The 72,089-nt window shown below is 39.4% G+C and overlaps 1 protein-coding gene across 1 annotated transcript; it reads right to left on the bottom strand.

Moving 5' to 3' along the window:
• Positions 1 to 17,090: 17,090 nt before the first annotated feature.
• HTRA3 (HtrA serine peptidase 3) lies at positions 17,091 to 44,401 on the bottom strand. The gene is made up of 9 exons (XM_075022509.1): positions 43,521 to 44,401; positions 34,287 to 34,386; positions 32,312 to 32,534; positions 31,428 to 31,622; positions 28,750 to 28,782; positions 27,961 to 28,075; positions 21,364 to 21,412; positions 19,442 to 19,537; positions 17,091 to 18,158 (listed from the first exon to the last, which is right to left on the bottom strand). Exons 1-9 carry the CDS (start codon positions 43,942 to 43,944, stop codon positions 17,993 to 17,995), a joined length of 1,401 nt encoding a protein of 466 aa, XP_074878610.1. The 5' UTR covers positions 43,945 to 44,401; the 3' UTR covers positions 17,091 to 17,992.
• Between the last annotated feature and the right edge of the window lie 27,688 nt (positions 44,402 to 72,089).

A 72,089-nucleotide genomic window follows, 5' to 3' on the forward strand; every position in this document is an offset into this window, starting at 1 on the left:
CTAGTTAAAGAAAATAAGTGCCTGCAAGACTGAAAAGTTCTCAAAGTGATAAGAAGTTTACAAGTAAAATGATTTCATGCCAGATTTTGCCACACTGAAATGCTTGCAGTAGATGATAACTTGCACATCTGCTAATGGCATATATCATTCCGTGACTGTTTCGGTTTATAGTACACTCTCCTCTGAAGAAAACAATCACAGCTTTTTAAAGCTTTATCTCTAGAAACTTTCCCTTTTCCAATGGCTTCATATCTGATGAAAACAGAAATCTGCTTTCCACTAGAGAGGAAGGCAGGTGGGATGTCAGTATATGTCTGTGCCTCTAGAAAAGACAGGTAACAGTCCCTGAAAGGTCTTGCCTGGTCAGTATTGTAGTTGCTCTCCATTTTCACATGTTTCTTCCATAATAAGGCTGAAAGGCACTAAGAAGATTTCTCCCTGACTGCTTGCTGTATCTGTGCTATGGAATGAATACAATCGCTAGAGCAGCGAGATTGGCCATGGCTCTCATGCTGATACTAATGAGGTTCCTGGTATAATTTCCATACCCCCTCTAAGCTGATGCTATAAATAACAATCAATGCAGCCTTACATGGCTAAGTCTTGATAAAGTTTCTGATGGTGCCAAAATATCCTATTTCTCTGTGTGCCAGATGCTTTTAATACAGCGACTTCCATCTTATGGAACTGTGTTTGCATTGCCCTTGTCCCCCTGAGCTGCTTGCAGTGATGCTTACAGTTGGGTCAACTTTTTTCCCCTGTCTTGCCCTTTTGCCTTTGTATAAGAAATAGGATCATTATTCTCTGGAGACACCCACAAAGAAAGGATGTGTATGGACAATCTCTTTCCGAGATCATTTCACATTGATTTAAGACTTTGTTCCACTCAGGGCTCACTTCCACTGCTTTTAGAGAAAGCTCTCTAAAAGTGGCCAATAACTAAGCACAAATAATAAAAAAAAATCAGGTGAAAGGAAAGGAACTCTAAAGCTGACAATAACACAGGGATTTCATGTCCAGGTGACCTGCTGTGCAGTATGTGCTGCCAGAGCCAAGTCCAGAACTCTGTGCTAGGTCCCTAGCACATGAGGAGCATCCAATTAAAACTGTCCTTGGATAAAATTCATTAAGACCCAAGGACCAAGCCTAGATCACTCTGCTAAGTAAGCTAAGGTCATGCTTGTTGCTATGCCCTTTTCAGAAATGACAATTCTTAAATCCTTTTTCTCATAGAAGCACAGGTTTTGCCATTTTCCCCAACAGTGACTTAGTTAAGCCAATTTAGTAGGAGATGAGAGATGGTAGTTTGAAGTCCCTTAATCAATGAATGGAATCAAAGCCCGATTCCACATTTCCTGGGCAAGTGGCAGAGTCACAAGTATACTGTATCGAAAGGGTATGTTCCATCCCAAACATGTTTATGTTGTTTGGGTTTTTTTAGAGAAAAAGAAAACCACCACAAGGAACCAGAGAATACCATAGCATAAGCACCCCTTCAAGAACACCTACAAAAGCAAGCTGTGGAGCAGACACTCTGACATCCTACATAGATTTTGGCTTAACTTAGTCTCATCACAACTGCATTGACATAGAATAGATGCAGAGATACAGCTGTGGGGATGCACATCTTTGGAATTTAGATGTTTCTCAGCATCGGTGGCACTTGAGAAGAGACATTTCAATATTGCAATACTGGACCTCAGTACCTAATCTCAGTTAAGACTTATTTGAGATAGCTTCTCAGACCCTAGTCCTCATAATCTAATCCAATCGGGTCTTTGTTTTTCCCCTTGGGACAGGAATCATACAGCACTCACAGGACACTGAGTAAGAAATCCCAGTTTTTCCCATTCTTGCTTCCAGTGCAATTAGCTAACGTACTTATTGTAATTCATGAAAAGGAATCTATTGAGAGCTTAAAGGTCAGCTGGTCTGAATGGAACTAAATCCATCTCCTTTGTGGAAAGGAAGAAATAAAAGACATGGAAAAAACCAACCAACCAAAAAAAACCCCAAAACCTTTCCATAATGTTCATGTTCCAGTAAGTACGAAAGTGAAGCAATTGCTGTCTCTTGTTGCTCTTAATGAGTAAGCACATTATTGACTGAAGCACATCTGCTGTATGGGACGGAATAACAGCTACTGCGTTAGCCCACACTGGGATAAGGTCTTCAACAGGAGATCAAGGAAGCTGAGGAGGAGATAAGAGTCTACATGCAAGCTGTAGGACTGATCCCAGAAGTGCTCAGTCCATGACTGCTTAACGTTCACTGACTTCTACCTCTGTGGCTCCACTGTTGCACTCTGGTCTATGTTAGAAAATTTCACAGATGAAGTCTTTTACTATTGATGAGGGTGAAGTAGAAAAAAAAAGCATATTCCCACACTCTTGCTTGTGCGTTAAGCCATATGCCAGGCACACAAAAAATCTCAGACTAAATTCTCGAAGCTTTTGGGAAATCTATCAAACCACAAACCCAGGCTAAGTCAGAGTGAGTGTGTGATTCAATGCACTTATTTAGAGTTCGGTAGTAGCTGGGCTCTGACTGTAAACTTCAGGCTGCGCACGCACAGAGTGAAGTCAGTTGTTGCTTTGAAGAGGTTCCAGTCCGCAGTAGGAAAGGAGACCCAATTCACTGCAGTACATGCAGCAGTTATATGTCTAGTTTTCAAAAGGGGAATTTGAATTGATTTATGCCCCAGAAAGGAAAATCCTAATAATAGTCTTATCAGAACTATATCTACTTTATTTAGAACTGGAAAGTAGGGTTGTAAAGGTTATTTTCTGAGATCTGATAACTCTTTACCAAAGGATAGGATTTTATTACACGCTATTGAGGATCGGATTAAAGCTATTCTATGGGACTCTTCTTAATCTTCCATTATTGGTCACATTACCTTCTGCATCACCATAAATGGATTTAGAAATATAACTGGAAAAAGAGCTGATCTAATTGCAGAAGTAAGTACAGCCTCAAGATTCAAGGCAACAATAAGATGCTAAGGGTTGTTTTTTCAGTTTTCAGCCAAAGATGTAAGAAACCTCATTTAAAAAAACATTCTTACAAAAGGCCACCACTAATTGGGAGATTCTCCCAGAGGAACAAAACATCTGTTGTAAAGAAACAGTTGCCACAATTTGTAGAGTTAAAAAGATATATCTATTTCATATTCAAATCCTGTTTGAACAATAAGATACTGTTGCAAGAGATGTCACAAGAATAATTTCATTGTGTACTAAAAATTGTGTCTCCAGGCTAGAAAAGACTAAGGGCAATCATTGAAGTTGAATCTTTCTATCAATATATTCAGCGCCACAACAAACATTGTGAAACTGGCCTTAGCGTTGATTCAAATTTTATCCTGCTTCAGCATCAGTATAAAAAATACAATTTTGTTAGTTCTGTATTTATACATCTGGGGTACACCGACAAACTCTCACAGTATTAGAGACTAGGACTAGATTTGCTATTGCATCTTATTCAGATTATACATTGGATCTGGTATTTTGAATAGAAAGGTAATGATTTTGATTATTGAGATACCCCTTCATTAGCCTAGGAAAAAAGTAAGAAGATGACATCTGGGCTATTTCTGTGGAACCGTATGTTCTGTTTCTCTTTCATGTAATCACAGTTACTTGTGCCTTTGTATTTCTCACTTCAACAGCAGCAATGGCTATCTATTTAGTCTAAAAGCCTTCATTATTTAGGAAATGTTAGTGCAAAATACTGTAGCCCATCTCTTCAGTGACAACTTCGGTACAACTCTGACTCATCACATACTTTAACAAAGCTTGGGACCCCAATCCCTTTACTCCAAAATGGTCAATATCTGAGCTAGGTATATTTAAAATTTAGGATACATCTAAGCTGTTCTGGAATTTGTCCTGATCAGGATAAAACTCCTCTGATTTGAGGGGAACATTTTCTTAGAGATTAAACTTACTCTGTTTTATTTAGCTAAAAAACTACAGACCATTACATAATCATATTACTTTTACCAACTGTATGGACTCCTTGAGAAGAGTATCAGAGAGTAACACCTTGGGACTGCTTAGTCACGTTTTCATTTATTATCACATTAAAGGCAGGACAGGACAGGACAAGACATAAAAAAGAATAGGACAGGACAGGACAGGACAGGACAGGACTAGACTGTCCTCCATTTGGTTTGATGTATCTGCAGTTTGATTCTTGCAATGTTTCAAAGGGATCTGAACACTTTTAGCTTTGTTTCTTTAGAAGGAGTCAACGTAGTAATTTATACAGATCCTAAAACTGGCTGTGTATTTTCCAGCTGGCCACTTGGCTCAAATCCAGGTCACTCCTTCACATAAAATTATAGCTGTTTCATGACAAATGCAAAAGGACTTTGTTGCTCTTAGTCCAGTTCTCAGCAGCTTGTAATTGTAGTCACAAAGACTAGTACCTTTTCTGTATTTGCAACAAAGATGGAAGTGATTGACTGGTGTCTGGGTTCACTCTTTGCTGCCTTCATACTGCTTCTCAGTGTCACCACTGAAAATAGAGTTCATCAATATTTATCAGATAATGGGTTTTTTCCCACAAAAATAAAAGTTTATTTTCAGGAAATTACTATTTTCCATGCCGTAATGAAGATTTGTTATTTAGCTTCATTTCATGATAAGCTAATGAATAAATCTTGCCTCACTACATCTCCCCCCCTCTGATTTACATTATTGTATATAGGTAATAACAATGTAGGAACTCTTGTTAAAAAGTTAGAATTTCTCAGATTTTTCTGTTCATAAATCCTCCCTTTCTTTGCCTGATGTTTCCCCAAGCTTGTCTGCTGCAACTATTTGGTAAAGACAGTTTGGCAAAAAGCAATGAGTGGGAGTAGGAAGACAAGGATCACGAAGCTAGGGGTTATTTAATTTGACGACCTAACCTAAGTGGTGAAGCAAGTAACAATACAGTTCTAGTATGATCCCTAATGGGTCTTCTGAATGCTTTAGTAGCAGAAAGGCTGGATGCTTTCTTGCATCTTGAGGAATCAAAGAAAATGGAATAAATCTTGTCTTCTATTTTCCTCCTCAAAACTGGCTTGCTCAGAAGTCTTGCCAGTATGAAAATAGCTGCCTGATGAGTTTATACTGTATGATGTGCACAAATCACTTGCCTTATATTAAAGTCACCTGCTGCTATATTATCCATGCATAAAAACCGAGAATACTAGCCAGTCTATGCATATTCTGCTTTCTAACAGATTTACAAGGAGGCTGACAGGTGACTTGTAGTTAGGCACTTCTAGCGCACCTTAAAACCCTGAGGTGGTTTTCATGGCGCAAACACTCCAACAGCTCCCAGATGTTTCAGAATCAAACACATTGTTAACGTGCAAAGATGATTATGGGGATTTTTCCTGTTCCTGGTTGTTCAACTGTTGAGTTACTTTGCAGCTGTCTGATAATGAAAGCTGTTTCCAAAAAACCCGACCTTTTCAGACAAATGTCTGCTCTCATTGTGCAGATAAGATCTGTCAACACAGGAGCAATTTTTGCACAATAACGCATTACTCCACAGCTGAGTCAGGCCAGACAACTACTGACCACGGGCTGACTTCTACCTGGCTGAACACAACTGGGGAGATACATCACCTTTCAAGCACTGGATGCAGTTTACAGACAGGAATAACACCATGGACTTCAAGAAACTGCCCTTACTTGCTACCTTTTTTTTTTCCTCTTGGATGACAACAGATCAAATTAATAAGCCTGTATGTCTAAGATTAATGCAAATATCTTTCATAAGTTACTTCAAGTTTTTTGTGTCATATAATTAAGAAAGCAGCAGGTCACATTTCACAAAGTGTTTCCCATTGAAAGCAAACTTCATTTGGGACTTTTTTTCCTCCAAACCCTGTAAAAAATGGAGAAGAACCTTGCCCTTTGACTTCTCCCAGTTTTGACTCAAGCACTGGCCGTTCAATCTCAAAAAGTTACAAGAAAGTGGAAGATCTTCTGGCAAGGCTGAATTTATCTTGTTTGACATACTAGCTTTGAGTTTTCCTATGATACAAAGTATGGCATTAGTTTACAAAGGTTAAAAAGAAATGTTCTAAGGGATACTTTAATTTTATTATTACTATTCTGTCTTTAAATTATAAGAACCTTAATATCCCATGAGAATTTTCTAGTTGAGACTTGACACACAAAGAAAACATACATAAAAGAAGAAAGAAACCAAAAAAAAAACCACCCACCAAAACTGATTCTTTCTGATAAAGTGGAAATATAGAGTACGAATTTGAGCCAGGAAAACAAAACATGTTGGAGAATGGATGGTGACTTATCAGGATTAAAAAAAAATAATAATAATATCACTGAATTTTAAACTTTCAGCTGAAAGCCAGTCCAAATTAAACATTAGGATGCTTAGAGACATCACCGTGAGTAATTGGGCACATTGCCTTTACCCTGCTGAGACACTGAATTCAGACATCTATAAAAGCACATATTCACAGTCATGAACTAAGGTTTCAGTGAAGAAACTGAACATCAGAGAGGAGGCAATGTCTGTTTAGACATCTGCCTTCTTGCAGACCACACGGGCTCATTGAGTCTCATTTTTTTTAATCACATAGAGGCAGCATTTGCAATTTGATAGTATAATCTTATTTGTCTGAGATTTCAGAGTGCTTCAGGTTAGGCATTGCTACCCGTTCCAGCTAATGGATGAAGGAACTGAAGCGGAGGAGGAGCTGAACAACTAGTCCAGCATCAATCACAGTCTGGAATAGATTTGAACTGCAAAGCCCCTAGTTTTCAAATAAGTTGCAGAAAACATTTTATCTGTATTAAAGTCAGAGCTTATTTACCACAGCCACCTCCTCCCTCACCCTCTTACTGCCATGTGACTCTCATTCCTGTGGTTTGCGCAAAACACAATCAAAATCATCCTTTTTTTCCAGACATTTATCATTGCCAATTTCAGTTCATTTTACAAGCTGCAAAGTTATTAGTCTAACTTAAAAATCCCATCAAAATCTACCCTTTGATGCTTATTTATATGTTCATCAATTAGAAGCCCTTAAAAATGTCGGAGATCTCCCAGTCTCACTTGGAGCTATTAATGGAGCGTCACCACAGTTCTAAGGTTTACAGAAAGTTAACATGAACTATTAGAGAGTTTAGACAGTTTTTAAAACAGCTACAAGTTATCTGAACCCGATGATAAAATAAGAAAAAAAACAAAACAAAACAACAAACTAAAACAAAAAAGCCTAGCCCTAGATACAGCTGTCTAACTTCATCCTGAGCTACTGTTAAATTGAAAAGTATTTCATCATTATCATATGAATTGACTGCCACATTTGGTATTATCTCATTTGATAATACCTCTGTACTAATGACAGAAGGAATTATTTGTTAGACAATGTTTTCTGCATTATTGCCAATACTTCCACCAGTGGTTTTAACTGATCAAGGGTAAGGACAGCTCTTTTAAAGTTCCCAGGGTCAGATTTTCTAATGTCTGCTAGCCACAGAATTCATCTTTCATCTTTGCATTTCCCTGGTGAATAAGAATTTTATATTCTTATTTATATTTATGTCCCCTTTTGGCATGTTATATTTGTATAGAATGCATAGGTGCATGCAAAATGAATACATGTGAATACATGACATGTTTTATAGTATATATGACCTGGAGTTAATTAGGTGTGTGTGTTATTTCTTCGTCACTCATAAGATCAGGGCTACCATGGACTTGCTACCAATGGCAGACGAAGTACGTGTTGGACTCGCAAGTTGTGATCACTCACTTGCAGAGATTTGGAGGGATGTTTTAATATTTGCATCATGAGAATTCCAGCACGAACCAGATTTCAGTGTTCACCAATGTATTAATCATGTGCTTAACTTCAAGCATATGTTTTCCTTCATAGATTTTAGTAGGATCAGGCCCTAGGTTTCTATGGTGTACTTGTGCTCGACTCACGGACAGTTTATTTTTTAAGCAGACCCAGCTCCGGTGACTGGAACTCTAAGGAGTAGATGAGTATTAATTTGATGAATAACTAATCTACCTGTTTTCTTTTTCAGTTTTTTGGTTGGATTACATTGTCAATCATTCTCCTGTTTCAAATGAGCCAACGTGGTATTTACCAAGGCTCTTGAGACTTAGCATGGAAAATGAGCAGAGTTATTTTGATTCATTGTTGTAACAGATTGTAAACCTCTCCTCTGTTTTTAGAAACATTTACCATAGCAGCTGAAAAATGATTTTTCAAAATACTATTGCTACAGCCATGGGACTAGATCTTGGGTTTAACCCAAACACCCTCTATGCTGCTAAAACCCCCTTTTCTAATCCTCCTAATCTCTGTGCACACACACACACAAAAGAAAGTTAATTAGCACACTGACTAGGTATTTCTTTTCTGTTTTTAGGGGAGAATTTCAATCTAAACCAAACCTACACTGTGTAGTACGTTACAATCAATATGACTTTCTATTTGTTAATGTTGGCACAAATAGAGGTGGGGAATTATCAGTGGGAATGAGCTGAAGTATTTTTGGTACTAACAGCAGAAAGACTTCTGCTACACATCGTTAAGCAGTAAGATTTAATTTCATGCAGTTCTTTCCTATTTTGTATAAACTTAAAAACTGGACATGAAGCAGATTCTCAAAATGGTGTGATTTTAGCTTAAGACACTTACTACAGAGTGAAACCACATTTTTCTTCCTTATTATAAATATATATCTGCCATTAAAAAATTTGACAAATTGTGTACAAAATAAGCTTGTGATGGTTGTCTTCTGCTTGCCAGGTATTGGTAAGGTTTCTTTCTTTACCTACAACTCATATAGATTGTGGATGTGGATGTATCATCTACTTAATAACAAATTTCTGTCCTGTATAATGTGTGAAATAAAAATGTCACCTCACCCTACCTTCTATCCAGATTCTCTGTGTGCTCTGTGATGTAAGTTATTTTCTTTCTGGCTGAGGTGCTGCTGTGTTTTTAGGGAGATAAATGAATATCAAAATGTGTCACTGTGATTGGAAGCGTCGAGATGAGCTTGCGGAAAATCTTTGCTCCAAGAAAGATGTTTACGTTCTGACTTCTTCTCCCCTAAAGCAGGACACAAACCAGTGCTGTGGTGTCAGATATTGCCACATGCATATAAATTTTGTCTTATGGTCAGTCTCTAGGAAATATAGTACCCATGAGCCACACACAGCGAATCATGTACTCTGTAAGGTATTCATGGCATACCACCTACATCTTCTGGAGAATCTGGACCTCAAATGCCATGGGAATGGGACTGTATAAAGACACAGCTAGTTAAATAAACCTCTGCATCATCCAACCACTCCTAAGTCCAGGAAGAGCTAGCTGATGCTTCAAGCCATGATTGCCTTTCTCTTCTCCTACTTCTTCCTCCATGCTAATAGAGAAAGCAGGATGGTGCATAGCTCATTTTTCACTCTTTGACCTCTTCCTTTCTTATTTTTTTTCTGTAAAAAAAACGGACCACAAAGGCTTGATTTCACAGAGGGTGCATCTGTGACTATAAACCTATGCTGCACATGCAAAACGAAAGTGTGTCAAGAGTTCCTTTTGTTCAAAATCTAGGATTTTTTTTTAACTGCATAACTCCTTGCTACCTCACTGACCTTCTGAAGCTTAAGCATCTCTTTGCACTTACCCCCCAAACTTCATTGACCTGAACAGGATGATAACTGTAGCAAATTTTTACATCTTAGAAGAGGAATGTAGGTGGCATTAAACAGGAGTCAGAGTTCTCTGGAGAAAAGGAAAATGTATATTTTATGGTGATTTATCATCTGCAGAAGCGTGTTCTCAAACCTGGTCAGATGAGGTGGATAAGGAAGGTCTTTGCTACCAGCAAGCTGGGGGAGACAACTTCTGCCCAGCTGTTGTAATTAATAGCAGTTGCTGCAAACTCTCACAACCCTCACAGTTACATATAGAAGCAAACGTATGCCTGACATGCAGCAGCCAGCAGAATTAAAGAAATCTACCGAAAGACCATGGAAGGACTTTGCTACCTGACAAGCTAACTTTCAGGTATCTTTTATAGAACCTCTGCGCCTTAGTCTTTCATTTCAGAACCTGGCTCCATGCCACTAGGGTTGACAGCATTAGCAATTGACTCTGTTCAAATTTCCTCAGTAGTATACAAAATAAATGTTCTGTTATGAAAATACTGCCCATTTAAAAAATCATCTTAGACAAGGCTCACATTTCTCTTAAGAAAATACTGATTTTATTTAATTACCTACCATGTTTTGGAGTAAAACAGTTTGAAAAATAAGTTTTTCAAATACTGTTCTAAGTTAAGGCAAATCTGTAGGTAGGCACTGCCTACCAGTCCAAAACATGTAAAGATTACTGTTTTTCTTTTCAACAGAAATATTAAATTGCTTTGGTGGTATAACTAAGCTGTAGAAAAGCTTGCTTTATTCTAAAGCTTGGTGGTGATTTACAGAAGTTTGCCAGGCTGCTTTCAGAGGCTGCTCTTTTTCAATTTGCCAGGATTTACTCATGTGTCTGTCTTTTTCTGCAGCTGCCGTTACAGATGTGAAGAAAAAAAAAACAACCCCCAAAAACCCCAAAGCAGCTCCCTCAGCTTTCATACCACGTTCAATTTCTGTTTGATGTTGTTTAGCCTCATACCAATAACACTGAAGATATCAATCAGCAAGAAATCAGATAACTTTTCCTTAAAAAATCTCAGCAGCACTCAGAAAATTTACTGCAACAAAACCAGCAAAAACGTAGACCATATGTACAGACCTTTCAGGGGAAAAAAGTGTGAAACAATGGTATATATTTGTCATTGCACCTCTCATCGCTTCCTCAGATTCTGCCCACTGATTTCTCCTCTTCATATAACATCTGACATCGCAAACCACTGAGAAGCTGTAAAGGGCTTTTCAAAACATCAGGATTCCCTTAACCTGCTGCAAAGTTTTCTCTGCTTTTCCCTAAATGGGGGATTTCGTTGTAAGATTTATGGGCCAGAATGGCAATATTTTAGTACACCAGAATGGCAATATTTAATCCCAGAGGAGTAACATATTTCAGATGCTGAAGTCTTTCTGTAGAGACACAACTGGCAGCTTTATGCCCCTAATGCAAGCAACAGCTAGTTTTCCAGTGGGATATGCAGCTTGCAGGAGGTGACCTGCATAACTTGCAGTGGGAAGCAGAGTACTGGTGTCTAACCACAGACTACCAACATGATGGACTTTCAAGCTCAGATATTTTTATGTACATAAAAAAGGTATTTGGGAGCATTTTTGGTGGTTTAGGTGTATTTTCCTATGTTCCTTGCATCTGGATTTATAGATGGGAAAGAAACAGCTTTAGAAGTAAAACGGCTAGAAAGGCAGGTGTAATTAATCCATTTCAAACTCTGATCAGATAACTTTTGGTAGGTGGCTGTGGTAGGCATGTCATGGTGTAGTGAGCCTGACACCTGAATGAGGCAGGATCCATCATTTTGCTACCTGCAATTGAAAAACCTACCCCATGCTTTTGTACATATGCCTAGACAATACCATGAAATATCACGAAATATCACATATTACTACAGAAAGAGTTCATTTCTCCCATTGCCCCAGAACTTTATGGATTACTTCTGCTGGACATGAGGCAGGATCCATCATTTTGCTACCTGCAATTGAAAAACCTACCCCATGCTTTTGTACATATGCCTAGACAATACCATGAAATATCACGAAATATCACATATTACTACAGAAAGAGCTCATTTCTCCCATTGCCCCAGAACTTTATGGATTACTTCTGCTGGACATGAGGCAAAGTTGAGATTTTTTTCACTCACTCAGAATTAGGATTGAAATTTAGCTAGTAACCAAAGGCAAAACCTTCATTATCCTGAAATTGGCTTAAGATTGTAGAGTTGAAAGTCATCTCACCTAACTTGGGATTTGTACAGCACAGATGTGTACATCAGTTCTGGTCATCTGAGGCTCTCTTTACAGAAAGGTGGCTTCATAGTAAATATTTTTAGGATACAACTTTTTGGAACTGTTTTGAACCTCTACTTTCTGAGAAGAGGACAGCTACTGTTTCTTTCCCTTGATGCTAAGGGACATCTAGCCAGGTAGCTGAGAAGAAACGACCAGCAGTCTATGTGACACCAACCCTGATGGATGTCCTCCCACAGAAGGACAGACCACTTGGCACTACTGCTGTAGCGCTGCACACCTTGACCAACCGAGATGTTAGAAAGTCATCTTCAAAAGCATTAGCACTATACTCTCCAGCTTCACTCTCTCTCTCTGACAATTATGATCTTACTGAGAAGACAGTTGAAGGCTTCTTGTTTTCTTGTTAGTTGATAGGGTTCGGTTTTGGTATTTTTCCCAAGCCACTTCTGGGATTTCAAGCAGCAAATCATCGTGCCCAGCTATTTATAGTTACAGAGGTAGAAGATCATTTCATAGTGGAACACAACTTCAGATGGAGGCAATTGAGAAGTCATTGAACTTAGCAGCTGTGCAGCTGCGTCACCAAACCCCTCGTGATGCCCAATTATTTTCCTTGGCAACTCCTTCCTCTAAGAACTTGTTTTTTCCTGACTATGCCTCAGTTGACTGTTTGTGAAGGCCTGGCCAGTGTTTGTTGAAGAAAGAAAGAGCGAGCAGTTGCTTCTGTTATTCTCCAGAGATCTTTATAGGGGAAATGCTGTTTAATATTGACATATTCTCACAGTCTCCGGGGGAACCTTTAGACAGAAAGGGAGGGGAAGAGGAAGGGAGGATAGGGGGAGACCTGCTCTGTCTGACCTTTCTCCCTGGAGGATAAAAGTCAAAAGAGAACAAATAAATATATTATTCTTCTTTTTTTGTTTGTGACTGCTGCAGCCTGAAGCTCCACTCCTGTAGCCATGCTCTGTGCTCCCCAAACATTATTAGTTCACTGCTAGTGAATATACTGTTGTGCATTTTCTAGTAGAAAAATGCAATATCACATTGCCTCACATGTTTGCCAGAAGACAGAGAATTGGACCGGCCAGCAAGGTCTTCTGAGCAACTCTGCCTTAACTGCTGGTGGTCCTTTCTGCCTCGATTTACAGCCTGTGGCATAACCTGGAAAGTTCTTCTACAGTAAAGCCCCACCACGTTGTGTCTGCTGACACAAGCACTGGGAAGGTCTGGATAAAAGACCAAATCTACTATTTGCAGAACACCAAAGTTGCAAAAATAATCTGCTACTGTGGGAAGAGGGATGGGAACAAACACAGACCTGGATGCTTTCCCCACGCATATCCAGTTAAATGAAGATTACAGAAACCCAAGTAAGGGGAATAAAATAAAATAAACATGCTACACCCCCTCTCCCTTCCCTTTTTAATTCTTCCTCCTACTTCAAAGCAATCCTCAGACTTTAGTCCTATATGTGGGTACGGAAAGCATACCCTTGCTATCCATACACACCCCCTCTGGGATAAGCTCTCAACCTTGCATGTCTTTGAACACCAGCTCCTGCCTGGTGGTGCCTAAAAGAGGCAGCATCACCTTCTATACCCTGCAGTGTCTTGTGGTTAAATAAACTTTTCATCAACCCACCACCCTAGTATTATGCTATGGACTTGGAAGTGCTCAGCACAGCACCGCAGACTTCAGAGCTTGGGAAAAAGAAATAAAATTCCTCTTTCTTCCGGATTTCTGCTAAACCAACAAAGCCTCAAGCAAGAAACAAGCAGTCAAAACAAAGCTAAAAGAGTGTGAGACTGCTGTCTGGGATATATGGTGGTACAGAATAGCTGGTGCAAAACCAACGGAGAAGAGCAAACAGACCAGCTTCTGCGGAAGGCAAAATGCAGAAGTGCGAAACAGCCCTTGTGGAAGAAGCCGTGCGGAAGAGCTTGGCACAGAATAATAGCTGGTGCAGCAGCAGTCACAAGACATGGATAGAAAGGAGGCTCTGCTGGTTGGTATGTTGGCGTGCAGAGTAGCTCATGCAGAACATACAGAACAGCAAGGAGACAACAGTTGATGCAGAAGAGCTGCTGCGCACTGATTTTCTGTGTGACCACTGAAGCTTCTCAATAATTCAGATTTCTGTTGCCTTTTCAAGCCTTTTCAGATCCTCACAGGCCAAAATTCCGGGAGCTGCAGCAGGTACGACTACTGGACCATGGGAGTGCTCTCTGCAGCACAGCGACCACAGCCTGCAAATCACCAGCTTGCTTTGTCAGCCTTTTTAAACGCAGGCAAGCCCCAAGACTCATGCACCCTCATATCATGTTCAGTTCCTGGGCAGAGCTATGAGATCCCCTGTAAGGGAAGGAATTATCTTTGTTTTCCTTACTTGCAAATAGCAAGTGCCTTTCTTTCCATTGACATCGTATTTTTGAACTGGTATCAGAAGTACAAGTGCGATGGAGCACTTGTGTAGAGGGGGAGCAAACAGCCACAAATAATCAGCCGTAGGAGCTGCTACGTGGTGCTCAGGGAAGGTGATAGTGTGCCACACTGACTGCAGTCTAAAGACTCTCTCTCCGTTACCTACTCCTCTTGCGGAGAGTCGCTGGTGTTTTGGGATTTTACCTATCCCTCCTACCCCAAACTGCTCTGAGGGAACAGAGATAAATACAAGGTGCCATCCCTGCAGAAAGGGGTCTTCAAGTACCTGGTTTAGGCAGCTGTACAGCAATCATCTGGCCCATTGTCATGCCCATCTAATTATATAAAATAAAATAAAAGACATACCTTCTTTAAAAAAATTATCTCCTAAGAATAATTTTTTTCCTTGTTATTCTGTGCTGTTTCCCTTTCTTGTTTTCTGCTTCACCCATACCTTGTCTTCCTAACAGACAGCAGCTCTGTTTATAAATAGTATTGTATTGTGCATGAAGTTACCTCACTCATTTTCTAATGAACATTGAGCCTGAAAAGTTGTCTTTAACGTGCTCAGCCCCACAGCAGGCACAGGTCGGCAGGACAGGCGAGAGGGAGCTGCCCTGCAGGGGTTAGCTTGCTGGCAGAGCTGCGCAGCTCCCACTGCAGACCTTGCTGGGTCGCAGCGTAGAAGCACCCTGAAATGCTCACATCTTTCATATTGTCATTGCTGAGCTCTCCCTTTCCTTATTTTGCTGATTAAGCCTTGCAGAAATAACGAAGAAGCTTTAGAAATCTTTGTGGTAACAGGAGAGTGGTCAGACTAATGAATATCAAAAACATTCATCTCGTTGACTCAACCTTGACTTGGAAAAGCTGCAGCCGCCAGCCCCGTTTCTTTGAGAGATCAAGATCACACTTTTGTTACTTCTTTTTTCCTGACAGACTCAGCCAGTAACAGAAGAGTTGCCTGAATGTTTTGTTTTAAACATCAACTGCTGGTTTTATTTTATCTTAGCCAAGAAACAAAGATAGCAAGGTTGTGTTATAGACTTAACATTAACTGCTGGCATCAGTAGATGCTGACTTTATCTTAAGACCGAGCAATTAACCTTTGCAGCTCTGACTGATGTCAGGGGGATGAGTGGGAATTAATACAGTCCACTCTTTTATCTTAGCAGTTAAGGGTCATACCACAGCTGAAATGACACAAAGGCTCCTGCAGCCAAAGGAAGTGACAATGCTTTCTTTCGAAAAGGACCTCATCTGACCTTTATTCCCTCAGAGTGAAATCTGCTACAATGCAACGGCACTTACAGACTCCAAGATGTGCGAGCTCCACAAGATTTTCAGAGAAAGCTTAGAGAAAAGTAACTGTTGGTAGAACACAACAGTTTTTGATGAGTAAGGAAACAGCCTTTCCCCCCTCCATACAGTGTCATGATTAAAAGGCTGAGGCACTTGGCCAGTGCCAACAACAGCGTATTGTTTGAATTTTAATGCTGCTAGGTCACTTTCAGACTCTATTCAGTATTATTATGCAATGTATTTCAAAATCATTACAGTGTTATCTGGAAGCCAAAAAGCTTCTCTTACAATAAGAGAGGCTGATCATTCTCTGGGTCTTCTTACCAAACAATTTGTTAGTCAAAAATCTGAAAAATTAGCAACAAACTCATGGAAATATTTTAACTTGTCTAATATTAATCAATAGACACAGAGAGCCAAACATCCGTCACAAAATGTAAAATGGTAGTCCTAATGTGGTATACATGTATGGATAGGCTTGACTTTAGCCATGATGGCATCCTTCTGCATGCCATGGCTATCCTAAGTTCAGAACATGCTTTTGCTTTCTGCAAGCTTGGATGCTAAGTTTGTATCTTAACGGAAAGGAGTTGATGCTTCTGAATATGGAATACACAACCGGTACAACCAGGTATCTTTTGTTGGAGAAGTGAAAACAGCTCTTTTAGTGACAGCATGGATGTCACGCCATTATTAAAGACATGGGCGATAATGTAATGGAAAGAAACAGTATTGATTTTTAGGAGGAATATGCCCCATCTGCCTTTCAACTGTATAGTTGCATTCACAGCCAGACAGCAAGTAATGAACAGATTGCTCTGTTTGGCATGCCTGGCATTGCACAAACCCAAAGGTGCAAGGCTTGTCACAAACAAGTCAGCTGGTATAGCCAGAAAGTCTAGATGTGATGGCAACCTAAAGGGAAGGTTCTAGCTGCCCCAAAGATGCACTCTTATGCAAAAAGGAGTTGAAGACGCAAGAACCAAGTCTAGAAAGCACAGCTTGCTGTAGAAAACACTCTAGATGGAGATACTCCTGCCTCTTTGGGAACGGCAGCAATATTCGCTAACAAAAAAGATAGTTGTGTGGTTTAAGGTACCTAGGAAATACGGATTTAGCTCTTAACAATTTCTGTCCTGGCTTTATTACATAGAAGTCTCACACACTCTAGCTGTAAAACAGGGCTAACAGTGCTTCCTTTCTGTTTCTTATCCTGTACAGGCAGAATTGAGGACAACAGGATCCCAGCTAGATGCTGTCCAAATGACATCAAAGTACAATTCATAAATATGAAAACAACAGTGTAAATAAATTACTTGTGTGCAAAGCATTTCTAAACATAATCTAAATAAGGACAGAATAATTATATCACAGGGCTGCAAAGGGTTTTCATAACATCACGGCCAATTTTCTCTAAGAAAATTTTCCCTTGGGAGAGTCTATTCCAGCCTGAGAGAAGAGGGAGGGAAGACATACTTCTTTAAAAAGAGGTTTACACCAACACATTATTTGTGTAAACTTTAATCTCCTTACAGTAGAAACATACACAGTACAAGCCAAAAGTAGTGTAACAATTTTACAGGAAAGCTTACCAATAAAATGCAAAACTAATTCGTATCAAATTCTTAAAAAACTGTGCACTTTCTCAAACTTAACTTTGTTCAGCACATCGTTTTGATTTATATATAATAAGGCATTAATTCTATAAGAATCATTTACTATATTCCAAAATCGCATGACCTAGGTGTAACACTCTATAGCCTGATACCATTTTTGTTCCTTTCGATATTTACAGATTTAATCTCCCTGCATTGACATGTAGCATAGAAGCACTAAGAACAAATACAAGCTTTGCCAATACTAGGTTCACATTGAAAAAGTTACATTAAAAAAAAGCTCAATTGTGCATTGCAATAGCTTGTTTCTGCTGCAGCCATGGCTGTAGTTTAAGAATAATTTCCCCTTTTGGCATGCTCCCTCACTTCCAGTAGTATTTTGGTCTTTCAAAACACAGAACTGAATCTGCTCTGAACCTGCAGGAACTGGAAGTGGACACCATTTCTACCAGCTACCCAAAATTTGTTTTCCTCCTCCCCAGAACACAGTTCTTAAATTTCTTTGAAAGTTAAATCTTCTATAAATGGCATAATTGAATTCATTCTAGCTACTATATACAGAAATGGCTCAGGCAATTAAGTTAGTCCACCTTGTCATTAGTCAACAGGAAGTATAATTACTGTAGCTGTAAAGGAGGTATCTAGTGTTCCAGAATAAGTGAGTTTAATTATGGTGAGAGCTTTCTCAATTCTATTTACATGACAACTTCAGGCTCAATGTTAAATAGCAAGTCATCATTTCCTCTTCGAACTTCAAGTAGTAGAGGTGATTCATTCATCACAGCCTCTTGCAGGTCACTGGAAGTCATCAAAGGACGTCCATTGACTTTAACAATAATATCTCCATCTTGGATCCCTCCTCTGCAAAGACAAAGACAAGAAGAAAAAGGCAGGAAGCATGCATTCTATGCAGAGAAAAAGTACAAAGACTGTTCACCACCCCTTTGGCTGATGTGATAAATCTTTACTTGTTTTAGTTTCCCTTGAAGGGAAATTCCACCCTTCTGACTGCAAAAGAGTAATTGGTAGTACTTGCTAAATGCAAAATCAGGCTCACATTATTTCATTGAGGATTTTCTTCTAAACCAGCAAAAACAAGTAGTCTAACTTTCTCTTTGTCTTCCACAAAACTATAGCAAAGGAGAAAGAGAAAAGACTTTTAGCCATGACTGACTGACTCCACTCCATCCATTTGCAAGAATATGCTTTTATCTCTCCAGTATGTATTTCAAAATTTGGAAATTAGACTACTCTCAAAATTTCAAGACAAGCAAAGTGTACCAACTGAACTACAGGCAAATTATTTCTCTCTTGCTGTTCAAGTGTAATCCAGAATAGCTGCTTTTATTGCCTTTGCATCTTCTTAATAATTCCTAAAATAATTTTTAGAAGTGTCTGATTTGTTTTGCAACTGTTCTATAAAATAGTCTCTTCCTCTAGGATAAAGCATTGTCTCAGATAATCGCTCTGACAGTATTTTATGTGAATGCTATCCTGTTTCCTGTTTAAACTCAATCCAACTTTCTATTTATTAATATTGAACGTACTTTTCAAAAACAAAATTTGGTTCATTGTATTTGGAGTGTTCCTTAAATTTGCACAGTGTCGGTGTTTCATAATGTCATGAAAGGAGGTTGTAGTGAGGTGGGTGTTGGTCTCTTTTTCCAAGTAACAAGTGACAAGACAAGAGGAAACGGCCTCAAGTTGTGCCAGGGGAGGTTTAGATTGGGTATTAGGAAAAATTTCTTCGCCAAAAGGGTTATTTAGCACTGGAATAGGCTGCCTAGGGAAGTGGTTAAGTCACCATCCCTGGAGGTATTTAAAAAGACGTGTAGAGGTGACACTTAGGGACATGGCTTACTGGTGCATGGTTGGACTCGATGTTCTTAAAGGTCTTTTCCAACCTAAATGATTCTATGATTTAAGAAATTCTGATATTGAAATATTTCAGTTTTGTAGATGTGAGTAGAATCTTAGCACAAATATTTTAACTTTTTTTTTTTAACCTAAAAGCACAATTTTTAATTGTTTAAATACAAATCAAGACTAGTATGAGAAAGTAGTTGAATATAAACAGAAATATTACCTACTAGTATCTATCTGGAGATTTATTTACAGTGAAGAAAATAATGTACTCTACATACCTATGAGAAGGTGAGTTTGGAACAACTTCATGTACATAAATTCCACTTCTGACATCAGGAAAATCAGCATTATTGTGTTTCAGTTCTTCCACCAAGCTAAAAGAAGAACACAGTTATATAGCATTTGATTCCACTACAAAAGCAGTAGCATTCAAAAATTCTTATTTATTCTCAAATTTTTTTGACAAAAACGAATGACTTAGCAGTTAATTGTTTGCCCCTTGTTCTTGTGATGAGAACATAGGGGATTTGAATTTGGATTAAAACAAGTAACATAGATTTTAAGAGAATCAAAACTACTTACCTGTGCAAAACATGCTATATTTAATGGTCTCTTACATCTCCTGCAAGAACCTGACTTTTGCTATTTGTAGCAGTAGCACAGAGGGCAGTATAGATGAGCACAAGGACAGTAGCCCAGAGAGCACAGGGACAGTAGCACTCTCTGTCCTAGGTGCTGTACAGGCACAAAAGACATTCCTGCCTCAAAGAATTAATGCTGGTGATGGGGTGGAAATTTGCTAACTATTTTGCTTCTTTCATTTTGCAAGTGATTCTTAATTTGTCTTTATTTAGAACAATACAGCTTTTGATAACTTCAGTCATCAGCTAGATCAGAAGTGTAAGAGTTTTCCAAGGAAACTTCAGTTTCCTCATTTTCTTGAGGAATTGTTTGTGCATCCCTTTCTAAAGAAAGAAGACAGGAACCAGCTGCAAAATAGAGACTCTAAAAACATCCCCTCATTTCTGAGGAGATGACAACAATTCAGGTCTGTTTACGGTGTGGGTTAAAACACCTTTCTAGAAAGAAAGGGTTTTAAACTAATGATGGATTACTCTGCTGTCCGCCATGAAAACCTGGGGTCCTTCACATGCAAAGCAAGCAAAAATGGCTGCACACAGCTTCACTTCATTTGATTTTGTACCAAGGAAGCTAACAATTAAATCACTGAAGCAAACATAACAAGGCAAGTAGCCTTTTCCTGAAAACAGGCCTGGAGACATCTTGCACTGCTTCATTAGACACCACAAAAGCAGTAAAATCTCACATCGTGTTCACTTCACAATTATGCAGAGAAACATTCTGAGTTTCTCTTCACCGGTAGTGGCCTGGTGATGTTAATGCCATTACACTGATTCCTTCCAGCTGAGGATCTGACCCTTTGGAGAGGATTGCAAGAGTGTAACTCAATAAACAAAGATGGCTTTCCTACAACCCCAGCTGGAAATTGTCTTATTTAATTTTCTATTCTACTGCCACATTGGAAATGTGCCTACTGCTGGGAAAGAACACAAGAGTAAGAGCCCTCATTTGTTATTTCAGAATACATGTGGCTAACAGCAAGACATAAAGCAACATGAGAGAGAAAAGGCAGTAAAGAACTGGAAGAGGGTGTCCATATTCTAGCTTTGTTAACATGGAGGCACGAAGCTTTAGTTTTGCACTTTAGCAACTGCTTTCTCTCCAGTTAATGGTTAGGCACCAAATCTCACATCATATGGCCTCCACTGGCACTGACAGAACTACTGCCGAACTCTCAGGCAGCTAATCTGTCACTGGCACTCACAGTCACCTGAAAGCAGCAGCTTGTTTAAATGTCACCTAAAACCTGGTATAACTCCAGACATCCTTGTCAAGAACCAAAATCCATGTTCAGGCTCTTCCTAATTTCCCTCAGCTATCAACAGGGCATCCACCATTATCAGTATTTAGAGAATGACTGACAGTGATTTTCCAGGTCTCAGAACACGTATTTCACCAATATCAATAAAATGTTCGCAGAATTCATAGAAGCTAAGGCATATTTGTGGCTTCTCTGGAGATTTTTAATGAAAGCTGAATGATGAAGTTCTGAATCACTATTGACCACATCTTGTATGCATGATCATTCAGATTAAGATTACCTTTCTAAGATACTTACGCAGGTGTTATTGTCAGCATTCTGATGCCAATGAAACGTTTCTTCCCATCTGAAAACAACACAAAGGATATTTAAGAAATTTAGACAAACACTGACAAAAATAGCTACTTTGATGACTCAAAACACCTGTCAATTAAAACAGGATGTATCAGCTTTTAACAAAACTAAACAGAAATCATACACATCTACACTGAGGTCTTTTCCCATTTTGATTAGTCTTGGTGTACAGAATGACAATCCCTCTCCCTGCAAGTGAGGGTGAGAGAAGCTCATTTATACTCCATAAGAGTTTTCCTTCAGGAAATTCAGGAAAATTTCTGTGATCTAGCATCACATGACTTCAGTAAATGGAAAATTTTGTGACCAACTACCACTTCATCTGAAACTGGTCAAGAGAATTTAATCATATGGTGTTCTTGTTAAAACATAGAAATGGGATTTAAAGAAATTAAAATTTCCACCTTTCAGAGAAAGGACAACCAAAAGACTCACACTGATTCTAATGCAAATGGCTTGTTATTTCTACCCCAAAGAATGAAAAGCAGCTTTTTAAAAAACCCAGACAGTTTAGCCAAAATGATCACAAAAATGATCAGAGGGATGGAACCCCTCCCCTGTGAAGACAGGCTGAGAGAGTTGGGGTTGTTCAGCCTGGAGAAGAGAAGGTTCCAGAGAGACCTTATAGCAGCCTTTCAGTACTTAAAGGGGGCTCATATGAAAGATGAGTATCTACTTTTTAGTAAGGCCTACTGCAATAGGACAAGACGTAATAGTTTTAAACTAAAAGAGGGTACATTCAGACTAGATATAAGGAAGAAATTTTTTACAATGAGGGTGGTAAAACACTGCAACAAGTTGCCCAGAGAGGTGGTAGATGCCCCATCCCTGGAAACATTCAAGGTCAAATTGGACAGAGCTCTGAGCAACCCCATTTAGTTGAAGATGTCCCTGCTTGTTGCAGGGGGGGTTGGACTAGATGCCTTTAAGGGTCCCTTCCAACCCAAACTATTCTATGATTAGCCAGGACCCTACAGAATTTTAAATGGTGAAAATTCAGTCCTTTAGGAACAGCACCACATTTCCGTAGTTGGCTTTTAGTAGTCATGATATTGCACAGCTGTCTTATGAAAAAAATGCAGTTTGATGATTTCCTGAAGTGACTGCTTCAGTAGTTAAGTTATATCCGGTATGAAACAGTATTTCCCCTTACTTGTTCCAGCATAACTGCTTCACAATTTCTTTGAGCTTCTTCATGTTCTCATGTGAGGAAAAAGTTTGAAAAGGAGATGTACACAGCCTCCTCTAACTCCTACTGTTCCCAAGAAAAATAGTCCCAAGTAAAGGACTTAGTCCTGAACCTTACGCATGTCCAGTATTCCCATTAGTGTCAGTGAAAACGTTGACTACGAAACATTGGATTTGCCACACTGAACAATCTTACATCTGTAACTATCATCCCTGCTTTCCCCTGAAATGTTGTGGCTCTCCTCTATTTTAAAGTTAAACTAATGAGATCAAAATCAGCTTTAAGAGTGTCATGAAGAAGTCCAATTACTCAAAATTGAAGTCTCAAAAGCTTTGGGCATGGTTGTGAACTAGCGCGCTCATAGTGCTTCTCTAGTCTACGTGGCATAAATAGAAGTTTTCACTTTTTAAAAATATCCGAACATGATAATTCTCCCACCTAAAAATAATCCCCCCATCCCGGCAACGTGGACAGTTAAATGATGAAGCTGTCTTCATGAGACACATAGATGACAGAATCTCTGGTGACAGTTTACTGTTTGTATTAAACAGTTTGCTGCTGGTCATTGCCTGTGTGATGCAGAAATATGCAGAAGCACAAAGCATACTCTGGAGGCTGAGTTAGGAATGTTTACATGAAAGAAAAATGAAAATGAAAGATGGGACAAAAGAAACTGATCTGGAAGAAACAAAACAGCAAGGAGGAGATTGGGCAAGAATGAAAAAACACAGCAGAAATGCCGCTGATATAAAAGGGAATTATTTCCCCCGTGGCTAATGATACATGTAAAAATAAGGCTGGGTTTAAAAAAAAATTAATCTGGTAACTACAGACTTATTCACAACTAAAAGTCTCATTCTACCTTTATCTTTAGGCAGGTTGGGGTATTATTTCACTCCTGTTCATGCATTAAAATGCAAAATGGCCTTCGGCCTTCTCTCCACAATAAGTTTGCCACACTCCAAATAGCAGTTCATACTGTAACAGTAGAACGCTATTGTATAAAGTAAAACTAACAGCTATGAGCTATGGATTATTTTAGTAGCAGAGTCTAGATTCCTCCCCTTCCCATCCTCCAACCATTTCATATGTCAGAATATAGGTAAAAAAAACTTCAGGCCTTTTGTTTTGCGAAAGTTTGTTCCATTCAATTTAACCCAAGTCAAACATCTTGCACTAACCCCAAAGTTTTCATCAACAATGATTAGAAGGAATATAATTGCCCAGTTTATTAGAAGTATCAGCAGAGACTGAACAGGCACAGACAACCAGTTGTAGCATTTTATCATCCCCAAAGGATAGGCATTTTGACGTCAGGGTTAAGTCACATTGGCAGAACAGTATGTGGCACCTGGAACTACCACTGTCATATTACATCTGCTCTGTGAATAAAATGTCTCAAAACCTGTCATTCTGGCAATATGCGCAATCATGAGGCAGAAGAGAAAATAATTAGGAGAACTGGAATAAAGTGAGGTTGTAAATCTAAGAAGCATGTCACCGGGGTGAAGTCCCAGCAGTAGTTCAAAGAAGGTTAATATGTTGGAACAATCAAGCTGGACAAATGTGGAACCATTGCAGCTTAAAGCTGGAGCATAGCACAGCAGAGAGAGATATTCAAATCGCATTTCATTTTTGTAAACACCAGGCCAGATTAAACACTGATTCCAGTGGTACAAGGTCAAGCAATCCAGCCTCAACCACTAGTTTAAACTTAAATCTGTTTTCTGTTAATAGAAAGTCACAAGCAGCTGACCCCACGTATCTAGAAGCAGTTCATTATTTACAGAGATTTCTGCTCCACAGTAAGGAAAGCATTTGCTTTACTGTTAAACTTTTCTTTTTTTATTGATGCTTTTAACAGTAGAGATACAAACCAGACAGATGAACACAGGCTGAAGGCAGAAGTGTTTATGACTTACAAACTGTCACAAAAAGAACTGATAAATCCAAATTAAGGGGTCAGGTACTCGAACTCTTACAGGCATGAGTAACTCCGGCACATGAGTATCCCCACTGTAGTTGATTTCAGTGGGGCCAGGATATCACCAAGATCTCCAAGTGAAGAAACGAATCCTGCACTTTTTATTCAAGCGGCAGGCAAAACTCCTACTTTTCTGCTCACTCCTTTTGCACTTAGATCGTCATGCAGATTGCATGGGCAGTCCTGAAAGCATTTACGAAAAATATTCCACTGCCAAACAGAAACCATGAAAACGGCTTGAGTCTGTAATGCTGAATTATGTGCAGTGTACCTTCCATAAAAACTGTATAGCTTAATTTAATCAATAGTCTGAATCTATAATCAGCAAGGCTCCTAAGCAGCCCTCATGACTATTGGTAATAATTATCAGTAATAATCATACAAATACATAGGCAAGCATATAGTTTCAAGACAAATAATAAAGTGTTCTAGGGATGTAAATGAGGATTCATATAAAAAACTTGGGTGTGGCCAGTGCAGAGCTCCCCCATTTCTCCTTGCCCATCTGAAATAAGGTTTACTTACTTTTCTGCTAACATTATATGAGAGGCCAGGCTGACCTCTTAGGCTGGATTTTCCTTTAATATTTTGTCAAATTGCTAACTTATGTCTTCCATTCTAGAGGATCCATGTTTGAACACTTTCTAGTTTTACTGTTCTGCTCAAGTCTAAACTAGGAATAGATGGCAGAGCCACGACTGAAACTACGAAGTTCCTATGGGATACTAACAAAAGACACTGAAGTAAAAAAAAAAAAAAAAAAAAAAATCAAAAAAAAAAAATCAGTCAATGCTTAAGTATGTATGACCTCCAGAAGTAAAGACAGAACACACAGATGGTTAAAACTGAGATATAGTTGGAGACACTTAACTTCATGCACCAGTTTAGGAATTCCTAACTATAAAAGGAGGTTAACATTATTACTGATAAATCCAAAATTAGCAAAGGCTTTCAGACCATTCAACAGATAAATATCTCTATGTAGAGAGTGGGAAATCTTTGGTCAAAAATACATTAGGTATTATTAGGTATTACCCATGCATTAGGTAATATAGGATGTTTAGATAATAATAATCAGTGCAAATACTTCATTCAAATGCCATCCTCTCCTTTTTCCCCCCTCTCCATTCCTGTACTTCAGTAGACCATGTACTTGCAGTTATATACAATGGATGGGACTTCAAAATTATATGCCTTCTATGTAAAACTGGTAATTATCTGATCAAATGAGATTCAAAAGACTAAGGTCAAGCTTATTAAACAATATTCTGAGTATCTCCTATATGCCAGAGTAAATCTGGAAAGAGCGGTTTCCTAAGGGAATTTTATCATCTTCAGGCAATATGATATTTAGAGCAAAACAGTAATACCCTTAAACTTATTTCTATGACCTAATTGTACCATAAGGGCGGATCCCACTGAAACTACTGAAACGTAATTGGAGAAAAAGAAAACATCATAGAAACATCCAAAAAATTCTGCTTACACAAATCCCTTATATCAAGAAATAACGCCTATACAACAAACCTGAAAACTATTACTAAAGGCCTAAAAAAATGCAAACTAAGTCATGGTGCAAATATCTCCTAGAAATTCTCTTTTTCTATTCATCAGGGGTTGTAAATGACTGTTCTTCTGCCTGCAGCAAGCTAAGGTGCAAGAGGTACTTCAGACAAGCATAAGCAAAAAAAATTTTAAAAATAAAAAAAAGCAAAAATCGCCTGTGCCCAGGGTATGCCAAGAAGTGATGGTCACACTGATGCCAAAAGTGTGAATCCTTTTCCTTTGATTAGAGGATGATGCGAATGATGAAAAAAAAAATCAGACAGTATATTACAATCACAAGATAAACTTGAATCTTTCACTATATTTTTTCTTAGGGTTCCATAAGCAAAGTTATCTCTAGGCCCCCTAGCTGGGCTCAGGGGATTCATCATTCTATGGAGGTAAAAGTGCCTGAAGGAGCAAGGTGGCTGATTTCAGCAGTGGCATCTCTAGCCTTCACCAACTTTCCAGCCCCTTCACTGACCAGGAACCCACTGGCAGATGGTGGGCTTTCTGCACAAGGCTTGCATTCATGCCCCTAGAGCCATGCCTGCAGGGTGAGCCATCGCTCCTCCCTGTTTAGAGATGAGCAGTTTGGGTTCTGAATGGTAACATCACTAACAATACAGTCTTGCTTCCCTCAGAAGCCAACAGTTAGTAACCTGAGTGAATAAAGAGGGTTTTTTGACATGTTGGCTGGAACAAAATTATGTCAGTATGAAATGTACTTTTCAGCACACAATTTTTTTTCATCAACTCCCCCCGAATCAGCAAGTGAAAACAATCTAATCTGGGGAATTCAGCAAAACACAGATGAGGGAAGCCATCAGAATTGTGATGGTCTCATATATACAAGCACGTGCATAACTTTAAAACCTCTGACTAAGCCAAGTTTCTGAAATAACAGTATCTGAGAGAACACTGAGAGGAAAATGGTGTAGGGAAACAACCCTGGCATCAGGAACTGGATGAACTCAGCAGAAGACAAGATTAATATCAAAAAGATTCAAGACAAGCAGCAGCCAACATTCACGATAAAAGATGAGTAGGGTGTGGACAGATAAACTGGCAAGCAAAAGAGAAAGGAAAGTTTGGCCTGGGTGAAGTATTACTAGATCAACTTTGGCTGTGCAGCATGTAGTATGACACCTAGTACAGTGTGACAGATACAAGGCTGGACTTTTTTTACTTGCCTGAGTACTGCAGTTGTCAGTTACTGGTATATTCAGATTTACATGCTCTTTAGTACAGAGGTTTGTCTTTTTTTCTGCCTCTCCACCCTTTCCCATGTATTTCTTCAGGAATTAGTACACAGCTCTTCTTCCACCAGGGCCTGAGAGTCTATCACAATATCCAATTATATAGCACGGACACAGATGACCATAGCAAAATAAAGATCATCTGCTGATAGTGTGCACGCTACACTCCATCCATGGACAAGTGTTTTAAAAAGTTTTTACCTTATTCTCCACAGTACACCTTAATCTACTTTTTGCTTGGACAATATGTGAAAGAGGAGGATAAGACTCTTTGAACAAGTCACCATCTGTTCTCAAGATCATTTGAGACTGTAATGACTCATCTGTGTCCTCAGAGGCCCTTTTTCCCAGATTTATACAGATACTGTCTACTTTTCAGGGTCTGAGTAATAAAATGTCTTTCCCACTTCTGTGAAGTTGTTTTCTATTTCCAAGCCTATGGCATTCTATACTGTAAAATAATGCTGCTGAAAGTAATAGGATCCCAGACCCATGTCTTTTGGCACTTCACCAACAGATCAGGATAATAATTAGAAGATGCCACTGTTTCTTGCAGACCTTACCTTTACTTTGTTTGTCATGCGACTCTGTGAGAAACTGAGTGATGCGGTCTGAAGGAATAGCAAAAGAAATTCCAGCTGTGACCTTCAAGGTGTTAATCCCAATCACTTCACCATCCTGTTAAGAGACAGCACCCAATTAATTTGCTTTTAAGTGACAGGGTTCAGCTCACTGCCTAGCATTTCTTGTTAAAAGCTGGTATAAGAAATTTTAGAGTGTTGTAATCACTCAAGAAATAAACATTACTTGTAAAGGAGGATCTGGGCTCTGATTCACAAACCCTTTTGCATTTAACTGTGATGGCCAGAGAGATTACAGTACAGTTTGTTCATCCAAGGTCCATCCCACCACTCGGCAAGATAATCCCTCCACTGAGTGGGCAGTGGAGTCACTACTACCACTACAGCCACAATTCATCAACCTGCAAAATCAGTGCTGGTTCAAAGCAATCCTATTTAAAATCAGTTGTGTGGATTAACCAGGTCCCATCTTTGCCATGCACCCCAGGTTTCACAGTGTGAATGAGCATAACTGCTCCTACTGGATCCCATTTTCCTCACTGCTGTGTAAATTTTCCTCTGCTCTATGGGGAAATGTTTTTCAATGGTGTATGATCTGAGACCTAATCTGCATAGTCTGAAGCTAATACGCTTCAGGGTATCTGCCTACCATTAGCCTGAATGACTGGAACCTAGTATGACCTATGAATCTTTTAGAAAAAATATTCTCCCACTTATTTCAAACTAGCTCTTGAAACAAAACAAAACAAAAACCAAGTCACCTGGACTTACCAGATTAACTAGAGGTCCTCCAGAGTTGCCATACTGTAAAAATGACATAAGGGAACAATAAATTGGTGCTTCACTGTAGGAAACACAATTTTCATTTCAAACCGTATTTTGTTTGTAAGTAAATGAAAGAGAGCAGGTCATTTCTTAGGCAGCACTGAAGGACACAATATTGATCGCAGAATACTATAGGTAGGTCTTACCCTACCCATTCACACCTCCTATGACTAGACTTTTTTTCTTTTCAGAAACAGGCCTTAAGTTAGGAGCAGCAACTTACCACTCCAAACAGTTAGACCGTAAGATTAAGAAGAATCATTAAATAGTTAAAGCAAGTATTTTGATTCTTCTAAAGACTATCAGAACAAGGTTTTGAAATAATTAATCGCTATTTAAAGTTATATTTCAGTGAGGTGCATGTACAGGTCTTAAGTATTTTTATTCATCACTTTGGTTTGTAACATTGTTAGTCTTATTCTCCACTGGAGAAGAACACAGTGCTTTACATGTTTAATCACAGCATATGAGGTAGGTACTACATAAGGATTGATTTAGTAACCACAGACATGCAACCCTCTCTGAGGAGGGCATATAGCAGCTCTGAGCAGTCCAAAATTGCCTAATACCTAATGGCCTTCAAAGGAAACATCCAACAGGACTCCAGGAAATGAAAGTTGGAGAAGTTTCTTGTCCATCTTCATGTTGGCTCAACAAGTTTGTTTTTGAGTGAGGCCAGGAGTTTTCAAGTAGGTCTACTCAACAGCCAAGAGCAGCAACTTACCACTCAAAAGAAACAAAAGCTAAGTGATGCATTACAGCAACATGAGCCATAAAACTGTTTACACTTAGATAGCACTGGGCAAACCTTACAGATTCTCAGAAGAATAAAACAGACATTAAAGTTTTTAAAACAGCTTCGAAGTTCAAGTTTAAACAGAGATCAGTTTCTTACATTGTACCTTTTCAGTGATCAGAGGCTACACACTTGATTTTTATATCTGACTGACACAAAGGAACCAAAGTAATGATTTTTCAGCTTTCCTCAGCATATCATCTATCATTCACTTGTCCTCTGTTTGAAGGACGTGATAAAGAACAAACTTCAGCATGTGCAGTATAGCTCCATTTGGGAACATATGGCCCTGTTTTCTCCTGCCCCATGTTCCTGCTGTCCTACTATTTCTCAGAAGGCAGCTGCATGCACATTGCTGCAGGAAAGTCTTGGCTGAGCCACAGGAATGCTCTGAATAGACCAGCTCTCAAACTCCTCCCATTCTCAAGAGGAAACTAGTGCATTAGCTAAGCACAAAGCACCCCTATGCCAGGGACTATCTTCATATTTTGTGGTTTCAGATGGCAAAGCTATTCAAATATATTGTCATTTTCCTTACCTCCTCTGCTATCACTATTCCATTTGGTCTAGCATTATCTGACACACTCTCCTAATCCTTGTCTAAACTTGCTCATTAGCTTTTGAGGGCAGTGAATGCCTAAGTATATACAAGGAAGCAGTTTGATCTTGAGGAATGTGTATAGGCGTGAAGTCAAGAATCCCATGTTCTAATTCTGTCTCTGCCACCAATTCAGCTTGTACTCCCGAGTAATGCATTTTGCCCAAGTTTTCTTATTCTCCTTATACAACTGAAGAGAGTAATTCCAATTAAATGTCTTAAGAGGTTCAGCTCCTGGATCATATAGAAGCTTTTTGAAAAAGCTCACTTTTATGTCATATCTTAGTACAAAAAGTAATTACCCTCTTTTTTCCCGTACAATTACCTTTGACAAGTCTGTGATGACAAACATTTGTGAAGCGCTTTGCATGTGTAAAATGCTAAGCGTTGACTTGTTATGTCAAATTTGACATTGAGGTCCAGCACATAAATCCTGAAAATATTTTCTTTTCAATGTATAACAGATTTAAGCCATAAAATTTCAGGCCATTTTCTACCTCAGATATGCATGCAGTGCTCTTTTTAGAATCAGTACAAGTTATATATACACCCAAGGACTTAATCTCTTTGGATCCCTCCAAGCTGCTCTGAAGGGACATTATTTTCATGTATTTCTATATAACTTGCAGTGCTAGGATCCTTAGCTCCAAACTGTATCTCAAACTTCATGTTACTTTACATCTAAGTTCTTACTTGGAGTATGTGATGTGCAAAGGGAAAACAAGAACAACAACAAAAAAACAGCCTTCTCCTTAAGTTCTTCCTTGGGTGTCCTGTCATTAAATTGAAGCAGATACTATCAGCTTGACTACTCCATCTGGTTCTAATGCATGGAGACGAAAGAAACTTTGGCTCTATTCTACAGCTTGCTTGGCCAGATCAGCTGAACAAGCAGAGAGAGAAATGTGTTGATTTACTGCTGGTCTATACAACCACGTGTTACTGCATGAAATCTACAGAATGAGAAGAGCCTGTCATGTGTAACATCTTCATAGACAACCTCAAAGAGGGTAGTTTTATTTATCATACCTTTCACACCACTAATGCCTGAACACAACTTACAGACACTGCATAGTCTTTTACAAAAAGAAAGGCCTATCACCAATTTTAAACAAAGCTGCTTTTATTTAGTGGTTTCATCTTTCAGAGCACACACTTCCCTGCTGAACAGGTGGGGATTTCAAGGTTCCAGGACTGCGGAGCTCTGCTCCTCACACACCTAGTACTTACATTGATAATAGCATCTGTCTGAATGTAATCCATATCTGAGTCCCGCAGGCCAAGTTCTTTGCCATCTCGCTGAGCAGTGCTGACAATACCTGTTGTCACAGTGTTCTGTAAGGCAAACGGACTTCCAATCGCTACCACAAATTCTCCTGGCCTCAGATCAGCAGAGTGTCCCAGTAACAATACTGGTAGTTTTTTCTTAAACACAGAAAGAAAGAAATAAGCATTAGTTTATACCTGAAAATAACCTGTTTGGAAAGATCAAAAACTAGGAAGAAGTTAGGAATATCCAATTGCCATTACATTAATGAAAGAGCCACTCAGTATCATATACCTAAAACTTACACCAGGTAAAATTAGTATACTGCAGGGTGTTACTGCTTTAAACTATCTTCAGAAACAACCTGCTAGCAGCAGTACCTTGCAGATTGCATCCAGAAAAAAAAAAAAAGTCAGCAAGATCCTGAAACAGACTTTCCTGGTTTCCAGCAGATTGTTCCCTCCTCCTCCTAGAAACAGCATACAAACCAGCTGTTGACCAGCCTGCTGCTCTTCCTACACTATGTACTACCTTGCAGTCCATGTACTGGCACAAAGCTAGAAGGATTAGCCAAAATAGCCTAGGTCTTCAGGTAAAGATAGCAGAATCTGGCCACATATTAATTGAGCTGCATTTTTTTTTCTGCATTTTTAGCAGTTCCTAGCACAGATGACAAAGTAATTTAATTCTAAGATATGAAGAACTTGCAGGCCTGTATTTCAGTACATAATTTTCCCTAGATACATTTCCAAGGAATCCCTAAACACATATTCCAGCCAATCACTCTACTAAATGAAACTGAAATAGGGTTCCCAAATTAATTCATTCATCTGTTTATGGCACTTACCTTAGGGTGAATCTTTATTGTTGCAATGTCAGATTTCTTGTCAATGTCTTTGATGGTTGCTTCATAGGTATCTCCATTCTGTAGCTGCACTTTCAGCTGTTGTCTGCCTGATATAGCATTGGTGCTTGACACCACATGGGCATTGGTCACAATTAAACCAGAATCAGACATAATAAACCCCGATCCACTGGAAAGAGGGACATTTCGACCAAAGAGAGGGTGCCTGTACAAAAGCAAGTAATTATAACTCATAAGAGAAGCATAAATTAAGAGATTATACTAGCAGTCACTTACCACCATTCACTCTGAGAAATAAGAAAGCATTTGATGACCAATGTTACAATCCTTACAAAAATTAAATTAAAAAAAAATTGACAAAGTAAGGATCCTTTGCTGAAAATTGTGACTGCTTTTAGTCAGCCAGGGAGATAGGAACTGAGGTTTTCAGACAACCCGCAGGGTCCTTTTCCTTTGGTTTCCAATTCTGTCTTTGTAGGCTTCCTTGCAAAGAGGCTAGGTGACTAAAAGGGAAGGACGAGCAATCCATTTGATCCCACCAGATGCTGCTTCTATACGGAAAGAAAATGATGACAGGAAATAGTAGGGCTGACAAACGGACTGATCCTCTAGTGGGAAAAAAAAGGAAGAAGAAGGAACCTCGCAGCAGGACAGAGGAGTAAAGGAAGAGATGATGTCTCAGGGAATCATGAAGCCCAAGTGTACACTGGCAGGAAAACACATGGAAATGTGAAAGATAAGAAATGAAAAACACTAACAGTGGGTAAAACTTGGTGGGAAACAACATTTGCTGCAATATAGACAGTTAAAAGACTTTATAAATAAAGTATTATGACTTTTCTCTATGAACAACTGCTGTAATGACCTTAGATTTGTTAAGAGGAACAGAAAGTGCCTGGGCAGCACAAGATGAGAAAAGGTCCACAAATTCTTCTTTCTTCCAAGATGTGGTCCTTATTAGGAAATTGTTTGAAAGTTCTGGGCTATTCAGCAGTAAAGAATTGGAGCCAATCCCAGGCAGAAGGCAGTATCACAATTAGCGCCCAGCAGGCTGCTGGACAAACATTTACTTATAGGGAAGAACAAACAATCTTAACTACATACGCAAAGATCTTAAACATCTTCAATTGTAACATTCTCTTAAAAGACCAATCAGCATGTGCATAAATCTATGTCTTAGAAAACCTGATTATCTTGATTTTTGCATATTAAAAAAGCCTATAAAAATTCTCCAAGAAATTCTTAAACCTATGCAAAATTAGAGTACTCGAAGCAGAAAGGTATTCAGGTGATGGAGTAGATATAATATTTGCAGTAATTTGTTCTGACAGCAGGCTGGTTTGAGCACTCAGTGTTAATAAACCTTCCTCCCAGGTTGTTTTGAGCACTCAGTGTTAAACTTGCTGCCTCAGCTCCAGCTTCAGTACACTGAATATTGGTATCTTTTGGTCAGCAAATTTAGTACATTTTTTTCCTATCAGAAATCGTTTCTGTGTTTAGATAGGCTACATCTGGTCAACATGCTACCTCTTAATGTTCTCCCTGCCAAAATAAAATCACCTCTCATTGAATATAGAATAAGCAACAAGGAGCTACGTTTTTCCAGCTTACCTTCTGGACTTGTTTTTTTTTTATTAAAACTGGGGTAATAAACATAATCCAATAAGCAACACATTTTAGTGAAGGCTGAAGAGACCTCCAAAGATGAGATAGACTTATTTTATGGCAAACAATATGTATTGTAAAGTACTGTAAAGACTTTAAGCCCAATAAAATAGATCTACTAAACAGGAATAAAACACACAAAAGGGTCGTTCTCTGGATAAATGAGTCTGCTGTAATGTTTCAGAGCATTTTGTGAACTTCAAGAATTCAAAATGAAATTTACTACACTGAAAAATCTTTGTAGACCATTGTTAAACTATGCAAATCAAACACAAAGAATTGAAAGTGTTACCTGAGGAAAAGTTCAATGTGCACAACTGCAGGTGCAATTTTTTCCACCACATCTGCTATGAAGTTGAATTTGTATCTTGGGCTGCTGGACTGTAGGTGACCTATACTAGCAGAAAGAATTGGATATGTTAATAAGACAATACCCTTTTTTACCAAGTAGGTGAGATAAATATGCTTTGAATTGGTCTGTTTCTCCTACTGGGATAGTTTCCAAACAGGTATTTGAAAAGTAATCAAAGTCATTAAGATTGTTCAAAACTTATCCAGCATTTTGCTTGTTCCTGAGAAAATTAAACATCAGCATCACTTGGTTGTAAGTTCTTTGACTTTCTTGGAAGTCTACAAACCTTGTTTGGAGTATTTTTCTCAGGACAACTACTAATTATTATCCAAAACACATAGGGTCATAGGATAAATCAGGTTGGAAGGGACCTCAGGAGGTCTCTAGTTCAACCTCCTGCTCAAAGCTGGGTCGTCTACAAAGGCAGACCAGGTTGGTCAAAGGCTCTGTCCACTTGGGACTTGAAAACCTCCAATGATAGAGACTCCAGAAATTCTCTGGGCAACTCGTCCCACTGCTTCACTATCCTCCATGATGTAAAAGTTTTTCTTATATCTACTCTGAACCTCTGTTGTTGAGACTCATCTTTCAACTCATGCCCAATGTTTCTCATCCTCCCACTATGCACCACTGTAAAAAGCCTGGCTCCATCTTCCTGATAATTTCCTCATGAGTGCAGGAAGGCTGCTGTTAGGTCCTCCTGACACCTTCTCTTCTCCAGGCTGAACAAGCCCAGTTCCCTCAGCTTCTTCTCACAGGAGATATGTCCAGCCCCCACAACCATCCTCATGACCTTCTCCTGAACTCACTCCAGTTTGTCAATGCCTTTCTTGTACTGAGGGGTCCAAAACTGGATGCAGTATTCTAGAAGTGGTCTAACAAGTGCTGAGTAATATAGCTGCAGTATTTGGGAACCACATGTAGAACCTAAGTTAGGATTTTTTGAAGCAGACTCATTAGAAACCTGCTGTAAATGATAACCTTTGCACCTAAAAAGTTTTGCAAATTCACATTTAAGCTGTCACAAGCAGTTGCACATAGCAATAGATTACTAAATACTAAGCGTTCTGATAAAAGCCGGTGCGGTACTACGTTACGAAGCACTATACACAGCATTTATGAATACTGAATATAATTCTGTGGAATGAAGATCTTAGGGAAAAAAGGCCCACAGCATCCTGGCTGCTAATGTCATAACATCCTGGATTCTAACATCACAACATCACAGAGTAATAATACTGCTTGTGCTAGAATGTCATACTTTCTGCGATCCCTAATACATGGGGACATATAGCCACATATGTTAAACGCATGTTAGGGGACATATCACCACACTCAAATAGCAATCTTTCATGTTCACAGCCTGATGCTTTAAAATTGACTATGGGATCTAGGGAAAGGAGTAAATGAGTTGTAATCAGATACAGCAATAACATTTCTGGCTTTTTTCAAATCTGGTGCAACACTCTTTATCCCAGGAAATTTAATTCTTCTTCTGCCATTTAGTCAGGAGGGAGAGGCTCTAAGTTCTAATTTCTAAACCACATCAACTCTTCAGAAGTGATGCTTGCCCCATCATGATTTGCTTTAAGTTCAACTCATGCTTAAGGATGAACTTACGCCACAGTAGCTCTTGTGTACCAAGTCAACACTCGGTCTTAACAGTTCTAGATTTGCCTATTTCTAAATCACATAACACAGTAATGAGCCCAGATACAGATTCTGCCTTTTGACAGTATATACTTTTCTTTCATCAGTTGCCCTTTACCCAAGTCTTTAAAAGGAAACTAGGTAGGAGGCATCACACAAGAAGGAAAGACACACAGAAAAGAAAGGAGAGAGAAATTTAGGAGAGTTCTCACGTATTTTGGTATTCTGTGTAGGTCTTAATTCAAAGATCATTTTCACCAATTCTTATCTACAGGTGTTTTACTGACCATTAAACCTTGTAACTTGTAAATTAGTTGGGATGATTACAGCACCATGGAGTCTAACTTACATACAAAAAAAGCCTCACTGATCTATTCTATTCTTTGAATGACTTCATAAGATAGTGGGTGACAGAGAACTAGTTGTTATAGTTCCTATAGCATCTCAGAAAGTTTTCACAATAAAACTGTTAAAGGACCTATGAAGTCAGAAAGTGAGAGGCCTTACATTACCACAGTATCCAAAAGACCTGAAGCAAAGACAGGAACTTATGGAATGGACGCAACACTGGTACCAAGGAAGAAAGTATTGAAGAAACCAAATCAAGACAATTAGGCATTTCTCCATAGAAGTCTATGAGTTCTTTTTCCTGTTACTGGACATGGGATTTACTTTTGAGGGGAAAGAAACCATGCTTACATTTAGCAAGCCAAATTTATAAGATATGGTATAAACAGAAGGGACAACTTGGCAGGACTAGATTCAGTCTATTATTTTTACATACATTCTCACACACTCTGAAAAATCCTTCTAACCAATTGAATATGCTTGTTTCAGTACTTAGTTTAAAAGAGACACCACAAACAAGAATCACAGAGGACAGTCAAATATAAGCACAATATACTGTTATTTATTTTGCTGACTGGGCCACTGAAGATTTGTCTTACCTTCAGTTCACAAGCAGCTTGCCTGATTATGCAGTATATCCTTTGAAGTCTGCTAACTTGACTTTGAATGCTTGCATACATAGCAATGTTCACTGACAGGATGTAACACTATCATCACATTTATCTTAATAGAAATGACTATGCATCTATGAAAGACAGTTAGCTATACCCTCAGCTGATAAACTAGCATAGAATTGGGGGGAAAAGCATGGTGAACACAGGCTTTCAGTTGGTGTAAATCAGCATAGCTCTAAGTGAGTCCAGGCAACTAAATCCCTTTGCATCTGCTGAGTGCTGAGCTCTTCTGCTCATGCCAAATTGTCACAGAATTGCACATGGCCAAAAGCAGAGGAGGACACCTGTCAAAGAACTCAGTTTTGCACCACTCCTGAGTAGCCACTAGGGAAACATCATGGGTGGCAGTGGCTTTCCAGGTAAGATTTGGGGTAGGCAGAGAGAAAAAGTCTGAAAGATAACAGATGAATGCAAACATGGAAAGAGCCAAAGAAAATAAAATGCAGCCCTAGGGAGAGGAGACTGTAAAACCAAAGCAAAGCTTGTCTTCTTTCCATACCATAGCGGAAGCATTTCTCAGTCTGAGCAGAAGTCCAGAACCTCTCTGTTGGGGTCGAAAGACAAGAATACTCAAACCTGAAGGTAAATCAAATCCGCACTATATGTTAAAGGGAAATCTGAAACAAAGGAGGATGAAGAAGAAGAGACACGCAAACTTCGTAAGAAAAGTGTAGCTGAAGATCTACTGGCCTGACTAGAGATGAGCTGTTCTTACTATTGTCTGGTGGGGACTAAATACTGGTGAAAACTGACTTACAAAGTTGAGATGTCTTCATAGAAACTGATCTCTCTTGAATCAGCTTCTGCCAGCTGGGAGTGATGAGAACCTTTAAACACATTATATGACATGCCAGGAACTCAAACTGTGGACTTGGAAGATGTAACTGCAAACTAACATTTAATCTCACACATACAGCCCTATTTAAGGGAACTGAAATGTTGGTTATTATTAACAACATTTTAGTGCATAGTTACTAAACTGTTGGTTTTCATCGGAAGTTCTCAATATACTTTAAAAGGGAGGAATTGCAGCCTGAGAAACTGAAGAAGGAAGCAACATCCAACATTGTGTAAGTTGTTAAGGTCACCCTGAAAACAAGTCTTGTAACTGTAGCAGTAGAATCAGGGCTTTACATCAGACTTCCAATCTACCCTTTAATTTGCATTAGTTGGTAGACACTAGCTGCTGCTACTGTTCTTACTAAAACATAAAATTAAATGTGTGTCTTTTTCTTCCTTTGTCCTCCCCCAAATACTCTCGCTGTCTTGCAGAGTTTCACGCAGCTCTCGGACCTCTGCTGGACTGTGAATGTAAAAGCTCTGAGTTTACAGCAGCTTTGTGTATTTTGACCTATTGACCTACTGAGATTTGCCACATATTTTTTCAAAGGTCTCTCAATAACATCCATTATTTTCCATGTTATTACTGCATGTTCAAAGTCATCTCACACTAACCAAAGCTAATTTATCTTGGCAAAAAGCCATCACTTAATCCAATTAACTATCTGTTGTATAACCAAGATATCAAAGGTGCTGCAACCAGGTTGTACTTGAAGCAAAAACAAATTTATACTATATGAGTCTTCAGCTGTCTACACAGTTCTTAATCAAAAGAACTAGATTTTCCCAGTCTGCTCCATAGCCACAAATCAACCAGATTTTCAGTAGATCTGAACTCCCATCCTGTCATTTCAATGAAGTGATTAGATCTTCAGCTCTCCAGCTCCTCTCACAGAACACTCAAAATCCAGATGTAGACGTAAGTGCATAAACTGGAGTTAAAGATGTTCAGCCGGTTTTGTAAAATGTGGTCTTTTATTTCCAGTTCTATGGGCTCCAACTACATTGGATTTACATGGCTAAAGCTAAGTGCCTGTCAGGTAGGTGTATCCTTTCTATCAGCTTAAAACTTTTCCTGGACTGTAGTGTTCTCTACAGGCTATGAGTTCATCTAATAGTGTTTTATTTACTTTCTTGCAGAGACAATAGACCCACTCTAACCTCATTAACACTGCTGTAAATCAGGAACAACTCCAACAAATTTGTAGAGTTAAGCTAGTATGAAGGGAACTGGAAAAAAAATTCAGCAGAAATAAATTGTCATAATCCCACTGAAGACAATAAAGCTAGACCAATTTACATTTGCAAAAGACTGAAAGTTTCTGAATATCTGCCAACTTACTCCCTGTAGAATTAAATCAAATCACATTCAATGCTTTCTTATAGACAATACATTGTATTAAAATCCACAATTTTATATTCATTAAGAATTTGTGAGCCTGGGAAACTCATTCTTTCAAGGCTGTTCCCCCATCACCCTTTTAAAACCAGCTTCAGAAAAGATCCGTGTGTTCAGCAAAATTATTATGTCTAAGGGAGGACTGCAACCTGGCAGATCTGATCACCAGGGATAAACACTGTCCCTACTGTGCTTTCATGGAAAGAAGTGAAAGACAAATAAAAGATTATAATGTCTCTGCTTAAAAAACAGAAACATCTGCTGGAAACATAGGTTCATGGGCAGCTTTTCTGATGAATTCAGCATTAAGATCAAGTTGCATAGCTGTGCACTGACCATAAAGCCTTGGTGAGTTTAATGCCACATTATGGTTCAGGCAACTTGTTTATACAATGGATGTCTACCGTGCACAGATGAAAACATTTTGGTGAACCAACACCAAAGTGGCTTTCCTGTGCAGTGCAGCAATGACAGCAGCCAGACGAAGACAGACTGGCACAAGCCTTCCAGCACAGACACCTCACTGCCTCACTGACTTCAGATGCTTGTTATTCCTCCTTCCCAAGTGACTCTCACAAGGAGACACAGTGAGAACATCTCTTTCCTGTTAGCTATACTATACAAAGCAGTGAAGTGCTATACTCTGAATGATATACCAAACACTGTACAATATTCATCCTCACCTGCAGGAACTCAAAACAAACTCAGACATAAGGAAAACAATCAGTAAAGGAATGTGACTAGAGTTTGCGTTTCCAGCCAACACCTTGCAGTGCATTTCCCTAAATATAGCTGGGGGCAGCTGTAAAGCTCTGATGACAGTAATACCAGTAGGAGACTTCAGTATCTCTTACTAGGCCAACTTCTCAAAAATGCAAGTAATGATATGCTCAGTTGTTCCTCTGTATCTTCAAGGTTATGCACAGGCACACTCCAAACACCCCATGTGGAACTGTGTGCAATGACTCTGCTCATGCATTAACTGTATTTCAAACATTTCTTTTAGGGAACTGAACTTTTAAGCTCATATCTTGCAAAGATTTGACTGCCATGGGTGAAGCTTATATCATGACCACCTTCTGAGACGGAATTCAGTTAAAACAATGCAGAGGACAGACATTCTCAGGCAGAACCCTGCAAAGGATCAGTGTCAAACCCAACGTATTTGTTTTCTGGAACTTCTTTCCTCAAAGGTTTTCTAATCAATCTTTTTGTTTTCCTTGTTGCACTGACAAAATAGCAGCCTTATTTTTCAAAAAAATAACTTTTTGCTTCCACATCCTAGGTAAGAAAATACAAATCTTTCAACATATGAAGTGTCTTCACAGAAGCCATTAGCAAAATAATATCACAGGGAATTATTAACTGTACTAAGAAAGTTGTACTGAGAGATCATAAACAGTCCTTTGTGCAAGAAAGTCTGACATAAATCAGCCACAGGTTGCAGGTGACCATGTGAATCCTTTGAGTGAGGAGTTTGACACCTTAATGGATCATTATATGGCATTGTTAAAACTTAAATTTGCTGCAGTGAGAAACAGGGCTCTATAAGAATGGGTCTTTGATTACAGAGGTTGTCTTCCATAAATATCTATGCCATTACTTACACACTACCCTGTAACAGCTTGTCTTTCTCACAGTAGGTGACAGAAGGCAGGGAAAAGCTAGCTGCTTCAGAAAATTCCCTATATTAAGGTATCTAGTGTTGAAGAGAAAAAATATATATATTTGTAGCATATAGTTTAAATTTGCCTAGGAGTTCTGCTCAGATGCATCAGGCTAACTGTATGAGTAATAGTTTTCAGGGCATAGGCATACTGAAGAACATCAATGAGAGCGTTCCTGTATCTCCATGCAATACACACCCCCTTTAGTACACTGTATCTAGAACTTGCAATTTGGCATGTTGTTCTTCAAGCTAATCCAGGACTTCAACAAGGAAAAAGTATTTTCAATTCTGTCAGTTTTGGAATTATCATGCAGTCATCCTGAGCACCTCTTTCCTCCCTTCCTTTCTGCACCCTTTACTATCCTTTACCGCTCCTTTTTCATGCATCCTCGCTCATGAGACTTCTGTCACTAGGAAACCACAGCTAAGTTTTCTCAGCCCATCTTGGTTTATCACAGCCAGAATATAACTTAGCATCAACATAAGCAACTGGAAATGGACAAAAGTAAAGGTCATTGCATGGTCAGAAAATGGCCTAAGTCACACTATGTAAGGCTACTGTTATCTGAGATTGTTTTAATATATGTACGGTTAAGTAAAACTGGATTTACTTCATAACTAGCTTAGCCCTTCAAACTCTGAGTCATCTGAGGCCAGATTTCTTTCAAGAACAGGGAAAAGGGAGAAACTCGACAGTAATGTTAAACTGTCGACTCTTCTAAACCTCTCATTACAGCCATTGCATGTTATTGTTAAAAAAAAAAAAAAAAAACAAACCACCATAATTGAGTTCTATTCCTGGCTCAACCACCAACTCAGTCTGACCTTGGGCAAGACACTCGGTTTCTTTGAGCTTCAGTTTGTGCAGCTGTAGAATTGAATAAAAAAATTAAAACTTAACAGAGAACCAGATGCTTCATCTAAGCTGAGGTTTTCTGGGACAAAAAAATAAAGCCAAAATAAAGTGAACACTAAAATAGTTGCTTGAAAAAAGAATGTTACCTCTACCTCACAGCTCCAAATTCCTAAGCCTATTAACAGTAGATTCAGGAGGATTCCTTAAAGAAAATGTCATATATACCAAACCCCAAGAACTCAGTAAGCCCTTAGATGCAGGCTAGCTCACTTATTTTGGTTAAACATTCTGATTATTTCACGTGGATCAGTTCCAAACAAGTATTAGGAGTACTAAAGCTAATGGATGCTGATGTGAAAAGGAACAGGCAAACAGCAATTTATAACTACAAAATACTGGAGAGACTGATCATTGCAGCTCCAGGCTGGCATCTGGAGCAATTCTTGACTCTTACAAGATACTCCTAAAGGGACTCCAGGAAGACAATTTGATGTCCTCCTCTCTGCACCACAGTTCACCTTCTCTCAAGAGCAGTCTACATGAAAGGTCTCCTATTCACAGAAAGGCTACAACAGTAGCCCTTTTCCCTCTGACTCCTCCCAAAAATTCTGGCAAGTTTGCTACCTATGAATAAACAGGATGGTTAGTGGTTCACCTGACATAATGGAAACACTCATGCATGATTTAGAACTCCGTTATGCATATGACTTTTCTTTCCAGGAACACTATCAGAAAGGTAACAGAAGCAAACGCTTAAAATAACGTATCAGTAAGTACGTGAAAAGGTATTAGCAGCATTAATGCTTCCATAAAGTGACCCATTTTAATACTAAAAAAAAATTACCAATGTAAGTGGTTCCTGCAAACAGAAGACCATTTGATACCCTGAGTGTCAGTATTTTAAACTGTAAAGGATGTTCACAGGTATTTTTTCCCACTTTAGACTCTACAAGGCTACAAAACTTCTTGTGAAAAGAAAATAAAACAGGCAAAAGACTACGTTTTAGGTGTTTTATATACTACTCGGTGCTTTTTCTCCCGTTTGAGCTACATGGCTTAAAGACACATTTTCTGCGCAGAGATGCCTGTCAGGTGAATCCAATTAACCTCCCGTACAGCACCAGGGAAGGCCCCACAGCACAAGCATTCCCGGGTCCCTGCTCTGCCCGTGGGGGCCACGGTGCAACGGATCTGCAGCGCGACCTGCACAGGCAATGCCACCGAAATGCCCCAGCAGCAAGTGCCGACGTTGCAAAACGAACGCAGCGCCGGCAGGACAAGAGCAAGTTGTACCACCACCCTGCCTTGAGAAGGGGCGACGGCTGAGGACGTAACGGCTGCCCTGCCCTCCACCGAGCTGGCTTCCATGCTGCCGACCGCACTCACCTCCTGCTCACCGGCGCGACGCGTCAGCGATGCGCGCAACCCTGAGGCGTCCGCGGCCGTCCTACGGAGCAGAAGCCTTCCCAGGCCTCAGCCCGAGGCCTCCAGCCCACGCTGAGGATCAGGGAGGATGACTTTTGCCATTCAGAAAGGACCCGAGCGCCCCTTCCCCACGCCACGGCGACCCCAGGCAGGCGAGGCGCCTTGACCTTATAGCCTCTTACGGTCCCTGGAGCCACCCAGCCGTCCTGGGTCACTGGAAAATCACGATTTTTCTTATCCCGGCCACCAGCACGCCCCTGCGCTGTCCACCCGCCTCCCCCTGCCCCACGGGCAGGCCCCACCATGCTCCTACCCGATTCACAGGCTCCCTTCTGGACCTGGGCGACGGCGGGCAGGCCGTGCTGCAGCGCCTTGCGGCTCACCGCCTTCAGCTGGCAGATGTTGTCGTAGGTCCGGCCGTCGCTGCCGCACACCTGGGCGCTGAGCTTGCACTGGCAGACCCCCTTGGCGAAGCGCTTGCCCATGGGGTAGCGGCAGTCGAGGCTGTCCCCGCAGGGGGGGTCCTCCTTGCGGCCGCAGGAGTCCCCCTCGCCCGCGGCGCAGATGAGGCAGCAGTTGCAGCGGTCGGGGACGTAGCCGCTGGGGCAGCTGGGGCTGGGGCACTTTGAGACATCGCAGCGGGTCGGGCACTTGGCTCGGGAAGCCGAGAGGTCCGCGGCGCCCGGGCTGCAGCTGAGGGACAGCAGGAGCAACGGGCTCAGCAGCGACACCCGCATCCTCGGCGGGCTGCCGGCGGCGAGAGCGGCGGAGAAGGGGTGCGAGCCCGCCCGGCCCGAGGGGAGGCGGTGGCGGGGGAAGGTGCGATCGCGGTGCGGCGAGGCAAGGGTAAGTCGGGCTTTATGCCCACACGGGCGGGAGAGTCCCTTCTCCCCCGAGCGGGGCTTTTGCAGGCGGAGCGGGAAAAAGCAGCAGATGGAAGGAAAGAGGCTGGAGCACGAAGCCGCAGGGTTAAGCCCAGCTCCGTCCGTCCGAGGCGCGGCAGCTCAGGCTGCTCCCCGGGACTAGCTCGCAGGGCTGAGGCGCCGAGCCATGGCCAAGCTGCCGCCGCGCAAGGTGAGCGCCGTCCCCAGGCGGCCGCGGGAAGCAGTGAGGACCGCGCCGAGCAGAGCGGCAGGGTTATATGTGGGACGCGCCCGGAGCCCCCGCCGCCGCCTCCAGCAGCAGCCGCGGGAGCTCCGCGGCGGCAGCAGCGACGGCCAGGCCCCACCCCGACCGGGGAGGGACGGCTCCCCGCGGGCGGGCCCCTGGGCCGGGGAGGGCCTGGCTGAGGGGAGCCCTCAGGCGGGCTGGGCCGGCTCCCTAGGGGCGGGCAGAGCGGGGAGGGCCCGCTCCCCTCAGCAGGGGCGGCGCGGGGCTGATGCCGCCCGTCTGCTGGTCAGTCACGGCCCCGAGGCGGGGAAAGGCCGGGGGGAGGGCGGCTGCGGCGAGGCACTCGACGGCAGAAGTCGTAGGTGCGCGACGTGGGCTAAAAAAATGCAAATACATACGTGTAAGAGAATGTATGTGAAGAGAGCAGCTGTGACCTCTGTGAGTGCAGGGGGCAGGAAGCCGGCAGCCATTTTGTCTTCCCTCGTGGCTGCCTTTAATGTTGTCAGCGCTGCTACCAAAGTGGAGTCGAGGGTGGGCCCCTATCATAATATTAAACACAACGGCGCCTGGACGTGATTCCCTTCTTGCAGGTGATGAAGCAGGGACACATGGAGCTGAACATACACCCGTGTAGCCACTCGTTCATACGTGGCATCACGGCAAGTTGTACAAGACACTTTCCAACAGCCAAAGGGGATCCACTGGGCTCCCCACTGTCATTTACTCCAACAAAAGATTTGGTAGCTTCTGTACAATAGTAACTGAAAGTATTGCTAAAGCCTTAATTCTTGAGGGTTTGGGTTTTTTTTCTTTTTTACTCTATTATTAATCATGAAGTATTCAGTAACACTGTCAGGTGGAACAGAGCATCTGTCGAGCTCTGAACTAGTCACCCACACAGTCTTCATAACATGCAGAGTAAACCTTGACTGTGCGTGCCATCTTTATCAACAAAACACATTTGCTCCAAGGTAGTGACTAGTCATAACTTTCAAATTAATTAATCTAGGTATGGGTTGAGCTGGCTTCCAGAAAAGCTGACTTCAGGAGAAAGACTTCTGACATAGCTCACCTGGAGACTATACCAAACTTGGCAAGTTTTACCTGCTGCATGTGACACTTCTGCCTTGACTTCCCTCTTTTTCACACAAGGGATAAAACTTCTGTAATCCTGCAAGGTACTACCTCGGGCTTTCTCCTGATGGGATCCCATGAACCAGGTTTAAGTAGGCACAATTTACTGACCAGCTGCATCTGGCTATATGGTCATAAGAAGGGAGAAATTACGATGCCATCTTCTAATTAAGGACCTTTTGAATGCAGTAGCCAGCATCCAGAATCCCCCACTACAGTCAGTGTTTTGTTGTTCCCTCTGTTTTAGGAGCAGAGTTGGTCCAAGACTGAACTCGCCAAACAGCTGCAGTCACACTTAGGGCAAAAATGGGATACATGATAGCTAAAGACACTACATGTCCTGTGATGAGAAAACTGTAAAATTTTGCTGTAAAGCACATCTTGCCACTTTTTGAAAAGGTAAGATTTACTAAATAACTTTATTTATAGAGCAATATCTAAAATATGAAAAATGTCAGTGTTTTGATACAAACTTGCCCTTTAAGGAAGCAGGAGACTAATAAAAATAAAAAGTGTTAGGTCTGAAACACGGATCAGAAAGAAACAAGAGCTCTGTGTGTAGGTAACATGAATGTTTTGATTATTTATGATGACAGTTACAAGGAAGAGGTTGGGGAAAATGTTTCAAATTACTAATAGCAGTCTGAGTTACTGCTGTTAGACTGCAGAATCTTTCATAGTTGTGTTGGTATTTCTGTTAGTTATCTCTTTCTGTAGTCACACTTGGAGACTTCAAATGGTATACAGGAAAACAGGGTGAATATGGACAGATAGGTACAGCAAACTTGACGGGAGAGTTTGCAATCTAGGATGAGTATAAGGAGTTTCACAGAATCTTTCATGATTGGCTTATCTGTTTGCATCTTATTAATTTAGGGTTAAAAAAATTTGAAAGGTATTTTCTGCTGACTGTTGTCGCGTAGCCAAAATAAAACAGATGACAGTTTCTCTCAGAAAAGCATATGTATAGTACTTTCACTGCTAGGACTAGGTATTAATTATATTCTGACGGGTATTGATCAGGCTTCTGTATATTGTAGGAGATAAAACAAAAGCTATAAGGGATACCTCAGTCTCTGCAACCATTTTTTTTTCTTTCAAAATTCATTATTAAAAAAAAAAGAGAGTAAGGCTAAGAAAAAAATGAAAGTCACACAAAGTATTGGGTGTTCCTCTTGGGAATAGTGAATAAGAGATTTCATGGCTCAGTGCTAATTGTTGAACACCTTTCACTAGAATTTGAATTCATTCAAAATTCAAATGTGGCACTAAAAGCTATTTAAATTATAACTCATTCAGTAATAGTTCTCCATCACTTAGAAAAGTGACCGTTTCATGGGTTCTGAATCACCTCCATCCGGTGGAAATGATGCTTACTGCATAGCTGGAAGGGAGGTGCCTCAAGACAAATCCAAAGCAATGCAGGAAATATTACTGGTGACTCAGTGGGTATCTGTGTTCTCTCTTGAGGGCCAAATTGTGATTTTATGCAAGTCCCAAAGGACAGTGAAGCATGTAGTCACCATGCCCTTAACAGAATATCAGGAGTTAGCTCCAAAATTCACCTACTGCATTCTAAACCTTCTTCTTCCCTTTCTCACAATAGGAAAAAAGTCCTTGTGGCTTTTTATGAAGTTAATTGTCCTGTTGTGCCTGCTTGTTTGCATCTCCTGGTGTACATGCAGGGTAGGTTTATGGTCCCTGGCTGTTTCTACTTCTGCCTGGCTGCATATGTGTTGTCGGAGCCATGGATGCTGGTCTGTTCTGTGCTGTGTAGTCCACATAACCATGACAGAGAAGTAGGGTGGCACATGACATTACACAGATTTAATAGTGAAATGATGCCTTAGTGCTGCACTGGGGATCTATATGCTGCTGGTAAAGGAAGTGCCATTTGGATGATACCTAAATCTAAATTTATGACCCCATAACCATTGAAATATATACTTAATTGCTTAAGAATATTTTCCACTCTGTTGTCCCAATCCAAACTGGGTAATTATGTATCAGCTGATTTAAATCTCTGTGTGTCTCTCAGTTTAAATCACAAAGTATTCTAATTCACACACTGTCCTAAATCCTATTATTCCAATTCATCTCTATGTATTCATAAGTCTTACAAGTTTCTTTGGAGTCAATGTCTATGTAATTCAAATTTCTTGTTATTGTTTCTTTAATACGGTTAAAGTTCAGAAACACTCACTTGTGTTATAACCACTCTATACAAATTGTGTAAGTTAAAGACTACTCTGACCTCCCCATTGAGGTCTGGAAATTAGGAGCACATGTTTAATATTCATCCTCAGTTCCTCGTAGGAGTATTTTGAAAAGAAATCCAAAGCACACTTTAAACTCGAGTAGTAAACACTGTTTATTTATCAGATTGTCTGCATCTCATTTCCTGAACTAAACAGCTAAAGTCTGTTTGTACTTCTGACATTGCAAGTCTCACAAGCTGATCCAAGAGAACATCTGTCAGTTTGTTTTCGAGACTGGACACTGCAGAAGAAAAGAAGAGATGGGGGGAGAAATAAGACTTTCACAAACTTATCAGTTCAAACAAAGTGAGAACTTTCTCAGCTGCCTTCATAAGCTAGGCAAGCTGTGCCTTAGAAATATACTTTTAAGGACATTTCTTTCTCTTTTCCCCATCCCCTAACAGTAGTTGAAAAGCAGGGTTCACTTTTCTTCTCCATGTTCTGCTCAAACTGATGCCAATAAATAATGTTTGGAAGTGTTAATGAGTCCAAAAATGTCTTCCAGAAATACTCCCCAAATATACTGAAAGCAACTTTAAAAATCAAGAGCCTGTTCTCCTCTAACATAAGACTCTGAACTCATTGCATTTGGTGCAAGAGAAAAAAGGTGAGCTTTTGGCACAGAGACAGGATGATTTGAAGGAAATGCCACAGCCTGCGCTGTTCATCACTGTTTCTAGCCAAAAGAACAGTTTGTGTTGGTATGTTTAAGGGGAGGAAATTCAGACCATTAATAACAGAACTGGCCTACAAATCACATGCTTCAAATTCTGTCACAGTTGTAACAGGCCTTTTTCTAGCTGTAGAAGACAGAATTTTATCTCAAATTTTATCATTAAATATAAGGTCTGCAGTAAAAAGATAAGTGTATATTTGAGCAGCTGTTTGGGGACAAAAAAAAGGTCTATTTTTTTATTAGAAAATACAATTTAATAAAAAAGAAAGGTATCCAGAGGAACAAAGCATGACAACTTGTGTTTGGAAGAGCTGTTTGATGTGTGAGGGTGTGTATAAGGAGACAGGACTAGATCTGGTCAAAATATGTGTTTGAACAGGGAATAATGGATAATAAAAGAGGGAAGGAGAAGACCCCTTTGTTTTTCCCGTCCATGAGATCCAAGAACCAAAATTTCAGGGTTTTTGTCTGAGCTGTAGAAGACTCAGATTCAATTCTCTGATCTTTCTGGTCAAGAGCAGGGACTTGGCTTTGATGTTTTGGTGTTGCAGGTAATTATTCTACCTACTCGGGAAGATTCAGTTTTCTTTTATAGGGTGTTAGAAGCCTTAGTTTTTTGCAGAAGCAAAAAGACAAGAAATAGAAAACCCATTGTTCTATGCAGATTTCATGCTTTGCAGCCCACTCTCCTGTAGGGGCTTCCGGACCATTCCATTCATAGGACACAAATGTTGTGTGAAGAGCCATTTGGCAAGAGCTGCTAGGTCTGAAGCTGCAACACACAAGCTCAGCTAGCTGCTGAGACGGGTTAGGTGGACCAGGCAGACCTAAGGCCAGGTCACTGCTCAGCAGGATACCTAAGTTTGTAGTTCCCTAAAAATACTGCTGTACTGTTCCTTATCTCCTATGAGCTCTCCAAAGAGAGATACACCAACTGCTATCAGTTCAGTATGTGTGGGGCTATCTGAAAGAAAGAGACATTTCCTTCAATTCAAACCATGCTTTTGTGGGTTCTTCAGACAAGAAGTATTGCCAGACTCACACTGCATCTGCTGTAGCTCATACATTTGTGTGTGTGATTCGAGTTTGTGGAACCAACAGTAGCATGGAAATGATTGCGAGTCATAGAAGCTCCTTATTCTTCTAATAAAGGGTATAGTGAATTGGAGGAAAACATATAAACGTAAATGGGATTTTGCTTCTCTTTGCTCCATGCTCTGCTTTGCTGTTGAACAACTGCCTAGAATCTCAAATAACTTCATCCCAGCTGATGTGTCCCTGTGAATATACATATCCTGCAAGATCCTGCCACATGCAAAAACAATACAGTGCATTAAAGAAAAAGGAATGAATTTGAATGGAATGAGTTAAAGGGAAAGGGTCACTTTTAGGTGTTTTCTACTCATCTGGGCCCAGTATGTTTCACCTTAGGATGCTCTTAATGAACTGTCAGAAGTGTCGTAGAAGTGCAGTTCACAGTAGAGTGAAAATAAAGTCAGCTTATAAGCCTCCAGAAGACCATAAAGTAATAGTTAACAGACATTCTGATTAAGAATGTACCTCGTCTCACAAACTGTTTCATCTATAATAGAATAATAGGGATTGTAGACTGAGTAAAAGCTGTGGCTGTCATATAACTACATATTGACATTACTAATATTTTTATATTGTCTTTGATAATATTTTTGTAAGCAAACAGTGAAATTAAAGTCTGGGTGAAACTTCATGATGTATAACTTCTTGGAATTCTGCTGTACAAAAAGTCATCAATCCTTCATAGTCTACCTGAAATTATGTCAGGCATTGCCATAGGAACATATCTTGAGTCCAGTACTGTTCTTATTATAACTGCAGCTGACTGCAAGACAAAAGAATAAAAAAATTGAAATTTAAATTATTTTTTTTTAAATGGAGAAATGTTTCCAGTAAGTAAGATGCAGTTCAGTAAGGACAAGTGCAAAGTACTACGCTTTGGCACAAGTAATGAGCAATCCAGTAATGAAACAGGGACTGACTGGTTCAATACAGTCCCGCATACAAGTTTTCAAGCTTATGAGGGACCATCAGCCTACATATGAAGGGCGAAAAAACACACCAAACCACCCAAGCCTCTGACCCTTGTTGAAATACATACAATCTTTGTATATCTTACAAAAAGAAAAAAAACCCACCCCTCATATTCCTCTTTACTCACTGCTGCTAAGGTCTCAGTTGGAATTTTGTACCTAGGTTTGCATTTGCGGCTTCAAAAAAGACGTGAATCAGTTGGAGAGAATCCACAAGAGTGTAAAATCATTAGGGTTTAGAAATATGCCTTAAAGCTAAGCTTGAAAGATCTGAAATTGTTTAGTCTAAAACAAAAGAAGACAGAAAAGGGACATGATAAGAGTATTCAAATATGTAAAAGGTTGCTAAAAGAAGAGGGTAACAAGCCGTTCTCCATGTTCACTGGGGTAGCTCAAGAAGAAAAAGACTCAGAAACCTGCTAGGGAACTTAGGACTGATACTACAAAGATCTTTTTAAATATAAAGGGACTGATATTTTTAAATATAGATAGCAAAGCACTGGAACTGAGTTTTGTGGAGAGGGTGTGGAATCTCTTTGGTTTTTAAGGCCTTCTTTATAAGAAAGCTTACATAGTTATTGTTTTGAAATTACTTTAGAAAGAACTGATCCTGCCTTGGGTAGGTAGGATCTTGAACTCCCTTCCTACTTTTTTTCTGATTTTGTGACCATAATGCAGACAATCTGCCTGATTAAAGAGTATATAATCAGATAGCAGAAGTCCTAAAATGAATTTAGGAAGCTCAGTCAGAATTTCAAGAGGAAAGAAAGAAAGAGATGGATTAGAATTAGAGATGAGGAAGGATTCAGTTAAGACTATTGCAGACTAGTAGTTTCAGTAGTGTGATAAAACCACAAGGCAAAACCCAAATAGAAATACAGTGAGATTGAAAGTGAAAATGGTTGTACAGCTAGAGTTTGAGGTCTAGGGATGATCAGAAGATAAAGTGCTGGAGGTGGGGAGATCAAAGAGAAATATATAACAGATGGGAGGGTGGGGGAAAGAGAAACATTTCCTCCAGATGGCGTGTATTATCTCCTGAAAAGATTGGCAAGATTAGAGAATCTTGCCAAGTGTAGGATGTACTGTGAATAGAGGTATACCAAGTGTATTATATTAAAATCTATTCTATTCAGCAAGTAAGAAAAGACTTCTTGTAAATTAGTTACTCTTTTAAATGTGCAAATTCCATGTATTAATCCAACTTGCTCCCTTTGTACTATCATTATTGGTATCACTAGGTATGCAGTATATAACTATAGATATTCTCTGAAATGTCACAAAATCAACCTCCTTCTGTGTTCCATCTCTTCCCTAATTTTTCTTGTTGATACCATCCCATTTTCTGTGACTGGTTTTTTCCTTGCTGGCAGAGTAACAAGGTTCAGGGGCCTGCAGATTTTATGAATCTTTTTATGGTGGCTTGGCGTTGTAGAAGGGTGGTGTGGATGTCGCTGGATATCAGCCAATCTTTCTGTGAGAGGGTCCACACAGTGGGTGCCAAGAGGGATGAGGATTGGAAGGGTGAAACAGAACTGTAGAATTAATTACAGAAACAAATATAGAATTAATTCTAGAAACCAGAGTAAAAAGTTTAAATTAATGAAGAAAGCTTTATTCTACTTAATCCGTGAAAGGACAAATTGTTCAGTTTCACTTGGAAAAGCTTAGGGGATTTGCCATAAAAATGGTGCCTGCCTAGGGTACACGATGTTTTTCTCATCAAATTTGTCTAATTAAACAATCAGTCCAAAGGAGGACTGCTGAAGAAAGGTGGGTTTAGGAGTCTTGCCAACCTCAAGTTTTCAAACTCCTGAGCCTTTTTCTAATTATGAATTTAAAAATTAATAATCTATATTTTGTTTCTTTTTATTGTCTTCTTTTTATAAGCCTGGGAGTTGTGTTTTTTGAGCTTCCCTCAATGAAATCAGAGCTAGAAAATTGTTTTATCATGGAATGGAGACTCTCAAATTACTGCAGTAGTTCATCTTTTAAGAAAAATACTACATTTTCAAGATGTGCCATAAAATTGTAGGAGTTGGAAACTTTGGTTTAAGTTAGAGGCCTAGAACTTGAAGGTAAGTAGAACTACTACTGAGGAATTAAAGACAACAGAAGCACAATGAGGAAAATTATGAATTTTCCTGAATTATTCCTGCCTGAATTTTCCCTGTGAAGGCTGAATGATGGCAGAAGAGAGGAGCTAGTAGAACTCAAAAGCCAGGATAGGGAGGTTGATGGGATGAGTGAAACCATGAAGTGGAGAACAATGAATCAATGTGGAGAAGATAAGAACGCAAATGTGGTCTTTCTGGTCCAGTGTCCTCTCATTTATGATGACTTAAAACAGATCCTTGGAGAAGAATAGAGCAAGTCTGAACTGACACTTCTCATGCTAGACGGTGCTGCTGATTTGGAAGAAGCAGTTTTCTCACATCCTGCCACCACTACTACATTTTAAACTGGAACTCTCCACCTAACTCTGTGACTCAGACTAACTTTGAGCAAAAGGGCTAGACTGCAAAGATGGTCGTTAGACCTTCTCACCCAAGCTATGGATATTTTTATCAGCTTAGCCCTGTGAAATAATTGGCCAAAGCAAGTCAAGAAGACAGGTGTTACTGTAAGACCAAGCTGTTTGCCATAGCGTTTTATTTGCTTACCCTGGCACGTTTTGTATGATGTCAGCACACAAAGAATGTTTCTGCAGATAAAGCAAACGGCAAATGATTTCATGAGCCTGTTTGTGACAGATGTGTGCAGTGTGGAGAAACATTGTAGCACAAACTACAGTACTCGTCAAGATCGTGTTATTCCAGCTCATTAATCACATTTCTCTGGTTTGTCCCCACGGATGACTATCTGTGAAAACTCACTAGCGGTCATGACAAGGCTTTCTGCTTGCCACCCCGTCTAGAGAGATACCTGTTGAAATTCTGTGTATCATTACTGAACCCATACTGAAAGACAAATGGGTGTTGTACCTCTTGCACATCTGCTTCATGTTCCTCCTCCATTCAGGGCGAAGAGCTGCCTTGTGTATGAAATTTCCTGCATTTTTTCATGATAAAAAAATTATTTTAATCATTATTCTCACCAAATTCTTTTTATCAATGTGTTTTAACCAAGTAGGTTAAAACTGTCATGGGTTTTTTTTGGTGATGTCTGGATAAAAGAAGAGCAAATAATTGGTGCTTTAAGTTTGAGGAATTTGCATAATGAAATTACTGAATCATATTACTACAGTGAAATCAGAGCATAAAATGTATTTGGAAACGTGCAGACCTTAAGGGTATTTTTTAACATGAGGGAGGAAAAAAAGGAGATGCTTGCCTTCTCTCCACTCCAAAGAACCCAAGGGAATGTATATTTACTGCTATCCCCAGGACTTCTGTGTGCTTCTGGCCCAGTGTTTGGAAAATTTTACTAGTCAAGGAGTCATGCATGCCTGTTTTCTCATCCTTTACTTGTCATGGAGCAGCTGCATTTCAGAGTTGTTAGGAAAGAGCAGTGACTACATATGGAAGAGAACAAGATGAATATATCAGTATTTGCAGTTGAGATCAAGTCTGAAGAGAAACTTAAATAACGTGATGTTCATTGTTGCAAGAGAAAACAAGGATTCAAAAGTTCCATGTGTAGCACTGTACAGACTCATGAAGCTTGTCCACACACAAACCTTTTAATTTTGGACACTTTTGGCAGGATGAGTTGAAAGGACAGGTTCTTTTATGGATCTGCCAATTTCTTGGTATTCAGGAACAACTGCAGTGAACCAGTCACGTCCGAAATGGCATGCGCTTCTCTCTGTTGAGCTGCCATTCAGTCAGCAAAAAGAGTCTCAAAGCTTTATGTTCCAGTCCCTCTCTCCCCAGCCCTTCCTACTATTCTTAAAGAAGGCAGAAGGCATTGCAGTAACCCACAAATCCTCTGTTAGTAGGACTAATCCTGAGTGAGTTTCAGTTTTCAAAGGTGGTGGAGGATGTGCTTGGTATTACACAGTGCCACAAAGACATGGGCAGCTGAGAGGAGGCTGAATTCCTCAAAACCAGGTAGCTGTAAATTTTAGGAAAAGGCCGAGTGTGACATTGCTGGCTGGCAGTCACTGCAGTGAAACGAATTCAGGACTAAAATTGCTTCTGCACTTAGGCACCTGGGTGTCATCTTTGACTGCACATTTGCCTAATTCTTCTCTTCAGAAGATCTGCTGGAGGAGAAAGAGATTTGGTCATGTTTTATATAGCAATAGATTGATTGGAGAACTCATCCTGGAAGCAAGGAATAGAATTCTGGACCATTCTCACCCAGAGGGAATTTCAGCCTGGATCTCCTTTTTTTTGTTGTTTGTTTGGTTTGGTTTGGGGTCTTTTTTTGACATTGGCAAGCTATTGGCAATTGTCTTTGAGAGCTCCCACCATTTTCTCTGACCTTAAAAATGCAAGGGTCCAGATGGGAGATGTTTTCTACAGTCTACTGTTTAGGATACTCAGCTCAGTGGGATAAGTCTATCCCACAAAGTAAATACTTTACTACTTTGCTTTTGCTGCTACACAATCTTTGTGCTCAGCAGTCTAACAGTGCCAAACAACTATCTTTCCTTCAGGACAGGATTTTTTTTAAAATGGGTACCTCCCTACCAGCCCTTTCTGTGACACCCTGTCAGGTAGGGTTCTAAAGCATGACCTGTCAGGTCATGTTCTAAAAGCAACATATATTATAAAATTCCACTATATTGATAATTTTTGTGTGTGTGTAAGAGGTAACAAGGCAATGTTTTTCGTTGTGGTTTTGGTTTTGTTTTTTTTTTAAATAAAGCCAAGAATTAGAATTCCGTGCTGCAAAAATCATAGCAAAGGGTTGAGTCCTCAGCAAGATCAATGTTTGGGAGCCACTATGTAGACCACATATCACAGAGTTACTTACAGCAATAATAGCTTAATTTCACTTATGTGGAAGAGCAAGGGTTAAGAAGTAGATGACAAGTATCTTTTAGATTGTCCTCACATGGGATTTCAGAGGTATTTGCTGTTGTTGCAGAACTCTTGCCATTTTTGCAGTGTGACTCCCTCATTTCCCTCCTCTAAATATTTCCAGGCAGGCCCACTGCTTGACTCTTCCCTACCACTGGTCCCTCATTATACACTCATTCTCCTCACTTGAAATTCACACTTCTCATTCCCATCCTAGTCTCTGGAAATAATTGTTATTTCTTTTCACCTCATCCACACCAACTCCTCTTGACTCCTCATCTAATCTGTCAGTAGTGACTTCCACAAGTTCTTGAGAGGTTGTCTCATCAGAACTACTTTTTTTAACCTCACCTTTGTCTTCTCATCTGGCTTTCTGAAGAATATCCCTCCTCCTCTCTCTCCATTCCCCTCTGCCCCCTTCACCCCCCACATTTAAAGAGGTGACTCTTATCCCAGATGTCTGGCTTGGATGCAGTGAACTTCACTCAAACAAATTATATGATTTGTTCAAGTTAAATCAGTCCCTTTTCCATCTATAGCTAACTTGCCTAAGGATTCTGTATGAGGATCTCATTTTATAGTGTTTCATGTCAGGCTGAAAAGTTTTTTGAGTGGCAAAATATTCCATGGAATAATGAAAAAAACTACTCCTAAAGGTGTATGTCAGATAGCTTAGGGACAAGTTGTGCCTTTCAGTGCAAATTCACACTGGTATCTCAGACACTTAGTGCAAGTATCCCAAAATTTTAGTTTGCCAAACTAATCAGTCAGGTCTGTCTGTTGTATCCAATCCCCAGGGCATAACCAACCCATTGAATTGTGATGATATTTGTCCCTACATATCATACTCAAGATATTTTCAAAAGTTTTCTTGTTCATATATAAACCAACCTGTCCTCCCTTTTTTTCCTCCTCTTAAGTATTCCACATCTTACAATATGTTTCACAAAAACTTTTAGAAGAAGGCATTTATCATGTTGAAATGTTTTTATCAACAAATGGCAACTCATCTGGTATCAATGTTTAGTAAGTAAATATGATTTAGCAACACTAGAATGTTTTTTTACCAATTTTTTTAATGCTTTTTTCTTGAAAGGCACTAAGTGCCAACAATCTGTTTTTTTATTGTAATTGATGCTTTCTTATACAGCCTTTTTAAGCGTGATGGTCTAAAAACATCTGCTTGTGGACAGAATCACTTGGGATTTAGGTTGCTTTTTGATTTCCACTTCTGTTTTGGAGTTCAAGTAACTCCCACTCACCTGACAGCATCAAAACCAAACCAGAACAAAAGCCCATCTGCTTCTGGTGAATTTCCCAATGCACAGCTGACAGCAGATATAGAAGGGAACTGATTCTAGGGCCAAATCCAATGCAGCTTTAGTTGGCAGAACTCATTTGAATTCAGAGGGCACCAGGAGAGATCCTGGCACCCAACTCAGAGTGAGGAATGCAAAACTAGACCCAAAATGTTCTAGACTTGTTTTCACTAATACTGTATAATCTGGCCAGGACACAGAGGTTAATGTCTTTCCCCTTGTGAAATGTTCCGTGAGATCTTTAATTGACCACAAGTCACCAAGAGTCAGGTTTATCTTTCTCAGCAGTACAGTGCCTCTTTGAAGCACATCAGGCACTGGTTTGATGCTGACTTGGAGGGAAGACTCGTCTTCTGAATCGCTACTGCCATTTCTCTGCAGCACCTGGCAGTTCTTTGAGATCGCAGCTTCCATTCAGATTTTAGCCACTCTGGGCCTGCGTTGCTTTACAAGATCTGGAGAGATCATAACCTAAGTTTGTATAGTGGCTGATTTGAAGAAAGTGCCTTACAATTTAAGAAACCTTTAAATCAACAGCTGATAACTAGGTTCTTTATTATACAGGCAGGCCAGAACCTGCACTTGGGTTACGGCAACCCCATGCAGCGCTACAGGCTTGAGGAAGAGTGGCTGGAAAGCTGCCCGGCAGAGAAAGACCTGGGGGTGCTGGTTCGGCAGCTGGCTGGATATGAGCCAGCAGTGTGCCCAGGTGGCCAAGAAGGCCAACGGCATCCTGGCCTGCATCAGAAATAGTGTGGCCAGCAGGAGCAGGGAGGTGGTTGTTCCCCTGTACTGGGCACTGGTGAGGCTGCACCTCGAGTCCTGTGTTCACTTTTGGGCCCCTCACTACAGGAAAGACATTGAGGTGCTGGAGCGTGTCCAGAGAAGGGCAACAAGTTGGTGAGGGGCCTGGAGCACAGGTCTTATGAGGAGTGTCTGAGGGAGCTGGGGCTGTTTAGTCTGGAGAAAAGGAGGCTGAGGGGAGACCTTATCACTCTGTACAACTACCTGAAAGGGGGTTGTAGTGAGGTTGGTGCTGGTCTCTCTGTCAGGTGGCTGGAGATAGGACAAGAGGAAATGGCCTCAAGTTGCAGCAAGGGAGATTTAGGTTGGATATTAGGAAAAGTTTTTTTACTGAGAGGGTTGTCAGGCATTGGAACAGGCTGCCCAGGGAAGTGGTTAAGTCACCATCCCTGGAGGTATTCAAAAAGCGCATAGACAAGGTACTCCAGAACATGGTTTAGTGGGCATGGTTGATGGTTGGACTCGGATGATCTTGAAGGTCTTTTCCAACCTAAATGTTTCTATGATTCTATGAAGTTTGACAATACAAATGCAGCTTTCACGACACAACTAGCAAGATCAGAGTTAGCTAGTGAGAGTTAGCTAGGCAAAATGTATAGTGAACTTAGATGTCTTATTAAAAAGTCTGTCTCTTCAGTCTGACAGCTCCCTCTTAGATATCCAACTCTATGGTTAAACTGAAACAGCTTTACTCAGTTTGGGGGAGATACAGAAAATTATATGAGCTGGACAACCATAACAGTTCTCTGAGGAGAGAAAATCCTTATGTATCAGTCTGGAGACACTGACAGAGAAACAAAAACCTCAGAGCAGTGTCAGTGGTCAACCACAAAACAAAGGCTCTAGCTATTTTTACTGTTACTGACTTATAGAAGAGCAGAACATTTAGTTCATTTGATGAATATCAATGAAGTTTAAGGTGCAATTCATTTGATCAAATGTGGGTGGCTACTTTCAGATTAGACAAATAATTCTGTGTATTTTACTGTTACATTAACTCTATTGATGTTAAGATTAGTCTGGACACCTGAGGTACATGTAGACACATACATTGCAACTACTTAGGACTCAATTCAGTTGCACGCATATGGATCTACTGCCATTTGAGCTGCTCCAGGGTATTCCATCTGGTCTGCAAAAGTGCACTGACACTGCAGAAGGGCATAGCTATCTCATATGCCCTGTTGTTCCTGGCAGCCCTGTGCAGATGTCTTGAATACATTAAGGTGTTAAAAATCACAGTCTTCACTGAAACTTAAACAGTTGAATTCAGTCCTTGAAGTTAGGTGAGGGGAATCACATGCATTGTGTCTTGTTTCATTTGAGAGCTTGAAAAGGGTTTAGTTCATCTTTCACAGAAGATACCAGCAGTCTTTCCATGGGTTTTGATGGGAATCAGCTCAGCTGTGTACAATAAAGGTAACGGCTTGGGAGACTGAATAGCCCTCCAAACTGACACATCCAGACTGCATTATTTCCTTTTAAATAGAAGTGAAGCTAGTCAGAATCAAAACTTACTCTTATCTAATGGCTGTTTGGTATCTCAGTCCTGTAGCTAGGTATCTACATCCCCAATAAAACCAATGAAGTTGATACTAGATGTGTATCCAAGACTCAGATTTTATAATACAATAAATGAAGTTTGATTCAGCTTGCTCTCTCCAAAGTTCTGTAGTGGGACACTACTTGGTAGTCCCAGTAGACCAAGCAAAGCCCAAACAGGCATGGCAATTACACTAACAGCTGAGGGTTAAGGCAATGCAGTTACCCTAATAGTTACAGCTGAGGCATATTGTATAGTGGAAAGATGTTGGTATGATGAGTTCTGATGAACCTTTTCAGGAATTGCTGTCAGGGACTGAGCATCCACACTGCTTATCGGATTCGAAGACATTTGAGAGGGGCTAGAGCATTCTTAAAACATGCTGAATGATCTAACAAATCCACTCTCTTGCTGACAGTAGTGGAGGCCGTCCTACTGACTCCAGTGTGAACAGGAGTGGGACTCAAAAACACACTTCTGCTGCCAGAACTCTCAGAGCAGAAGCTCTTTACAACCAAAAAAGTGCATTTATGAGTTGAAATGCAATACATGTCATTTTCCTATTAAAACTTCCTTATGCATATAAAGTTGTGCTTCTTGGCATGCATCCAATTGTACTGTCCTGACCACGCTGGATATCTAGCTGCCTGTTTCCTGATAAAGCCCCTTACGATTCACACTGTTAGTGTCTTTATGCCAGATTCATTTGTTTCCCCAGGCATGTTCATGTACACACAGAGAACAATGTACAGCAGGCACCATCACATTAATTCATTAGTCCTAAATTCATGCAAAGGCTGAAAAAGAAGAATATGCTTTTAAAAGGAGACCAATATCTCTTTTTTCTGTTGTTGTAACTGTATTTCAAACTTGGCTTCTCTTTGACAGAAGAGAGAGTAATAGAACATGTAGGGTTTATGAGTTGTCCTTAGCAAACTTGTGTTTCATCTTTTAGCTACATTTTTACATTTGAAAATAACATCTGCTTCTCCCCTCTTGCTCAATAAGACTTTTTAGAAGAGATTAGATGCCACAATTTTCTAAAAGCCTGGTATAATGAAACAGCTGAAAGAAGCTTAAAAGAAGGCAACTGAAAAAGAAATGTATTCCTCACCATGACCATAACTCATAAATATATTTTGTGAGAACTCTAACAAGCTAATCCATCTGGTTTTGGTTTTCAGTCACAGATGAACTAATAGCCTCTCATTTAAGTTACTGCATGGAACCACTATGAGCTTAAAGAAGCATTAGTCATTTTATTTGCATTCAAAGGGTTGTGTTTTTCTGAATGTAAGGAATATCTCTTCCCTTAAGAAAGGAACATATCCTGCATAGCAAGGATTACCAGCGAGGCAGGAAAATCTGTGTTAGCTAAAAAATTGATTACATAGACTCATTTGGGTTGGGCAAAGATCCTCCTGTGTCATCAATTCCATTCCACTGCACCAGTACCAAACTGATGATACCAATTGGGTTGTGGGATGGAAGAAAGTATAATTTCTGAAAGAATGAACCTAAAATTATTTCAGTGTATGTGTATGAAATTAAGGACCTTGAACTGTTCTGATCTATCTCCTGTAGAAAACACTAGCAAGATTTGCATTATTTTTTCCAACTTTCTCCTCAATATGTTAGTTTGATATTCAAATGATATATTTTAATTCTAAATATTCATTGTGACTCTTCTCACTGTTTCTTTCAAGAATGTTAATAAAAGCCCTTCAGCAAGTAGTTGTGAGTAGATTACTTGAGATGTAGTAACCATACTTTTGCCACAGAGCAAAGAAGGTAATGTAGGACCTCCAGTTTGTCTTCTTCATTAAGGCCCGCAGCAGTTAATGTACCTCACTTAATGAAAACAGTTTTAATTGTGGAAATATGCATCCATTCAAGGAAAGCCATACCCTAAGGAAGCAACTTTATTCATAACAGGCTTCCTCCTCTAAGGACTGTTTCAACTCTCACTCAGGTCTGTCATAGTTTTTCCATCGCTTCCCTTTGGCATTGGATCAGGCCTCTTCACTGATGAGTTTGAAACCCTGATAGATAGGAGAATATTAATTCTATGCAATAGTAATTCCAAAAATTACCATGTTACAGTGGAGCATGGTGAAGAATTTTGCTGTAGTAGGAATTCTGGTCTTTCATTTTGGTTTTGACCTAGAAATTATCTGACATGCTATAGATAAATTGTTACCATTTTTTGATTGTATACATAGTTTTAAATAAGCTCAAGCAGCTGTTTTTCAGTATGCTCTCTGTTTTTTCATATTAGGCTCATTATCCCTTAGTCCAGTGCTATCATTATAGATTTCATAGGAAGGCAGAGATTATCTTAACAAAAAATTAAATTACACTATCCTGAACTTACCACCAATGTGTTCTTCATTTAAAAAAAACGTCTTTTTCTCAGGGCCTGATAAAGCAGCACTTAGCTAGGCTTAGAAGTGTGTTACCTTTTATTCAACACATATCTAAGTCAAAACTTACCTTGTTTTCCTGTAGATAGAAAACCAATCAGGTATGTATACATGGCAATACATCCTTTTGTTTCCCAGACTCTTACACTGTAAGACATTTCATTTCCCAAGGAACCACAGGAGATAATGGCTTTGTTCAGAGTAAGAATTTTTAGGACATCATTGTGTAAAGTCTCAGGGAAAGAGACTGTGTGTGTCTGCCTTCTCAAAGAGCTTGTGAAAAAGCTGCCTTATGCATAACTTATGTCAAAGATGCCCAGACTGTTGAATGGAAGGACAGAATAAAGCTCTGAATTTCTGTAGCCATAAAGTTCTGTGAAACAGTTTCTCCAGTCCATGTTATGGTACTTATGATGGTTATTTGGGATTTTTTTAGGTTTTTGGTTTGGGGTTGTGAGTTTGTTGGGTTTTTTTAATGATCTGTTCCCCACCTTTTCTGCTTTCACTGGTGGCTCTGTGACTTTCTTAGAAGCTTCAGTATGGTGTGACTTTTTCTAGTCACACATCTATCATTAGCTGTTGTTTCTAATTCTTAGTAGTTGTGTCACCTTTGCTATTAGACTATAAGTATTTAGGGGAGGGGGTTATGGTCTTCATTCTACAGAGATAATTTTGTGGGCACACACGGAAGTACATAGATATCTGTGTCAAGGAATTTCTTTTCAGAGCTCCTAGGGGCAATTTTTCATTCTCTCTGCAGGCTTCAAGGATCTATGTTCTGTGTGGTGTCTGCTCTGTTACAGTCTGGGTAATCTCAGAAGCTGTTTATGTGAGAGGTTAGAAACTCATTTACATAAGCTGTTATTCTCACAACCAGCTTCATAGTTCTCTCCTACAGAAAATGGGGTTTGTTTTGCTTTCCTTTAGGCCTCATGACGTAGGTCAAGATTTTCCATGGACAAATACAATCACCACTGGTATAATTTTGTAACTCAAAATGGCTCATAAGTCCACAGAAATTTTCCATTGGAGAGAGATCAGATTGTCCTCAGAAATCTGTTTTTATGAAACCCACAGACAAAATGATCTTGAAGCCATGTCCTTTTATATGCATGGTGATAGCCATTTTGCCTGATGGTGCATTTGGAATTGTTGGATTCTCAGGCTACAAATTAATAAAAAAGAGTAAATTTTCAGTGAAAATAGAAGGGGGAAGAAAGGAATTATCGATCTTCGCTCCTCTGTCCTCGCTAAATTACCAGTTCTATAGAAAGGCAAAAAAATTCTGCACATTTCTAAAATTAAAAATTATACTATTTTCCCAATATTTTATACATTTAACTTTTTCACCAAAAGGAAAGTAATTTTTAATTTAAAAAAAAAATCCAAATTATTTCACATCAAACATACTGCTTACAGTAATAGACTGGCTATTCTTAATAACAGAACCACAACCACATTCTCCCTTATGCCACACGAGGGCAAACATGATGGTTGCAAACCATAGCCTCAGTGTTGTCTTTCCAGTCCACTAGTTTCAGGCACAAATACAGATATCCATTAAAATTAAAGGAGCTCAGTAAGAGTAATTAGCAGATAGTAATTAGGATCAAAGGCTTCTGACAGGCATATTCTATAAATAACAGCAAACAGAAATAAAAACTGAATGCAGTAATTAAGCAAATTCTATTGCTAAATTATGTCTAGCACCTCTGGAAGAGAGCAGTCAGCCACCCAGCCCATAAATTTAATATTTTTTTGTTCACATAAGCAAGTCTTGGTTCTTGCAGACTTGCTTCCGCGCTTTGCTATTACCTCACTGAGGATTTGTGCTCACGGGTGTGTTTGTGTAGCAGTGGAAATTTTTTTTCAACAAGTACGAAAATAAAGCCTGCGTATTTTTCAATTTTGAAAATATTTTCCTTGGCAATGAAAGTGATAAACTCAGTGGCTAAAAATGGTGTACTTTCTAGGCTATATTTCTTGGTTTATACGTGAAATAGGACACCAAACTCAATGACAACAAATCTGTCAGCTGGCAAAATTAGTAGCATGAACTCTTCCAATTAAACACAAGAAAGCTCTCATTAGTCTATATTTTTGGAGGTATGTAGCAATACAGAAAATTTTTTGCACATAGTATTGATTTGATACTATGGAATGGTTGATTATATCTTTGTAAACTTCACAGTGTTGCTGGAGTAATACTGTAGTCACTGGAAAAGCAGTTGTCCTTTAGTCTTTTGGGTGTTTGCCTGAGTTTTCATCAACTTCAAACCACAGTGCCCAAAGCTGAAAGGCCAATGTAGGCCAACCAACAAAGCCAATTGGATGTGTAATGGAAGTTTACAACACTGAGATCATTGTACTTTTCATACAGCTGAGATTCAGCAAAGGTAGGCATATGGAAGTTGCCCCACTGTTTTACTGGTGTGACTTCCTCTTCCAAAAGAAAACTTTTCTTCCAATAAGAACCTGCTTTTGGAACTGCAAAGCCCACATATGTTTATCTGGGACCTTAGGATAAGGACTAAGATATTCAGTGGTGGTGCCCATCAGCTTATGGTAAACGACAAAGCCAAAGAGACTCCATGTGATTTCACAGTCTTATTGGCCTATTAGGAACATACTGATAGAACTTCCTCCATTTTCTATTACCTCTTCCCCCAAATTAACAGTGCCTGATGGTTAGGGAGAGCAACCTCCTTCAGTTATTCTTTTTAAAAGACTGATTTATTAAGCAAGTTTGAAACTGCTTTCTGGATTGAAGTGTCAACCAAAATAAGCAAAGGAATGTCTTGTTAGCAGACCTTGATGGGATTTAGATATGAGGTTTGAGCTACTCGTGATGTGGGAACTATATACCACAGGAAGAACATCTAGTCAAGAGAATCCGGTGGCCAAGATTAAAAGTGTCTATGGACTTCAGACTGCTTTAAGCAGCAGATAAGCATGAGTTTGGAGGACTAGGGCTTTGGTGTCAGGTGTCTAGTGTCTGACCTATTCATTGATCTGTCTAGCCCACACCATAGTACTTTGAAGTATTTTCATTGAGGATGATGGATGGAAAAGAGATGTAAGACAGCAGAAACACATAACAAGAAAAATTACTGGAAAAGATTGTGTCATGCTTGATCCACTATTGAATCTAATTCTTCCTGATAGATATTGTAAAATTTTGGAAGTAGCTGCATTTTTCAGTTATAATTAGGGAGTCGTACATTCAGCTGAAATAAAACTGAGCGTATAAAACAATTCTGCCTATAAAAAACATTTTAGTAGTGGAAACGGATTGCTGAACAGACCAGTAACATGCAACGGATGTTATACTTCTGTTCTAAATTATGGGTGTAAAGTCTAAGACGTTAGTGACAGCTGTTCATTAGCCTACACTCCTCTCAATCTCATTTCCTAGTGGACAGGCACCCATATCAGAATCGTCAGTCTTGGTAAGTAATTGTTTCTGCATCAGCCTGAAGACTAAACTATCCTCCCATAAACTGAGAAAGCCTTTTAGCATCAGCATTGCCACTGTATTTCGTGCTGTGCCTGTGTAGATAAAGAAATTATGTCTGTCTCTTTTGCTGTCATATCTGCTTTCATTCACAAGCACTAAGCTTGTCTGAGCACAAGAATAATACAATGAAAAAGCTAAATCTTCCAAAAAGATTTTTTATTGTTTAGCTTGGGTAGACCAAAGCCCATTCAGTCACTGTAGGATATGGGATTCCTTACTAAGCATCTATCCAGTGTTTTGGTATAACCACCATTCAAAATCTCTTCTGAACTCTTCAGCCTGATTAAATCCCATGTACGCTTACAGCTTTGGCACTGGTCACATACACATCAGCACTGACAGTGCCAAAGAAATGGCTATAACCTTACAAAATTGAAAGAAAACAGGTTTCCCCTATCTCACTTTAGTGATGTAAGCATGGTTTGTCCCTGCAGAACACAACCAAATGAAATAATGCCTTTTTAGTTAATGGTTGGACAGCTAGACATGAAAGAGTCTGAATCACCATCTCCTTTGGCTTATATCCAGTAGGTTCTGGGACATCTGCAGATGGAGTTCTTTTGATCCCTCCATAGCTTAAGCTGTTCTATTTTGTCAAACTAAATCCTGAAAGCATGTAAATGCAAGGAATCAGAAGGATCTCTAGGGATCTGGTGCAGCCCTGGTGCCCTGAGGCAGAAATACCTACAACCAGGATACCAAATATAAAAAAAAATATTTATCTAACTTGTTTTTAAAAAGCTGCAATGAAGGAGACTCTCCTTATGTAACAGATCCTGGTACTTCAATACTCTACTATTCTGAAAATACACAATATAAATTTTATTTTCCTTTCCCCCGCAGATGAGAAGAGCTATCTTCTTCATAAAAGGCTTTTACACTGTGAAAACTGTTATATCTGCCCTCAGTCTGTTCTAGACTAAACAAACATTGTTCCTTCAATGCTTCCTCAAAATTCATATTTTCTAAACTTCTTATCAGTCTTATTGTTCCTCTTTGTACTCTAATTTGTCAACATCTTTCTTGTGTTGTGCCTAAACTGGATACAGTTCTTCATCCAAGGTCTCACTGGCCAGAGAATAAATTTCTCTGTTTGTTGTCCGTGACACTTCTACTGATTTGAAGCTTGCTACTTTTGCACTACAGCCAAAATGTTTATTCATGTCACCCATTACAATCCTTCATCCTCTTCTGTCACCCAGTCAGCTATTCCCCATTCTACATTTATTTTCCATAACACAGGTCTTTAACACAAGTTTCCTTTCTCAAAGAGATTTGAATTCTCATCCTACCCTCACTAGTGCATTTAGCCCCTTTCAATTTGCCATTGTCAGCAAATTATAGATATCCAGATTTCTTCAGAACATGTAAACAGGCCCAAAATTCTCTCTCCAAAGGTTGCTGTTTGAAATCCTTTCCATTTTGATAGTATGAAGTCCCAACAACTTATTTTCAAATTTTTAGTAAATCACATTTACATCATGTATTCTTGTACAAGAGGATGTATGATGTGACACTATTTTACATAGTTTGGCATTTATTATTTCACCTTCATCCACTGTCCCATTAAAGTATTTATCCTGGCAAACTCTGACATGTGAGCTCTAAGATAGTTTACCCTCATCCTGGTATTTCATACTGCCAGTCTCATGCCAGTGGCATATATTATGCCTTGTTTTTATTAAATCCCACTTCTGAGGTCCTCAGGGTTCCAGAAGAAAGATGGCTACCTAAATGACCGCTGCAGATTTCATAAAGTATAAGGACAATGGTAATCTAGGAATTGCAATGTCATTGCAAATCCAAACTGCAGAAACTTTGGGCTTTTCTAATGGACTCTTTCTAATAAAAGTAATTTTTTATAATAAAAAAAGTCCTTCCAATAGCAGGCTCTTGGAATTGAACCAAATTTGTATGTTCTTTGGAAAAGGGTGTGTGAAATAAATCTGTAACAAGATCTTTTATTAAAATAAATTCAATTATAAGTACATAAACCTATTTCTAAGTGATGATTTAAGCCTCTATAACAATGAAACAGTTTATTTGCATGGTGAGTTCTTCCAGAGACTTTCATTAGTTTGTTTTTATTCATGAAAGATGAAGTTAAAGAATGAATGTGATTTTAATGTACAGTAGAGTGTGGACCAAATGAAAAGTGATACTTGATTCCACCCAGCAAAGAAGAACCACCTCCCCTTAATGGATTGAGCATTTGAAAGGAAGAAAAATAGCTTCAGGTTATTTTCAGATGTTTGCTAAAGTTGGATGAACTTAATCCATTTTGTTTTCCCATCATTTATTCAGAAGTATTGCCTCAGGATATGGATGATTTTAAACATTAATATTCCACCACACCCCATAATATGGGATACAGCAACTAAGCAAGATAGTAAAAATACAGACATTGGCCAAGATTGTGTGCATATCTGAGACATTCATACTCAGCTGACTGAACCTGTAGGCCTAGGGAACTCAAAGATTGTAACTTCAGTACTTTATTCCATGAGCTGTAACAATTATCTTTGTTTTCACATATCTTCTGTAGTGTCCCAATCCTCCTTCCGCTGTATGAAAATAAGTTTTGCAGTCACTTTAACCAAAATAAAAATAGGCTTAAATCTTAACATGAATCATATGTTTGCAAAAATACAAACACGAAGAATTTCTGAGCTGGAGTAAAGGAATAAAAGTACCTAAGACCTTGAAAATAAACATATACCAAAACTTGGTTCTGCAATATTCCATCTTCTTGTAATTTTTTGTACTTGTACATTTTTTACTTTATTTGATACACTTAAATTTTACCAAGAACTTCATATCGGAATGCAGTTAATGAATGCTTGAATCTTACTGGCATACACGTTCTTCAGTTACCAGTTTGAGCCTCTTCACTTAAACTGTGTTACTGGTAGTACAGAAGTGGGTTTAACAGCTTTATTCTTTAGTTGCTATGGCATAACTAATCCATACCGTGAGAAAAAATTATACTACTTTTGAAGATGCAAAAAAGATACTAAAAATTCATTGCTCTCCTGTGCTTGTCCAATGCACAGATTTAATTCTTTTCTGTAGTCTGAAAGGAACTGTTTGCATAATTTATTCTAGAGATTATGCTTGATTTTTTTGTGGAGTAGAAATAGTGTCATGAAAAGCAGTGTAGTAACATTGTATTAGATAAAAAGGGGGGGAGGGGGATCTCCAAGTGTCATGAGACTGTTTTCATTATGTTTGAATTCTCCAAACTACTTTGACCACAATGGAAAAACATTGCTGAATATCCCACACGCATTGTTACTTTAATAAAACACCAGATGCATATTCTGTTAGACACTCACAAGACTATTTTAAACTAGCTGAGTGACATTGAAAAGATATGTGCTTGCTTAATCTGAACATTTATATTAAGCTGTTTCAGCTTTAAGTTAAAATTTCTGAAATTACAAAAGAATATGTGAAAACATGCCTTGATACCCCTTTTGAGAAATAAAAATTATTCACCATTTCCCTTATATTTTCCCTTAATTCAGGGGAACTGAAGGCTCGATTTTACAATTTCCTGTCGTCTTAATATTCAAAAATAAATGCAGGATTAAATTATCCTCTCATTGATAGTCTCTCATATAGTCTTACTGCTAGAGTAACTGTGCAAGTTTTCTGCATAAGAAGACAAAATGTGTAAGGAAGAATCCAAGCAGAAATTGTCAAAATCACACTCCAGTAAAATCAGCCAAGTATTAGCTTCATGAAAATGTAAACAAAGCAGACAGTATCTTGGCTTATGAACTGTGGAATGGGAGAAGACTCAAATTACAGAAATATGAATCAGCCAATGAAGGATTATAGATTTTTCCAGAAGATAAAAAGTTCTATAGGATCTTGAACTATAAGGAAAGCGAGAGACTGGTTTTAGAGCATGCACTTGTGACCTTCTTCCAGAATCAGACCTCTCTAATGGGTCTTATAAACCAAATCCTGTAAAATGTGTCCTACTCTGCAGCCCTTTTTCCAGTAGAGCCTCTAATATTATGTAGAACAGTAAAGGCAAGGGGAAGGTCACTGAGAGGACAACCAAGAAGAAGGATGTGTAGGAATGTGCCAAAACTTCTACATCCTGTGGAGAAGTGCTCCTCACAGTTTAGTGCAAACAGAATGCCGAGGAAGTCTCTCTGGTTTGTCCATGCCCACGTAACCCACTCCTCCAGACTCTCACACGGGAAAACAGAGCCACACACCAGAACTGCTCAGCAGCTGTCAGATGGGAGGAAGATTCAGTCTCTCAGCCCACATACGCTCTCCGTTTCCAGGAGTCCATTCAACTTGGGCCTTCATGCAGGACATGAGCACTTAGCTTTAATCTTCTGTGGCAAGAGAATGACATGTTAAATATAGACTTTTAGTCAAATCTCAAATTCTTAATTGGACCCAGATCTGGGGCTTTATTTTAATGGAGCTTAGCTGATTTATATGAACTAAGAAAGTGGCATATTGTCCAAATCGGAATTCCATGTCTCAGCAACTAAAATAAAACCTTAACTTGTGAACACAGAGGTCCAAAGGCAGCAATCTAAATTTCTAAATGCTCAATCGACGTTTATATTAGATTTAACTTGTTATAAACGATATCCAGCATATTTAATACAGGACTAGTTTATCAAAAGTCTTTTAAAAATAGAAGAGAGTTCAGAAGAGATCAACAAATACATTTGGTTAATCCAGGTATAGATTTTAAAGTGACGTTCAGAAGGACTAAACAAGCAGCTTGCAAAATTACACATATTTGCACATTACAATAACCAACACCATAGAGAAACATTCAGGGCACTGTTTTAAGTTTTACCTCGTGGCAATTAAAAGGATGTGTTTCAGGTTGTTTAAAAAAAGCAACAGGGAATTCTGAAGCTTCTAATATATGATTGCTATAAGTATAGGAGATTGGATGTGTTGCAGCAACATCTTCAAATGTAGCTCCATTCCCATTCTTTCTCATTTTTAGCAGAGGATAAACTTTGTACTTCTCAAAGCTATTATCTTCTGTTGGACGTCTCATAGGTTTATTTGCTTCACCCTTGTAACAGCATAAAGCATACGCATGGCAGAGCCTGCTCACCCCCACAAGATGCAAGTAGCTTAAGCTTACTCAGTAGGCATACAATTTTGGTAGCATGTGTCAAAACGTCTTTCTTACGCAAGTTGCACTTTTTTAAAAGCTTATGACAGGAATACTTCTTGATAGGAGAAAGTCCATTCCTAAAGCAACCCCACTTTGCCAGTAAATCAGTGCTCCTGGCCACTAAAGCTTTACAGAGAACAGGTAACCAGACTTCATTTGGTTTAAAATAAACATTGACCAATTAGTGCACTTTTCTCTAGACTCATTCTTAGAAATAGGATTGATTTTTTTCCAACATTAACTGGTATGTGGCAGACACCCAGGATCCAGCAAGGGTGATGAAAAGCCTGGCAGACCTAAACTGAAATAAAAATGGTGCCTAAAAAAGGAAAGCAATAGAGCAAACATAATTGGCAAAGGTGCAATAAGGACAACTTTTCTCTGATTTAATAAGAAAGTGTCATCATCTGTTCAGTGACCCAGAAAGCCACAGATGCAAATTTATACACATTGATAACTGGTAGGATATAGATAGGAAAGGAAATAAATAATCTAACAAAGTGATTCTACCCAAAAATTCCACTTACCTGTGAAAGAAGATAAAATATGTCAGAAAAAAAGACATTAATTAAAATTTTGTAGTAAAGGACAGATTTTTAGGCTAAGATACTTGCTGACACACACCTCAATTTTCTTGAAACTTCTTGTGGTTACAAGTCTTTCAAGATTTTAAGAAACCTATAGTTATCAATAAGTAAAATAAAATGGGAAACTTGAAGAATGACTGCTATCTTGGATAATAAAGAAAGAATATTATAGTCTTATAATTATTACTTCATGGTGAACAACGTATTTACTCAGCTGTATGTTTGCATGTAAGACTATTGTTATCTCTGGTATGCAGGAAGAACAGAAAAAAGAACTTTAATACAGTGTATAATTGACAGACCTACAGCAGAGCATAAAAGAAAAACACTTTTCAGATTACTTAGCAATTTACAAGTGTTTTCTCTTGAGTTCAATTCATCAGTACAAGAATGCGTGAATTTTAACTAACTCTTTATACCATGTAAGTCTTGACCAATATGAGACAAAGCTTCATGATTTAAAGAAAATTGCAGTGCATATCACTTCAATCTACCAAAGAAATAAATACAGAATTATGCCAAGAATTAAAAATCAAAAAGTAATAGTTTCTAGGGAATAGTTTCATAGATAGAATGGATGTATTTATTTTACTAACCTGTTTCTTTATACTTTAGATGTTTCTGTACTGTTTAGATGTTTAGTACTAACATCAAGTTTGAAAACATGAGACAAAACATCCTGACCACATTTTACAACAATGCTCAGTAGTTCAACTTTCAGTCATTTCTTAGGTGCTTGCTTTTATGTCCTAATACCCATATGCTGTTGCTTTCTGGTATTACAAAAAGTGCCCAGTTACACTGGTACTGTGTTAATTCCCCTTCTCGAGGGAGAAAAAGAAACACCTAACTATGGCATGTAGTAGAAAAGGCAGGCACATGGAAATGTATCTGCACTTTAAGCAAAATATGAGCAGGTAGGTAATGGTCTGTAATTATTGATAAAGTCTTTCCCCAGTTTGGGAATGGATTGGCTCCTGAGAAATTTCTCTCCCCCATTTTATAACATGACTGATGAACACAAGTATCTAACACCAGCCAGTGGTGTTAGATATATTTCAGGAAACACTCAGAAAGAATCTGTGTTATTTTTAGAAAAGCAAAAATGCTCCATTTATCATACTCATTCCAACTTCCAAAAATTTCAATATTTTCTGTGCAATGGTGAAATTCCCTTCTGTTGACTTGGCAAAGAAATGGTTCTTTGAGCAGATTTTGTACATCTGCTACATCAGGAAAAAACACCTGCTGAAATTTTTCAAGAGTTTCCCAGCACATAACTCTCTAGAGTAATTCAGCATCTAA

Source organism: Buteo buteo, chromosome 1 (genome assembly GCF_964188355.1).
Source record: "Buteo buteo chromosome 1, bButBut1.hap1.1, whole genome shotgun sequence".
NCBI classification, from domain to species: Eukaryota; Metazoa; Chordata; class Aves; order Accipitriformes; family Accipitridae; genus Buteo; species Buteo buteo.

What these genes read in the sequence shown, in the direction of transcription:
- HTRA3 (XM_075022509.1), bottom strand. Translation starts at nt 43,944, where the DNA reads ATGCGGGTGTCGCTGCTGAGCCCGTTGCTCCTGCTGTCCCTCAGCTGC. An exon ending in AGACAGATGCTATTATCAAT is followed by an intron (nt 28,783 to 31,427) that starts GTAAGTACTAGG and finishes TCATTTTTACAG; the next exon opens with TATGGCAACTCTGGAGGACC. An exon ending in GCATGACAAACAAAGTAAAG is followed by an intron (nt 21,413 to 27,960) that starts GTAAGGTCTGCA and finishes TGTTGTTTTCAG; the next exon opens with ATGGGAAGAAACGTTTCATT.